The sequence below is a fragment of the Zingiber officinale genome, chromosome 4A (assembly GCF_018446385.1).
Source record: "Zingiber officinale cultivar Zhangliang chromosome 4A, Zo_v1.1, whole genome shotgun sequence".
In the NCBI taxonomy this organism is placed as follows: Eukaryota; Viridiplantae; Streptophyta; class Magnoliopsida; order Zingiberales; family Zingiberaceae; genus Zingiber; species Zingiber officinale.
Window position 1 is genome coordinate 67,640,573 of NC_055992.1, and position 72,089 is coordinate 67,712,661.

Sequence of the window (72,089 nt, forward strand, 5' to 3'; positions counted from 1 at the left end):
AACCTTCCTTTCATCCATACGATCCTGCTATCATTTGTTTGAAGATCAGGTGCTTTTCCCTTTTTAATTTGCTCTGTAAGTATTGCCAACGTCGGGTCTTGCTTCTTCTTCAACTTGATTATTTCTCGAAGGCATGGTTTTGCTGTGCCGAGAGCGATGCCAAAACTGTCTTGCCCATGCTCTTCTGACTTAATGCATTAGCTACCTTGTTTGCTTTGCCTAGGTGGTAGCTTATTATTAAGTCATAATCCTTGAAGAGCTCAACCCATCGTCGTTGCCTCGTGTTTAATTCTTTTTACATAAATAGATACTTGAGACTCTGATGATTTGTAAACACTTCGCACTTGGCACCATTTAGGTAGTGTCTCCAAATTTTTAGTGCGAATACTACTGCATCTAGTTCGAGGTCATGCATGTTAGCTAGAGCCCTAGAGTCAATCATTTGATGATTGTATTTTGGACTTGTTGTATCATATTATATATAAATAAAGGCATTTGGTTTTTGGTTATTATACTTACTTGTATTAGTGTCAAATAAACTAAGTATAATAACGTGCTTGAGTAGAAGGTTCTTACCTATATCAATCGATTGGTTGAATCGATAGTGAGATGATATAGGGAACACTACTTTTAATCATTCCTAGTCGAGTATTAACATTCAGGGACAATGTTAATGCAATAAGAATAGCATGTAGGTCAACTCGATGACTTGATCTCACAAGTCATGGATATAGAGATATCAAGTTGACACATGGGTATGCATTAGAGAATGTATACTGAATGACCCGCCATGAGAAAGTATCATGGATCGTTATATGAGTGTCATATACTTTCTCATGTGACTATTAGTATGACTACTAGTCCTTAGACCTGAAGTCACCATGGTTCCCTACATAAGGAGTTATGTACTTTGGTTTCGTCAAACGTCACCCGTAACTGGGTGGACTATAAAGGCGATTACTGGGTATGTAACGAATTATGCGGAGGGATGTGAGTGATGTAGATGGGATCTATCCCTCCTATATGACGGGAGAGACATCAGTATTCTTGATAGAGTGAGACCACGAAGTGCATGACCATGCCCAAATGAGTCAATATGAGATATTGAGCTCATTTGTTTTAGTGAGTATACTTGGAGTTCAAGATTTAGTTTGATCAAAGGATGACACGGTCTATGCCTCACATTGATCAATCTAGATGTCTAGGACAGAAGGACACTTGTCATATAATGTGAGGAGTCACAATTAGTAGTCACAAGGTGATGTTGGATCTCAACATTCTTGTAATTTGGGTAGTAATGATGTATTTCTAGATACCGCTCATTACTTATGCTTCTAAATGAGTTTAGGGGCATTGCCAACGTTACAAGAACCTATTGGGTCACACACAAAGAACAAGTGGATGGAGATTAGGTTCATATGATGAACCAAGAGGATTAGATTCATGTGATGAATCAAATTGGATTAAGAGTAATCCTAATTGAGCTAATTGAGTTGGACTCAAGTTGATTCATGTGTTCAATGAGTCTAATTTAGATTATGACTCATTGAATCAATTTAATTAAATGAATTAGATTCATTATATTAAATTGGCTTGAATTAAATGGTTGGATTAGATCAACCATGAAAGAGATTAAGTCAAGTTTGACTTGACTTGAGAGGAAGAGGAACAGTCAAGTTTGACTTGACTTTATGCCACATCATTTGTGACTTGGCATTAGGAGAACTAATGATGATGTGCCACATCATCACATGTGCCACCTCATGGAGGTTACAACTATTCTCTTTAATGGCCTCCACATTAATTGTGATTAATGTGAAGGGGGTTACACCACTTAATGAAAAAAAAGAGAAGTTTTCTTTTGGTGAGTAACTCTCATTCAAGTCATCTTCCTCCTCCTAAGCTCTCTTCTTGCTCCTTCTCTTCTCTTGGTCGTGGGTTTCAAGCAAGGGAGAAGAAAGGAGAGTGAATCTAATCCAAGAAGAAAGGTTAGTGAAAGTCACATAGAGATTTTAGAGGAGTGTGTTCTCTTATTTTCCTTTCTTCTTCTTCCAATCCCATCCGAGAGCATCAAGAAGTGCTAGCACAATTGTGGTGTTCTCTTCTCCATCCTTGTGTGTTAGAGAACACATCTTGTTCATGTGGATACTTCTAGAGAGTTGTCTACTTTGACAACTTAAGATCCGACATCTCCTTGGACAAGCGGGACTCGCGAAGGGCACACATCGAAGGTATAAGATTTTCTCCATGTAGATCTAGGTAAACTCGTACTCGTAGTTTTTCCAAAACTTTTTCTTTGCACGGATCCGTTGGCTAGGGAGTTTCGGGGTTTCCGCGACGCGAAAAAGCGGTTTTCGCGGTCCGAAAACCCAACAGTGGTATCAGAGCCACGTGCGAAGATGAATACGAGTTTATTTTGGGTTTTATGAAAAATAAACATTCTGTGAATTTCTGTAATTTTAAGTTTTTAATGGTTTTTATGAGTATTTTTCTTGTAAAAGCGAATCACAAGTGTTTCGACACTTGTAGGCTTCGACTATCGAGAAGAATTTTCCAAAACGGCAAAGTTTCACCCCAAAACTTTTTAGGACAGCGGGCTAAGGCGCTCTTGGATCACAAAGGAACCCTCGCGATGGTTATATCGCGGGTTGGGGCGCTGCCCCTGGCCCTGCAAGGGGATTCGTTCCGCGATTGCGCCCGAAAACCGCTAAATGGGACCGCCGGAAAATTTTACTCTTAAAAATTGTAAAAATTATGAAACATTACAAAAAATTATGAAAAATATATAATTTTGAATTATATATTATTTTTGTGATAGTCATGGCCCAAAAAGACCCAATATGATTGGATTTGTGTTGTAATTTATAATACGGCCTGCGTGCCGTCATGTGTTTGTGTGTGCTGTATTTGATACGCGACCTGCACGTCGTGCCTCCCTATTTATATTCTGGTTGTAAATTAGATTTAGACTCGAATATAACTTGAGTTTCAAAATTGTAATGTAAATTTTGAAGCGGTGGAAGGTCCACTCGAGACGGAGTTACGAGGAGGGCGCGAGCAACACGAGGTGGTCAAAGGAAGGAGCTTGAGAAGTTGTTGACCTTAGGTTGACCATCTGATCTTCTCATTGGCTTGAGAAGATCATAGTAGGGCCATGACATAATCACAAAATTTAGTTAAGTACTTGTGTATGTGTTGCATGTTTAATTAAGTAATTAATTAGTGCCTAACGATTAAGATTAGATCTAAATCGTGCACAAGATGCACCCTTACGATTAGATTAGATCTACATCGTGTACAAGATGCACCCTATTGATTAGATTAGATCTATATCGAGTATATGATACAACATCGATGTTTAGATTAGATCTAAATCATGTCAACTCTAATGCCTACTGTGCCGTGATACCTATCACTACCTCGATCACATGTGTTGTTGAATCTGCCAAAGCAGAGCAACACATATTATCTTGGTAGGGTACGGAGGGACAATCTTGGTCCAGCCTATCAACGCATGGGTGAGTACAACTCAATTAGATTGAGTAACTAGTTAACTAGGTTGGATTGAGTACAACTATAGGCATTCTTCCAACGGTTGGAAAGATAGGACATAAATCACATTTATATTAATTCTTGGGCGTATTAGCCAAAGCTAACTCAAGTTTTAATATAACTGCAGATAATGATCCTATAAAAAAGAGTTACATAGAGATGTAATTGGTAATCGTTACCTATCGATCATACTAAATCTTGGGCGTATTAGCCAAAGCTAACTCAAGGGTTAGTATGATGTGGATCTTGTCCCACATGAATTGTAGAATTCAGTGGGAACATCATTTAGTTGAAGGCCTAATTAAATGTGTAAAATACCAGAAATAGGCGAATATTAATAAGGGAATTTTCCGAAATTTTTTGAGAATTTTTTGGGAATTTTTCAGAGTTCGTACGGACGAGTTTACGGGGATAAAGTGGGCCCCGGGAAAGCCTGTTTTGGGCTACCCATTTAAGTGAGGAATTGTTTATATTTATAATTCCTTTTTCCGTTTCTTTTTCTTTTTATTTCTTTATTTCTTCTCTTCCTCGCCGAAAACCTGCGAGCCGAGCCCCTTTCTCCTCGACGCCGCCCGCGCCCTCTCCGATCCCTAACCGCCGGCTGTGGCGGTTTCTCCCTTTATCTTCTCTTCTTCTCGGTGAAGCCGAGCCTTTCCTCCTGGTCACCGAGCATTTCACCTCCTCCATCGTCGACAGCCTCTGCCCTAGACAAACTCCAGCGCCGGCCGCCGTCACTTGTGCCCTAGCGCCGGCCCTTCTCCTCTTCCAAGCACCGGCAGCCGACGCTCCTCTCGTTCCTCTCTTGCGCCGAGTGACCGATTCCTCTGAGCCAGCCACCGAGTTTCCCCAGCCGATCCTTCGCTGTGCTTTAGCCATTTTCGACAGCGCCGACTCTTCCTTTTTTTCCCTCGCTGTGGAGATTCCGGTGCCACCACCGCCGACGGCCGAACCTCTCTGCCGACGCCACTGCTCTCTCTGGACCGGAGTAGCCTGTGCCCTAGTTATTTTCCCCTTGCCACGGCTACTGCCGCCGCCGATCAGCAGGCACACTCCAGCAACGTTGGTGTTCTCTCGTGCCCTAATTCCCGACTCTGTGCCCTAGCCAGCTCTGACGCCGTACCCTAGCAGCGATTTTGGAGGTAAGTATTATACCTAGCTGTGGTTTTGAACTTGATCTTGGTAGAGTGGTGTTGATTTGGGAGTTTTGTGTCCGAAGGTAGGAGATTTGCTAGACTTCAGCCACTCCATCACTGTTCGCTGGGGTTTCTTTCTCCAGATTGTTCCTCACCTCGGATCAGTGGAGAGAAAGAGGTAAATGAATAGGTTGGTTATGGAATTTGTTAATGTTAACAAGAGGTGCAAATTTAGGTGAAATCATTGAATTAAGATGAATTGGGAATTTAGTGGATTAATTGTGTTTAGTTGTAGATCAAGGTTTAAATTGAATATTGTGGTTAGTTGTTTATTTATGGTGGGGTTATCTGGTGGTAAGTTGAAGACTGAATTGCCACTAGAATTGATTTAAGTATAGACTTAGATTTAAATGGAATTGATACTCTAGCTTCCTAATCGGATTAGGATTTAGTTTAGCTAATTTTGTTTATAACGAAAATTAGCTAAATCTGAATATCTATTGGATACAGGATTTTGACGCGAGACGAGTATCTCGGAGTCAGATTGGACCTTTCTATTTTCGGAGGCGGGTACTTTTGACTTATGTCATTTGATATACATAGTAGTGAATTTAACAAGTTGCATTAATTATGTCCTTTATTTGTTTCGGTTAGTCACTACCCAACATCTGATACATGATTGATTGATTGCTTGATTTGCATCCCACGTATACTTTATTTGTTTATACATGCTTATAGGGGGTAGTGATATACCATGCTTCACCATGTTCAGGACCTAGGTTTTTATACCTTCTGTGTACCTTTGATTTGATTTGATTCGTTGACCTATGGTGCACTTTTATATACACATGGATTAGGTCAGGATATTTTGTGGTTAGTGCCATGCACCATTTGCATGATTGCATGCTGTGCGATAGTCCGCTCCATTATTGTTGAGCACATCGCCAGTTACATGGATCTGCACACACCACCACTCATGGGTTAGTGGTCGATTCAGGCTGAGTGTGTTGCAGCAGAGACTCTGTTAGGCACCGTTGGTCCGCTCATGGGTAGTGTGACACAACGTGTTATCCGGCAGGGATTCCTCCCTGTTATCGTGTACCGGGAGATGAGAGCATTGCGCTCCCCCATTTATGATTTGGGGTAGGAGGATAGGTGTACTCCGACAGCATCCCGTCCACTTGGTCACTTTTCAGGAGTAGTGACGACAGAGTGCACGGTTGTCACAGCCCTACCCACTCGGCCTCACTATTGTGTGAGATGATCGACTGGCGTCAGGGGTGACCAGGACGCATCATTGGCATCATATGCATGATGCATTTATTGCTTGCGTTTGTGTTTGCTGCATTTATATGCTGCATATTGTTTGGATACCTATGTTTGACATGCATACAGGATTTCCCTATCTTTCGGACTGTTTGACCTTATACTCAGGTCCTGGTTAGTACAGTTTCTCTCCTGTTTACCTCAGTTTGGCATTTATCTTTATTTCATCAAGAGACTGTACGCATGATTAGTGCTACGTGTTATTTCCCTACTTTGTATATCAGTTGTACCTGCTGAGTGTTGGACTCACCCCGCCTCCATTGTTGTTATATTTCAGGATGATGCTGTCAGGAGAGAGTTCCAGTTGCTAGTCCCCTGCAGACCACCAGCTGTAGTTGTCTTTTGATTTTGTTTTGTTTCTTATTTGACTATGTTTTGGACTTAGTCTTGTGTTGGTTTTACTTATGGATTGTGTATGGATTCTTATCGTTGATGGTTTTGGTATGAGTTGGTTTTATTCTACTACATGCCTGCCTGGACGGCAGAAGAGGTGAGTTCGTCGGATTTGAGTTTTACGAGTGTAGTGGAGTAGGGTTGATTTCGAGTCAGGGTATTATCTTTCTGTTTACTTATATAAATTGCGTGGTGATGGTTTATTTTGTTGTTATTATTCTAGTCGCCTGTGGCTGAGGTATTTGTGAGATGTAGAAAAGTTTCAGATTGTCCACCGTACAGGGGAGATGCTGCCGAAATTTTCTCGGACAGGGACTCCTCTGGGGCGTGACAAAATGATTTAAAAGAATATGATATTTATTTCTGCATTTATTTCTGTTGTAGAATTTCCATGACGTCAAACACAAACAACTTCTCTCTACGTTCTGTCCTTAAGAAGGACAAGCTCAACGGAGCAAATTTCCTGGACTGGTACAGGAACCTGAGAATAGTTCTCACCCAAGAACGTAAACTGCACGTTCTGGAGCAGCCCATTCCGGAGGCTCCTCCTGCCACTGCCACTGCCACTGCCACGTGAGCAGACCGAGATGCTTACAAGAAGCATCAAGATGACACATTAGATGTGTCCTGTCTTATGCTCGCGACCATGAACTCTGAGCTTTAGAAGCAACATGAGCTGATGGGCACTTACAATATGGTTGAACATCTTTGTCACCTATATCAAGGACAAGCAAGGCACTGGAAGAGGAACTCCAAAGAATACCTGGAAGATCTTAAGAAGAAGAGAAATAAGATTTCTACTTCAGGTATACATGTTATAGAAGTCAACCTCTCTATTTCTTCATCGTGGGTATTAGATACCGGATGTGCTTCGCACATTTGTACTAATGTACAAGTGATGAGAAATAGTAGGACATTGATGAAGGGTGAGATAGACCTACGAGTAGGCAATGGAGCACGGGTTGCTGCTGTTGCTGTAGGAACTTATCATCTATCTCTGCCCTCTGGGCTTGTACTAGAATTAGATGATTGTTGTTATGTGCCTGCATTAACTAAGAACATTATATCAGTTTCATGTTTGGACAAGAAAGGTTTCTCGTTTACAATAAAGAACAAATGTTGTTCCGTCTATTTAAATGATATGTTCTATTGTAGTGCACCTCTGATAAACGGACTCTATATTCTAGATCTTGAAAGCCCTATTTATAACATAAATACCAAGAGGTTCAAGTCAAATGACCTGAACCAAACCTATCTCTGGCACTGTCGCTTAGGTCATATAAATGACAAGCGCTTATCCCAGCTCCATAAGGATGGTTTGCTGGACTTATTTGATTTTGAATCTTATGAGACGTGTGACTCATGCCTACTAGGCAAGATGACCAAGACACCCTTTAGTGGGTACAGCGAAAGAGCGACTAATTTGTTAGGACTTATACATAGTAATGTATGTGGCCCTTTCAATGTCGCTGCTAGAGGCGGTTATAGGTACTTCATCACATTTACTGATGACTTCAATAGATATGGTTATGTGTACTTGATGACACATAAGTCAGAATCCTTTGAAAAGTTCAAAGAATTCAAGAATGAAGTACAGAACCAACTTGGCAAGATATTAAGATACTTCGATCAGATCGAGGTGGAGAATACCTTAGCCATGAGTTTCGTGACTACCTAGCTGAGTGTGGGATTCTATCCCAACTCACTCCTCCTGGAACACCACAGTGGAATGGTGTATCCGAAAGGAGGAATCGTACCCTATTAGATATGGTACGATCTATGATGAGTCACACAGATCTTCCGACATACCTTTGGGGCTATGCTCTAGACATGACAGCTTTTATACTCAACCGAGTTCCATCCAAGGCCGTGATAAAGACACCATATAGGATATGAACTGGGAGAGATGCCCAAGTGTCTTTCATGAGGATTTGGGGTTGTGAGGCTTACGTTAGACGTCAAGTCTCAGATAAATTAAGACCCAAATCCGACAAGTGCTACTTTATAGGATATCCCAAGGAAACTAAGGGATATTACTTCTACATTCCCAGTCAGCACAAGATAGTTGTGGCAAAGACTGAGGTCTTTCTAGAAAGGGAATTTGTTTCTAGAAAGACTAGTGGGAGTATGTTCGATCTTGAAGAAGTTCAAGATGCGAACAATAGCACTGATGCCTCGATGGAAGTTGAACTGGAACCACAAAGTATTGTGGATGATGTTGTTCCACAAAGAGTTGAGGAACAACAACCAGTTCAAGTAGACCTACCTCTTCGCAGGTCTGATAGGGTACGTCGTCAGCCTGAGAGATACTCATTTCTCTTGTCTAACCATGATGACGTTGTGCTCATAGAGGATGAGCCTACCACCTACCAGGAAGCTGTGATGAGACCAGATTCCGAGAAATGTCTAGAGACCATGAGATCCGAAATGGAATCCATGTACACCAACCAAGTATGGACTTTGGTTGACCCACCTGAAGGGGTAAAACCCATAAGGTGTAAGTGGATCTTTAAGAGAAAGACTGACATGGATGGACTTATCTATAAGGGTCGCTTGGTAGCTAAAGGTTTCAAGTAGATTCATGGTATTGACTATGATGAAACCTTTTCTCCAGTAGCGATGTTTAAGTCCATTCGGATCATGCTTGCTATTGCAGCTTACCACGATTACGAGATCTGGCAGATAAATGTCAAAACCGCGTTTCTGAATGGAAACCTTCTTGAGGATGTGTACATGACACAACCGGAGGGTTTTGTAGATCCAAAGCATACTAGCAGAGTATGCAAGCTGTATAGGTCCATTTATGGACTAAAGCAAGCTTCTCGAAGCTGGAATCTTCGATTCGATGATGTAATCAAACAGTTTGATTTCATCAAAAAATGAAGATGAACCTTGTGTCTACAAGAAGGTTGTAGGGGACATAGTTGTCTTCCTCGTATTATATATGGATGACATACTACTCATTGGGAAAGACATCCCTTTGCTACAGTCTATCAAGACTTGGCTAGGGACATGTTTCTCAATAAAGGAATTAGGTGAGGCATCCCGCATTCTAGGGATACAGATATATAGAGATAGATCTAAGAGATTGCTTGGCCTAAGTCAGAGTGCATACATTGACAAGGTACTCCTTCGGTTTGCCATGCAGAACTCCAAGAAGGGATTTCTGCCGATTTCACATGGTGTGAGTCTTTCGAAGACTCAAGGTCCCTCTTCTAGAGAGGAGAGAGACCGCATGGATCAGATCCCTTATGCCTCAGCCATAGGATCGATCATGTATGCCATGCTATGTACTCGACCTGATGTCTCGTATGCTTTGAGCATGACGAGCAGATATCAGTCAGATCCAGGTGAAAGTCACTGGATTGCGGTCAAGAATATTCTTAAGTACTTAAGAAGGACTAAAGAATATTTCTTGATATATGGAGGCAATGATGAGCTAGCTGTAAAGGGTTACAGTGATGCTAGCTTCTAGACTGACCAGGATGACTATAGATCGCAGTCGGGGTTCGTGTTTTGCATAAATGGTGGTGCTGTGAGCTGGAAGAGTTCGAAGCAGGACACAGTAGCTGATTCTACAATAGAGGCCGAGTATATTGCTGCATCAGAGGCAGCAAAGGAGGCAGTTTGGATTCGCAAGTTCATCACTAAACTTGGGGTGATTCCTAACATTGCTGACCCTATTGAGCTGTATTGTGACAACAATGGAGCTATAGCACTAGCGAAGGAACCTCGCTCACACCAGCGGACCAAACACATACTACGGCGCTTCCATCTCATTCGAGAGATTATCGAGAGAGGAGATGTGAAGATTTGCAGAGTACCCACAGAGGCTAACATCGCTGATCCCTTAACCAAGGCTTTGGCACAGAGGAAGCATGATGGTCACACTAGGTCATTGGAGCTTAGAGCCTACACTGATTAGCACTAGTGCTAGTGGGAGATTGTTAGTTAGAGCCTTAGAGCCAATCATTTGATAATTGTATTTTGGACTTGTTGTATCATATTCTATATAAATAAAGGAATTTGGTTTTTGGTTATTATACTTGTATTGGTGCCAAATAAACTAAGTATAATACCGTCCTTGAGTAGAAGGTTCTTACCTATATCAATCGATTGGTTGAATCGATAGTGAGATGATATAGGGAACACTACTTTCAATCATTCCTAGTCGAGTATTAACAATCAAGGACTATGTTAATGCAATAAGACTAGCATGTAGGTCAACTCGATGACTTGATCTCACAAGTCATGGATATAGAGATATCAAGTTGACACATGGGTATGCATTAGAGAATGTATACTGAATGACCCGCCATGAGAAAGTATCATGGATCGTTATATGAGTGTCATATACTTTCTAATGTGGCTATTAGTATGACTACTAGTCCTTAGACCTGAAGTCACCATGGTTCCCTACATAAGGAGTTATGTACTTTGGTTTCGTCAAACGTCACCCGTAACTGGGTGGACTATAAAGGCGATTACTGGGTATGTAACGAATTATGCGGAGGGATGTGAGTGATGTAGATGGGATCTATCCCTCCTATATGACGGGAGAGACATCAGTATTCTTGATAGAGTGAGATCACGAAGTGCATGGCCATGCCCAAATGAGTCAATATGAGATATTGAGCTCATTTGTTTTAGTGAGTCTACTTGGAGTTCAAGATTTAGTTTGATCAGAGGATGACACGGTCTATGCCTCACATTGATCAATCTAGATGTCTAGGATAGAAGCACACTTGTCATATAATGTGAGGAGTCACAATTAGTAGTCACAAGGTGATGTTGGATCTCAACATTCTTGTAATTTGGGTAGTAATGATGTATTTCTAGATACCGCTCATTACTTCTGCTTCTAAATGAGTTTAGGGGCATTGCCAACGTTACAAGAACCTATTGGGTCACACACAAAGAACAAGTGGATGGAGATTAGGTTCATATGATGAACCAAGAGGATTAGATTCATGTGATGAACCTATTGGGTCAATGCCTTCGCTCGCTGTCCCAAACGGATTTGGGTCGAAACATCACCGTTTTGGAAAAATCTTCCCGGTAGTCGAAGCCTACAAGCGTCTAAACACTTGTGCTTCGATTACTCGAGAAAAATACTCATAAAAACCCAAAAAAACATAATTTTACAGAAAATTACAGAAACTTTAGTTTTCATAAAACCAAAAAACAAAACTCGTATTCGCCTTGCACTTGGCTCTGATACCACTGTTGGGATCTTCGGGCCGCGAAAATCGCTTTTCGCGTCGCGGAAACCCCGAATCACCCAAGGCCAACGGATCCGTGCAAGGAAAAATCGAACGAAAAATACGAGTACGAGTTTTAAAGACTCTAGATCTACACTAGATGAGAGTTATACCTTCGAAGCGTGCCCTTTCGCGTTCCCGCTCGTCCAAGGAATTGCCGGATCTCTAGAGTATCAAAATAGATACTCCTCTAGAAGTATCCACACGAACACGTAGGTGGAGAAAACACACAAAAAGGTGTGCTAGCACCTTGTGTGGTCACGGCAAGAGGAGGAAAGGGAGAGAGCTCTCTTGAGGAAGAAGAAGAAGAAGTAATGCCTTGAATGAAATCAAATTTCATTCACCACTTTTGTGTGGCCGGCCACTCCATGGAGTGTAACTCCCATTCCACATTAAACACAATTAATGTGAAGCCATTAAGAGGTGTTGAGTAACTCCTATGATGTGGCACATCATGAAGATGTGGACCATTACCATTGGTCCACATCTTGCCACCTCACAATGATGTGGCAAATGAGTAACCTCCACTCATTTAATGTGGCCAACCCACATTAAATGCAATGGAGGCTTGTAACCTCCATGAGGTGGCAAAACAAGATGATGTGGAACAACACTATTGGTCCACATCTTGCCACCTCACTCATGATGTGGTAAAGAGTCAAGTCAAACTTGACTCTTCCTCTTCCTCTTCCACTCTAGTCAAGTCAAACTTGACTCAATCTCTCTCATGATTGATCTAATCTAACCATTTGATTCAAGCCAACTTAATATAATGAATCTGATTCATTAAATTAAATTGATCTAATGAGTCATAATCTAAATTAGACTCATTAAATACATGAATCAACTTGAGTCTAACTCAATTAGCCCAATTTGGATTACTCTTAATCCAATTTGATTCATCAAATGAATCTAGTCCTCTTGGTTCATCATATGAATCAAATCTCCATCTAAATGTCCTAAGTGTGTGACCCTATAGGTTCTTGTAACGTTGGCAATGCCCTAAACCCATTTAGGAGCATAAGTAATGAGCGGTATCTAGCAACACATCATTACTACCCAAGTTACAAGAAATGTCGAGATCCAACATCACCTTTTGACTACTAATTGTGACCCCTCACAATATGTGACATTGTCCTTCTATCCTAGACATCTAGATTGATCAATGTGAGGCATAGACCGTGTCATCCTCTAATCAATCTAAATCTTGAACTCCAAGTAGACTCACTCGATCAAATGAGCTCAACATCTAATGTTGACTCATTTGGGCATGACCATGCACTTCGTGGTCTAACTCTATCAAGAATATTGATGTCGCTCCGTCATATGGGAGGGATAGATCCCATCTACATCACTCACATCCCTCTGCATAATTTGTTACATACCCAATAATCGCCTTTATAGTCCATCCTGTTACGGGTGACGTTTGACGAAACCAAAGTACATAACTCCTTATGTAGGGATCCATGGTGACTTCAGGTCAAAGGACTAATAGTCATACTAATAGCCACATGAGATAGTATATGACACTCATATAACGATCCATGATACTTTCTCATGGTGGGTCATTCAGTATACATTCTCTAATGCATACCCATGTGTCAGCTTGATATCTCTAAATCCATGACTTGTGAGATCAAGTCATCGAGTTGACCTACATGCTAGTCTTATTGTATTAACATTGTCCCTGAATGTTAATACTCGACAAGGAATGATTTAGAGTAGTGTTCCCTATATCATCTCACTATCGATTCAACCAATCGATTGATATAGGTAAGAACCTTCTACTCAAGGACGTTACTATAATTATTTTATCTGGCACTAATACAAATAAGCATAATAACCAAAAACCAAATGCCTTAATATATATACAAGAATATGATATACATGAGTCCATACAATCATCAAATGATTGGATCTAGAGCTCTAACTAACAGGGATGTGAGTGATGTAGATGGGATCTATCCCTCCTATATGACGGGAGAGACATCGATATTCTTGATAGAGTGAGACCACGAAGTGCATGGCCATGCCCAAATGAGTCAATATGAGATATTGAGCTCATTTGATTTAGTGAGTCTACTTGGAGTTCAAGATTTAGATTGGTCAGAGGATGATACGGTCTATACCTCACATTGATCAATCTAGATGTCTAAGATAGAAGAACACTTGTCATATATTATGAGGAGTCACAATTAGTAGTCACAAGGTGATGTTGGATCTCAACATTCTTGTAACTTGTGTAGTAATGATGTATTGCTAGATACCACTCATTACTTATGTTTCTAAATGAGTTTAGGGGCATTACCAAAGTTACAAAAACCTATTGGGTCACACACAAAGAACAAGTGAATGGAGATTAGGTTCATATGATGAACCAAGAGGATTAGATTCATGTGATGAATCAAATTTGATTAAGAGTAATCCTAATTGAGCCAATTGAGTTGGACTCAAGTTGATTCATGTGTTCAATGAGTCTAATTTAGATTATGACTCATTGAATCAATTTAATTAAATGAATTAGATTCATTATATTAAATTGGCTTGAATTAAATGGTTGGATTAGATCAACCTTAAAAGAGATTAAGTCAAGTTTGACTTGACTTGAGAGGAAGAGGAAGAGTCAAGTTTGACTTGACTTTATGCCACATCATTTGTGACTTGGCATTAGGAGAACTAATGATGATGTGCCACATCATCACATGTGCCACCACATGGAGGTTATAACTATTCTCTTTAATGGCCTCCACATTACTTGTGATTAATGTGAAGGGGGTTACACCACTTGATGAAAAAAAAGAGAAGTTTTCTTTTGGTGAGTAACTCTCATTCAAGTCATCTTCCTCCTCCTAAGCTCTCTTCTTGCTCCTTCTCTTCTCTTAGTCGTGGGTTTCAAGCAAGGGAGAAGAAAGGAGAGTGAATCTAATCCAAGAAGAAAGGTTAGTGAAAGTCACATAGAGATTTTAGAGTTGTGTGTTCTCTTCTTTTCCTTTCTTCTTCTTCCAATCCCATCCAAGAGCATCAAGAAGTGCTAGCACACTTGTGGTGTTCTCTTCTCCATCCTTGTGTGTTAGAGAACACATCTTGTTCGTGTGGATACTTCTAGAGAGTTGTCTATTTTGACAACTAGAGATCCAGCATCTCCTTGGACAAGCGGGACTCACGAAGGGCACACATCGAAGGTATAAGATTTTCTCCATGTAGATCTAAGTGTAGATCTAGGTAAACTCGTACTCGTAGTTTTTCCAAAAAATTTTCTTTGCACGGATCCATTGGCTAGGGCGTTTCGGGGTTTCCGCCACGCGAAAAAGCGGTTATCGAGGCCCGAAAAACCCAACAATGCATTGGATAATTTTGCTTGTACGGTTTCAGTTGTTATGAAGAGTAAGCAATAATCCTTCCCTCTTGCATGAAGACACACCCCATACCTCATCCTTTTGATGCATCATTGTAAATAGTGAAGTCTTTATCCTCTGCGGGTAGTACTAGTACTAGTGTAGATGTAAGCCTTTTCTTCAATGTTACAAAACTCTTCTCACATTCTTCACTCCAGTTAAATTTGGAGTTCTTTTGTGTGAGCTTGGTGAGAGGTATAGCTATCGAGGAAAATCCTTAAATGAATTTTCGATAATAGCCGGCTAGCCCCAAAAAGGTTCGAATCTCTGTTATTGTCTTTGGTCTTGGCCAGTCTAAAATTGCTTCGACTTTCTTGGGTTCTACAGAAATGCCTACTTTAGAGATTATGTGACCCAAGAAGGTGACACTTTTTAACCAAAATTCACATAGTTCTTGAATTTAGCATATAGTTCTTTTTCTCTCAGTGTCTGGCGGGCAAGGCGAAGGTGCTCTTTATGGTATTCTTCACTAAGTGAATATACGAGGATGTCGTCGATAAACACCACCATAAATTTATCAAGATATGCTCTGAACACTCTATTCATCAGATCCATAAATGCTACTAAGGCTAGAGCAAATTATTTGATGATTGTATTATGGACTTGTTGTATCATATTCTTATATAAATAAAGACATTTGTTTTTTGGGTTATTATACTTACTTGTATTGGTGCCAAATAACTAAGTATAATAGCGTCCTTGAGTAGAGGGTTCATACCTATATCAATCGGTTAGTTGAATCGATAGTGAGATAATATAGGGAACACTACTCTTAATCATTCCTAGTCGAGTATTAACATTCAGGGACAATGTTAATGCGACGAGACTAGTATGTAGGTCAACTCGATGACTTGATCTCACAAGTCATGGATATAGAGATATCAAGTTGACACATGGGTATGCATTGAAGAATGTATACTGAATGACCCGTCATGAGAAAGTATCATGGATCGTTATATGAGTGTCATATACTTTCTCATGTGATTATTAGTATGACTACTAGTTCTTAAACCTGAAGTCACCAGGTTCCCTACATAAGGAGTTATGTACTTTGGTTTTGTCAAACGTCACCCGTAACTGGGTGGACTATAAAGGTGATTACTGGGTATGTAACGAATTATGCAGAGGGATGTGAGTGATGTAGATGGGATCTATCCCTCCTATATGACGGGAGAGACATCGATATTCTTGATAGAGTGAGACCACGAAGTGCATGGCCATGCTCAAATGAGTCAATATGAGATATTGAACTCATTTGATTTAGTGAGTCTACTTGGAGTTCAAGATTTAGATTGGTCAGAGGATGATACGGTCTATACCTCACATTGATCAATCTAGATGTCTAAGATAGAAGAACACTTGTCATATATTGTGAGGAGTCACAATTAGTAGTCACAAGGTGATGTTGGATCTCAACATTCTTGTAACTTGTGTAGTAATGATGTATTGCTAGATACCACTCATTACTTATGCTTCTAAATGAGTTTAGGGGCATTACCAAAGTTACAAAAACCTATTGGGTCACACACAAAGAACAAGTGAATGGAGATTAGGTTCATATGATGAACCAAGAGGATTAGATTCATGTGATGAATCAAATTTGATTAAGAGTAATTCTAATTGAGCCAATTGAGTTGGACTCAAGTTGATTCATGTGTTCAATGAGTCTAATTAAGATTATGACTCATTGAATCAATTTAATTAAATGAATTAGATTCATTATATTAAATTGGCTTGAATTAAATGGTTGGATTAGATCAACCTTAAAAGAGATTAAGTCAAGTTTGACTTGACTTGAGAGGAAGAGGAAGAGTCAAGTTTGACTTGACTTTATGCCACATCATTTGTGACTTGGCATTAGGAGAACTAATGATGATGTGCCACATCATCACATGTGCCACCACATGGAGGTTATAACTATTCTCTTTAATGGCCTCCACATTAATTGTGATTAATGTGAAGGGGGTTACACCACTTGATGAAAAAAAAGAGAAGTTTTCTTTTGGTGAGTAACTCTCATTCAAGTCATCTTCCTCCTCCTAAGCTCTCTTCTTGCTCCTTCTCTTCTCTTAGTCGTGGGTTTCAAGCAAGGGAGAAGAAAGGAGAGTGAATCTAATCCAAAAAGAAAGGTTAGTGAAAGTCACATAGAGATTTTAGAGGAGTGTGTTCTCTTCTTTTCCTTTCTTCTTCTTCCAATCCCATCCAAGAGCATCAAGAAGTGCTAGCACACTTGTGGTGTTCTCTTCTCCATCCTTGTGTGTTAGAGAACACATCTTGTTCGTGTGGATACTTCTAGAGAGTTGTCTATTTTGACAACTAGAGATCCGACATCTCCTTGGACAAGCGGGACTCGCGACGGGCACACATCGAAGGTATAAGATTTTCTCCATGTAGATTTAAGTGTAGATCTAGGTAAACTCGTACTCGTAGTTTTTCCAAAAAATTTTCTTTGCACGGATCCGTTGGCTAGGGAGTTTCGGGGTTTCCGCGACGCGAAAAAGCGGTTATTGCGGCCCGAAAAACCCAACAATGCATTGGATAATTTTGCTTGTACGGTTTCAGTTGTTATGAAGAGTAAGCAATAATCCTTCCCTCTTGCATGAAGACACACCCCATACCTCATCCTTTTGATGCATCATTGTAAATAGTGAAGTCTTTATCCTCTGCGGGTAGTACTAGTACTAGTGTAGATGTAAGCCTTTTCTTCAATGTTACAAAACTCTTCTCACATTCTTCACTCCAGTTAAATTTGGAGTTCTTTTGTGTGAGCTTGGTGAGAGGTATAGCTATCGAGGAAAATCCTTAAATGAATTTTCGATAATAGCCGGCTAGCCCCAAAAAGGTTTGAATCTCTGTTATTGTCTTTGGTCTTGGCCAGTCTAAAATTGCTTCGACTTTCTTGGGTTCTACAGAAATGCCTACTTTAGAGATTATGTGACCCAAGAAGGTGACACTTTTTAACCAAAATTCACATAGTTCTTGAATTTAGCATATAGTTCTTTTTCTCTCAGTGTCTTGCGGGCAAGGCGAAGGTGCTCTTTATGGTATTCTTCACTAAGTGAATATACGAGGATGTCGTCGATAAACACCACCATAAATTTATCAAGATATGCTCTGAACACTCTATTCATTAGATCCATAAATGCTACTAAGGCTAGAGCAAATCATTTGATGATTGTATTATGGACTTGTTGTATCATATTCTTATATAAATAAAGACATTTGTTTTTTGGATTATTATACTTACTTGTATTGGTGCCAAATAAATAAGTATAATAGCGTCCTTGAGTAGAGGGTCCATACCTATATCAATCGGTTAGTTGAATCGATAGTGAGATGATATAGGGAACACTACTCTTAATCATTCCTAGTCGAGTATTAACATTCAGGGACAATGTTAATGCGTACTCGACATTCAGGGACAATGTTAATGCGACGAGACTAGTATGTAGGTCAACTCGATGACTTGATCTCACAAGTCATGGATATAGAGATATCAAGTTGACACATGGGTATGCATTAGAGAATGTATACTGAATGACCCGCCATGAGAATGTATCATGGATCGTTATATGAGTGTCATATACTTTCTCATGTGATTATTAGTATGACTACTAGTTCTTAGAACTGAAGTCACCATGGTTCCCTACATAAGGAGTTATGTACTTTGGTTTTGTTAAACGTCACCCGTAACTAGGTGGACTATAAAGGCGATTACTGGGAATGTAACGAATTATGCAGAGGGATGTGAGTGATGTAGATGGGATCTATCCCTCCTATATGATGGGAGAGACATCGATATTCTTGATAGAGTGAGACCACGAAGTGCATGGCCATGCCCAAATGAGTCAATATGAGATATTGAGCTCATTTGTTTTAGTGAGTCTACTTAGAGTTCAAGATTTAGATTGGTCAGAGGATGATACGGTCTATGCCTCACATTGATCAATCTAGATGTCTAAGATAGAAGAACACTTGTCATATATTGTGAGGAGTCACAATTAGTAGTCACAAGGTGATGTTGGATCTCAATATTCTTGTAACTTGGGTAGTAATGATGTGTTGCTCGATACCGCTCATTACTTATGCTCCTTAATGGGTTTAGGGGCATTGCCAACGTTACAAGAACCTATAGGGTCACACACTAAGGATAATTAGATGGAGATTAGGTTCATATGATGAACCAAGAGGATTAGATTCATGTGATGAATCAAATTGGATTAACTGTAATCCTAATTGATCTAATTGAGTTGGACTCAAGTTGATTCATGTTTTCAATGAGTCTAATTTAGATTATGACTCATTGAATCAATTTAATTAAATGAATTAGATTCATTATATTAAATTGGCTTGAATCAAATGGTTGGATTTGATCAACCATGGGAGTTATAATGTCAAGTTTGACTTGACTTGAGAGGAAGAGGAAGAGTCAAGTTTGACTTGACTATTTGCCACCTCATTTGTGAGTTGGCATTAGGAGGACTAATGATAATGTGCTACATCATCATAGTTGGCACATGTGTGTGCCACCTCATGGAGGTTACAAGTCCCCTCTTTAATGGCCTCTACATTTAATGAAAAGGAGTTACACTCCTTAATGTGGCTGGCCACTTATTGTGGTGGAATGAAATTGATTTTCATTCAAGCCAATTCAACTCATCTTCCTCCTTGCTCTCTCTTCTTGCTCTCCCTCTCCTCTATTGGACGAACCTTACCAAGGTGCTAGCACACCTTTGTGTTAGGTTTCTCCACCTAGTTTGTTCGTGTGGATACTTCTAGAGGATCGTACGCTTAACGATCTTGAGATCTGGTGAACCGTTGGACGAGCGGGATTGCGAAGGGCATCGCATCAACGGTAACTTCCTTCTCCTAGTGTAGATCTAGATGTAAGAAACTCGTACTTGTATTTTTGTTTTATTTTACTTCACACGGATCCGGTGGCTTGGGGTTTCGGGGTTTCTGCGATGCGAAAAAGTGGTTTTCGCGGCCCGAAAAACCCAACAATCGATACACAATCTCATACTCTCGTCTTTCTTCTTCACAAATAAAACTTGGGCTCCCAATGGAGATGTGCTTGGTCTAATTTTCTTTTTGTTTAACAACTCTTGAAGTTGTTCTTTTAGTTCTTTGAGTTCTGTCAGGGCCATTCGGTAGGGTGCCTTCGATATTGGCACCGCACCTGGTGCCAAATTAATTTCAAAGTCAACTTCATGGTTGGGAATGGTGCCAGGTACTTCCTCAGCACTTGGAAAGGGTTCCAAGTGCTTGGAAAGGGATAAAACTTTAACCCCTTCGCAACGGATCATGGTCAAACATGATCCTAGTCAATATCACATTCCGGGAGCTCTGATTGGTCCGGGCGTCAAGATTGATTCAGGGCGCCTAGACCCTTAAAGTCAACACTATTGATTTTTTCGATTTGGGCCCTTTGCTCAGTGCTGCTCGCCTCGGTCTAGGTCTTCTGCTCTGGTTCCGCTCACTTGGGTGATTTCGGCCAACCGAAATAAGGCTCATCCGAACCTAATTTCGACCTTCTCCTCGAGCAAACTTCTCGTCCACCAGCATACTCTTTCGCTACTTCTCGTACCTCGGAATCATCACATGCTTCATTCTCGTCCACCAGCGTACTCTTTCGCAACTTCGTCCCCCGGATGCACCGAGCCTGTCGGCTCTCTCCCATGTCGACCTTCTCGTTAGCTACGCCTTTTGCTCTCTGAACAATCTTCCGCCTCAACTTCTCGTCCCTCAGAAACATTGCACGGTCCCTTCTCATCCGTCTTCCGCAACACCTCGTTCCTCAGACGTACCGAGCCCATCGGCTCTCTCTCGTGCCATCCTTAATACTAGTTGCGTATTTTACTCGACTTCCTGTGCTCCTAAGTTTTTACACACTTAGACACAGAGATCAAAAACTAATAAGACCTAACTTAACTTTTTTGATCACATCAAAACAACCTTGAGGTTCCAACAATCTCCCTCTTTTTGATGTGAGCAACTTAAGTTAAGTTAGGGTAAATAAATATAAAATAAAAACAATAAATTTGCAATTCAAGTGCAAAAATAAAAAAAAATTAATCTACCTCCCCCTATGTAACACCCGCTCTCCCGCTGCTTAAGGAGGGACGGGGTTACTTACTTACATACGTGCATACATATAAAAATCATGGCAGCGGAAATAGTTATTTAAATATTTTTCTACACTAATCATCAAGCTTATCATACTGAACATGTAGACTTACTAGTATTCATGCATACACTTAATTAATACCAACTTCTTGAAGCATATTTCTTGTTATCATAAGCATACTAGCATGAAACATAAAGAACATAAATGCATAACTATCCATACTAGTTAAAGTACTATCAAAACATAACAATAACACATGGTTCATAAGCAACTTAGAACTTAAAAACATATAGCAGTTTTCTTCCACCGTGCCACTGCCACACACACTCTTGCCCTTCCTGCTGCTCCTCTTGGTTTAGCCATTCCTTTCCTTTTTCTGCAGTACAAAGAAACATAAAAACTATAAGCTCATAGGCTTAGTAAGTCTCTTTCCTACTCACAAAAACCATGAATCATGCATGAACATAAAGTGGTAAATCATAACATATCATGTGAGCGCATAACATAAAGTCATATCATATCATGTGAGAGCATAAATAGATCCGGTGGCTTGGGGTTTCGGGGTTTCCACGATGCGAAAAAGCGGTTTTCACGGCCCGAAAAATCCAGCAGTGGTATCAGAGCCACGTGCGAAGTCTTGTACAAATTTATTTTGTATTTTTATGAAAATAGCAGTTCTATAATATTCTGTAAATTTCATATTTTTATAGTTTTTATGGGTATTTTTCTCATAGAAATGAAGCACAAGTGTTTCGACACTTGTAGGCTTCGACTACCGAGAAGATTTTTTCGAAACGGCAAGGTTTCGCCCCAAATCTTTTTGGGACAGTGGGCTAAGGCGCTGTAGGATCGCTAAGGAATACTCACGATGGTTAGATCGTGGGTAGGGGCGCTGCCCTTGGCCCCGCAAGGGGATTCGTTCTGCGATTGCGCTCGAAAACCCACTAAACGGAGCCGTCGGGAATTTATACTCATAGTAAAAATTACAAAAAATTATAGAAAATACATAATTTAGAATTATGTATCATTTTGTGATAGTCATGACCCAAAATGACCCAATTTGATTGGAAATGTATTATAATTCATAATACGGCATGTGTGCCGTCATGTGATGTGCGTGTTGTATATTTGATTCCACTACAACAAAAACAGCAAACGACAACGGATATTATCCGTTGTCGTAGGGTCAAAAAACCGTTGTAACTGAGGGTGTTGTAGAATGTATTGCCCTACGACAACAGTTTTGAATCCGTTGTCTTTGTAGACATTTGACAACGGTTTTTATCCGTTGTTATTTATATGCCCAAAATTTGGCTACGAAGGATACGACAACGTTTTAAAACCGTTGTGGTAGATAATTTTAACAACAGAAATAAACCGTTGTGGTAGACATTTTTTACAACGGATATAAACTGTTGTGGTAGAGAATATTTGACACGTTTTATTTTTTTTATAACAGTTTTAATATATTTTACAACGGATAAAATCGTTGTCTTTTATCACTTTTTACAAAAAAATTTCGTTGTGGTTTACCTGATTTTTACAACATTTTTAACTGTTGTCTTTAATGTTCATTAATACCAAACAACCAATCTTATTTTACTATAAGCAAACCACCAATGCAAAACTAAATATTTACTACATTAAATCCAAAATAAACATTCGTATATAATTCATCTTGTAGCCACATATACAAAAATATACAAAATGAGTTGTTACTCATCAAAATACACATGTTTTCCATTACTCTCCATATACATTAAATTACATGTTTTCCATTTGATGTTCTCCATATGGCTTTTAATTTACAAATTAGCAAGGCAAGCTACATCCTAACAAAACTCACTTCTTGCATCAAAAAAACTCAAGCCTCACGAATTGCCCGACCTGCAAGAGAAAATTTAACAAAACTTATCAAATTCCAGAATTCCAAAAGGAGAATGTAATTAACCAATCTGTAGTGCATAGAAGGCAAAATCAAACCAAATGAAGGAAACAAAAAGAGGTGTTTATTAGAGAATAACAGTACATGGAATCTACTAGGAGCAGTGATACCTAGCTTAACATAGTTTATTAAATAATTAGCACTACATGCAGCTAACATTATTTAAGTGAACTATCATCCAAGATCAATAGAATCCATGCAAAGCGCATTACATCCATTAACATCTTGAAACAAAATATTCATGCAATTTTCTGTGCCATTTTCTAGACTGCATTACCTTTAAGACCTGGTAGGCATAATATGCTTTTCCATTTTGGAAGTAACAAGTTGCCAGGAGCTGCAAATTGACATAAGGAGAGTACAAACAAGAAAAAATAATAAATTATAGGAGGAAAAACAAGATTAAGTCATGGCATATAGATGAAAACCATAAGGAGAGTACAAACAAGAAATTTGTAGAGCAACTCATAAGATACAAAAAGGTCATCATCTAACAATTCACAAAGAGATAACTTCCACATTGTCAGTCCTTGCATAATTCGAAAACAACTAAATAAGCTACTCACACAACCCAGCCATTATTAATTTTGGACCACAAAGAGAGGCAATAAATAAGGAAAATGTCAGCTAATTCTGCTCATGGTAGAAATGCAAGAATGAAGTATTGAGCAAAGGAGATAGCTAGCTGTGAACAAACAAATTATTAGCACTAAGGAATCAAAATCAATAAGTCATGGAGTCACAAACAAAGTGTTCAACCATCTTTTGAAGTCTAGTAATTTATACCTAGTAATGAATATAGTCTAGTACGCAATCCGCTCATTCGGATCGCACTTCGTCAATTTCTTCGTTGGAGTAAATTGTTTTCATGAACTGTTAACAAACCCAGATTATATTAGTAAAAAAAATCAGTAATAAAGAAGCAAAGTCAAATAAAAGAAATTATTTGAGAAAATTGAGAATATGTCAAATATTACCATTGACAACTACTCACATTAAAATCCAAATTCAGAAGAAAAAAAAACTACATCAAAGAAAAAAGGGAGAAAAAAACAAACGAAATTGTCCCTTCTTATTCCCCTTCACTTTGAATCCGAGTCCATACTCTCCATTCCCTTCAACCCTCTTCGCCTCTTCTTCTTCTGTTCAAAACCAATAAAAAGATACTAAATAAATGTTTCTCAATAGAAAATATAATACCGATGTAATTGCTAGAATAGATATAGATATTTCAAGGTGATCAAGAGGGGAAAAATGAACAATAAGTGGAGAGCGAGCCACTGCACCAATGGAACATAACATACGTGGACCCGCTCGAAAGGGCCAACAAAGACATGCTGCATTAAAGACATGCAACAATGAAGGAAAACCAAGGAATATTGTCAAAATTAATAATAGAAGAAAATGGTTGAATACTATCATGCAGCACAACAGCAGTGAAAGCAATCAAAAAAGGTAGAAAATGTTGAAAATTAAGATGAAACAAATATCAGAGCATGAGATTTAGAAGAATGGAAGCAAGTGGACGGAAATGGATACCTTCCTCGTGCATGTCTTCTCCCTCACTTCATACCTTGCCCTTGTCAAATTTGTTAGCCATATACCTGGATAACAGTACTGGGATCCAAATTCACAACAATTAGGAAAATAAAGTTTAAATTTTGAGAAGAAAATGAGCAACAAGTTGTGATTTTGCTGAATCCAAAGAATGGAAGAATGTGGAAGTAGTGTGACCAACACTTACCTGATAGTCCAAAGAAGAGGGCAACATCACCATCTTTGCCCATATTGTTGCTAGAGTGCAGGGAGAGAATGTTTCTTTTAGGCATTAGATAGTGCATCACACCGAACAAACCTTCTTCATCTCCCCGGCATACTGTGTGCCAAGGATGACCATTTCTTTCCTATCAAGATTAAGATCAATGCTGGTGGAGGTAGTCATGTAGTGTGTGTATCGATTACATGGAAACTGGCCAGCATTGTAAATTGTGAAGCAAAAGAGATCCGTTTCAGCCCAAGGCAATAGTGCATTACGTATTCTAGTTGTAAATCGGACCAGAATTTCAATAACAACAGCAACAACAACAATGGCAAGTCTTGTATAACCAGTAAACCTCTTTGGGCGGATCAAAACTTCATCAAGAAAAAAAAAAGGGAAAGGAAAGATATTTAGAAATTTAGTAGAAGGAAAAAAGGATTTCTTAGAGAAAAAACATTCCAATGTGATGGCATCATTTGGCTCAAATATACCAACATGATCTGCATATAGAAAGTTTCCAAACTGATGTAGATCCAATTACCGATAATTTCAACAATTGATATATAATTATTATGAAACTGCAGTTGCTTAACTTGGATAAATCAAGGAAAAAATAACAAATAAAACCAGAGTGATGATGTCAAGACCATAAATTAGCTATTGGAAACATAGAGAACACCTATCGAAAAAGACTAAACAAAGAGAACTATGGTAATGTTAAGTAATGTGCAAGCATCCATTAGCAAGTTGTAATGGTATCATTAAAATAAAACATACTACTAGCACTTTAAGATACTATATAGAAAAAACTTAGAAGTTCACAAAAAAAAAAAAATCAAGTGCATCAGCCAGATAGGAATACCTCAATGTTGTACTAAAGAAGATTGCAACTCCAAGAACATCGAAGTGGTTGAGCATAGTTCTATCAATCCCATTTAAAAGTTGATAGCGCATGTTTGCATATAATCCTAAAAAGCACCATAACCAAGAGCATTGCTACTTGCAGAAGGAATTGTCACTGATAACCTACCATAAAATTGAGTTAAGAAACCATATAATTAAATTATCTTCAAAGAGTTATTCACAATAAAAGGGGGAAAAATAGAAAACACTAACCTTCCCTCCTTCTTGGCAGCAAAATCTTTTGTTATAGCACCTTGAATTGTCCCTGCAGCTAGTCCCAGTAAAGAAAATTCTGCTGCTTTGTAGAAGAAAGAGTAAATTCTCTTCTGCAAGTCAAATTCTCTCATAGGATAGCTATTCTCAAAAATATTATTGGGAAGTTTCTGAATTGTATTTTCCAAGTCAAAGCGGAATGTATTCCCATATGAACGACAAGGTGCAAGGGACCAAACAATTATTCCATTACAAGTCATTGCAGTAAGGACATTGACAAGTGCCAATTGCCATTCTTGCTTGATTCTACATCACGGAGGAGAACAGATTAATAATCAGAACATATAAAAACATCTCCCTTTTGCAGACAATGAAATTTGTCTAGAACATTAGCATATTCTGTGCCAAGTCAGTCATATCATATTTATGTAAATTCAGATGTGCAAATATATGTCATAAGGCACGTCAAAATACTACAAGTTCAGAAAAGCATAGAAACAGGGATGATGCTTGTGCCACTATCTAGCAAGTAGCACCTAAATTCGGAAAAAAATGAATAATGGACAAGTTCAGTTGCATGTCGCATTAGATCAAATGCGATGTTTCCACTTTATTGAGAGACAATTCTATGAAAACTAAAATAGAATGGAGCTCGACAACACTATACATATAAATATAAAGATCAAAGTTTCTGAATGGATAAGTGTGAGAGGGTGAAGTGTAACAAAATTTCAAGATTTTGCAGGCAAATCTTGCTGATATGCTAGAGAAATGAATTTACCTTGTTGGAAGATGAGCTTTACATGAAAATGTAGTTCTAGCATCTCTAAGCAATTTCCACCACCTTCGAAGAAGACAGTGGAATAAGGTAGTCTATCTCTGTTTTAAATCCCATGCTCAAAATGCATAGTTTGAAATGCTATAGATCCAGGTTAACATTTTTGTTCCACACATGAGATAGTAAACATACTTATGTGAATGATTCTTATTATGCTTCCCCAACACAAAATTATATACCTCGCTCCCTATTTCCATCAATCTCGGTTCTATCACGCACAGAGTGATACTATTACCATGACATATTTATCTCCTGTAAGTTGAATATAAATCTACAAAACACACTAACCTGAATACAACTAGGAAGATTGAGTATCGGACAGATATGGAAACCACAGAAAAGCAACAAGATGAAGAAAATATGAGTATGTTGATAAATATGATTGTTATTGCACTTGCATGGCTATACCTGCTGCGGGGAGTTGAAACCTTCCGGAATAACAAACGCTTCATTATCTAGAGGGATATCGGTAGATGGATATTCTGAACGTACGTATGGACTTGTACTCCCACATAAAACATAATTCGCAGAGCAAAGAACAGCCAGATATAACAAGAGGAGCTGTGAGCTCCAACCACCCATAGGCTTCCAGGAATCGATTGCAATTCTACCCTAAAAGCACGAGACAATGGATCAGTTAGTATCGCCGCCTCTGGTAATCACTTCAAAATACACTTTTTTTATATATAAAAAACAATATAGTAATCTCCAGATCGAAAACACTCCACGAAGTAAAGCAACGAACTCTCCGGATCCAATGAATCCAATAAAACAACACAAAACTCCCGAGCGATTCATCATATGGTTGCATGACAAATTCCGAAGCGATTGAACATCGATTTGGAAAAATTAACAGAGATTTGAAGGAGGAAAACACATTCTTACACGGGCGATACAGAAATAGCGCAGATCCATGAGAAGCAAACTATGAATCCGAAGGCGGAGGAACAAACTGCTTACCGGAGCAGATCCAGAAGCGAAGGAAAAAGGATCGAAGAAGCCAGCGCCACTAAACTGCGATTTCTTCAGAATCGAGAGACGGCTCAAGGAATCTACAGCTCAAGGAATCTGCGGCGTTCTCCGGTTTCTCCCTCTTGTGCGTCTGGATCTTCGACAGCCCATTAGAGAACGCCTCCGCTCACCAGGAAACGAGAAGGAGCACAACGTCGTATGAGGAGAGGGAAAGATAAATGGCTTAGGTTTGGGAACGCGAAAACACGGCGCCGAAAAGAAAACAGCGAGGGAAAGGAAAAAAGCGAAGGGGGAAATGACCAAATTCTATTACAACGGTTTTTTCAAAACTGTTGTCGTAGACACTAAAAACACGGATAAAGACAACGGTTTATAAAACCATTGTAAAAAGTGTTGTCGTTTTAAAAAAAAATCGCTCAATGACAACAGTTTTGCCAAAACCGTTGTCTTTTATATTTAATGGGAAGTTCAAAGACAACGATTTTGGCAAAAACCGTTGTCTTTGAGCAAATACGCAACGCTTTCTCTTAAAACCGTTGTCATAGGGGTGTTGTAGTTTGCAGTTTTTGTTGTAGTGTGCGCTACCTGCGCGTCGTGCCTTTCTCTATTTTATATTCTGGTTGTAAATTAGTTTAGACTCGAATGTAACTCGAGTTTCAAAATTGTAATGTACAAAATTGGAGCGGTGGAAGGTCCACTCGAGACGGAGTTACGAGGAGGGCGCGAGCAACACAAGGTGGTCAAAGGGAGGAGCTTGAGAAGCTGTTTACCTTAGGTTGACCATCCGATCTTCTCATTGGCTTGAGAAGATCGTAGTAGGGCCATGACTAATCACAAATCATTTAATTAATTGCTTGAGTGCATGTGATGCATAATTAGTAATTAATTAGTGCTTAGCGATTAGATTAGATCTAAATCGTGTACAAGATGCACCCTCTCGATTAGATTAGATCTCAATCGCGTCAACTCAAATGCCTACCGTGCCGTGATACCTATCACTACCTTGATCACATGTGTTGTTGAATCTGCCAAAGCAGAGCAACACATATTATCTTGGTAGGGTACGGAGGGACAATCTTGGTCCCGCTTATCAAAGTATGGGCGAGTACAAACTCAATTATATTGAGTATTCCTAGTTAACTCGGTTGGACTGAGTACAACTATAGGCATTCTTCTAACGGATGGAAAGATAGGACATAAATCACATTTATATTAATTCTTGGGCGTATTAGCCAAAGCTAATTCAAGTTTTAATATAACTGCGGATAATGATCCTATAAACAAGAGTTGTATAGAGATGTAATTGGTAAATAGTTACCTACCGATCATACTAAATCTTGGGCGTATTAGCCAAAGCTAACTCAAGGGTTAGTATAATGTGGATCTTGTCCCACATGAATTATAGAATTCAGTGGGAGCATCATTTAGTTAAAGACCTAATTAAATGATTTAAAAGAATATGATATTTATTTTCTGTATTTTTCTGTTGTAGATAACCATGACGTCGAATACGAACTCTTTCTCCCTGCGTTCTGTCCTTGAGAAGGACAAGCTCAACGAAGCAAATTTCTTGGACTAGTACAGGAACTTGAGAATAGATCTCACCCAAGAACGTAAACTGTACGTTCTGGAGCAGCCCATTTCGGAGGCTCCTCTTGCCAATGCCACGCGAGCAGACAAAGATGCTTATAAGAAGCATCAAGATGACGCATTAGATGTGTCCTGTCTAATGCTCATGACCATGAACTCTGAGCTTCAGAAGCAATACGAGTTGATGGGCGCTTACGATATGGTTGAACATCTTCATCAACTGTATCAAGGACAAGCGAGGCACGAGAGATTTGAGATCTCAAGGGCACTATTTCAGTGCAAGATATCAGATGGGGCTCCCGTATGCACATATGTACTCAAAATGATTGGGTGCATAGAAAACCTACAGAGGTTGGGATTCTCGCTAGGTCAAGAGCTGGCCACTGACCTGATCTTGCAATCCTTGTCGGATAGCTATAGTCAATTCGTTCTAAACTACAACATGAACGAAATTGACAAGCCACTACCCGAGTTGCTTAGCATGTTAAGAACTGCTGAGCTCAACCTTAAGAAGGTTAAGCCCAACTCTATTCTGATGGTTCAAAAACATAAGGGCAAGGGCAAGACCAAAGGCAAGGGAAAGTCCCAAGCCAAGGGCAAAGGCAAGGCACTGAAGCCTAAAGGAGGGGTCGCCAAGGATGCTACGTGCTTCCACTGCGGTCAGACCGGGCACTGGAAGAGGAACTGCAAGGTGTACCTGAAAGATCTTAAGAAGAAGCGAAGTGAGACTTCCACTTCAAGTATATATGTTATAGAAATCAATCTATCTATTTCTTCATCATGGGTATTAGATACCGGATGTACTTCTCACATTGGTACTAATGTGCAGGCACTAAGAAATAGTAGGGCATTGGCGAAGGGCGAGGTGGACCTACGCGTAGGCAATGGAGCACGGGTTGCTGCTGTTGCTGTAGGGACTTATTTTCTATCTCTGCCCTCTGGGCTTGTACTAGAGTTGGATGATTGTTGTTATGTGCCTGCTTTAACTAAGAATATAATTTCAGTTTCTTGTTTTGGACAAGAAAGGTTTCTCTTTTATAATAAAGGACAAATGTTGTTCTGTTTATTTAAAAGATATGTTCTATTGTAGTGCACCTCTGATGAACGAACTCTACATTCTAGACCTTGATAGCCCTATCTATAACATAAATACCAAGAGGTTCAAGTCAAATGACATGAACCAAACCTATCTCTGACACTGTCGCTTAGGTCATATAAATGACAAGCGCTTATTCCAACTCCATAAGGATGCTTTGCTGGACTCATTTGATTTTGAATCTTATGAGACGTGCGAGTCATGCCTACTAGGCAAGATGACCAAGACTCCCTTTAGTGGGCACAGTGAAAGAGTGACTGACTTGTTAGGTCTTATACATAGTGATGTATGTCGCCCTTTCAATGTCGCTGCTAGAGGCGGTTATAGGTACTTCATCACATTTACTGATGACTTCAGTAGATATGGTTATGTGTACTTGATGACACATATGTCTGAATCCTTTGAAAAGTTCAAAGAATTCAAGAATGAAGTACAAAACCTGTTTGGCAAGAGTATTAAGATACTTCGATCAGATCGAGGTGGAGAATACCTTAGCCATGAGTTTCGTGACTATCTAGCTGAGTGTGGGATTCTATCCCAACTCACTCCTCCTGGAATACCACAGTGGAATGGTGTATCCAAAAGGAGGAATCGTACCCTATTAGATATGGTACGATCTATGATGAGTCACACAGATCTTCCGACATTCCTTTGGGGCTATGCTCTAGACACGACAGCTTTTATACTCTACCGAGTTCCATATAAGGCCGTGGTAAAGACACCATATAGGATATGGATTGGGAGAGATGTCCAGGTGTCTTCATGAGGATTTGGGGTTGTGAGGCTTACGTTAGACGTCAAGTCTCAGACAAATTAGGACCCAAATCTAACAAGTGCTAATTTATTGGATATCCAAGGAAACTAAGGGATATTACTTCTACATTCCCAGTCAGCACAAGGTAGTTGTGGCAAAGACTGGGGTTTTTCTAGAAAGGGACTTTGTTTATAGAAAGACTAGTGGGAGTACGTTCGATCTTGAAGAAGATCAAGATGTAGACCATAGCACTGAAGCCTCGATGGAAGTTGAACTGTAACCACAAAGTGTTGTGGATGATGTTGTTCCACAAAGAGTTGAGGAACAACAACCAGTTCAAGTAGACATACCTCTTCGCCGGTCTGATAGGGTACGTCGTTAGCCTGAGAGATACTCATTTCTCTTGTCTGACCATGATGACGTTGTGCTCATAGAAGATGAGCCTACCACCTATCAGGAAGCTGTGATGAGACCAGATTCCGAGAAATGCCTAGAAGCCATGAGATCCGAGATGGAATCCTTGTACACTAACCAAGTATGGACTTTGGTTGATCCACCTGAAGGGGTAAAACCCATAGGGTGTAAGTGGGTCTTTAAGAGAAAGACTGACATGGATGGACTTATCTATAAGGGTCGCTTGGTAGCTAAAGGTTTCATGTAGATTCATGATAATGACTATGATGAAACCATTTCTCCAGTAGCGATGTTTAAGTCCATTCGGATCATGCTTGCTATTGCAGCATACCATGACTATGAGATATGACAAATGGATGTCCAAACTGCGTTTCTGAATGGAAACCTGCTCGAGGATGTGTACAAGACACAACCTGAGGGTTTTGTAGATCCACAATATACTAGCAGAGTATGCAAGCTGCATAGGTCCATTTATGGACTAAAGCAAGCTTCTCGGAGCTGGAATCTTCGATTCGATGATGCAATCAAATAGTTTAGTTTCATCAAGAATAAAGATGAACCTTGTGTCTACAAGAAGGTTGTAGGGGGCATAGTTGTCTTCCTTATATTGTATGTGGATGACATACTACTCATTGGGAAGGACATCCCTTTGCTTCAGTCTGTCAAGACCTGGCTAGGGAGTTGTTTCTCTATGAAGGACTTAGGTGAAGCATCTTGCATTCTTGGCATACAGATCTATAGAGATAGATCTAAGAGATTGCTTGGCCTAAGTCAGAGTGCATACATTGACAAGGTACTCCTTCGGTTTGCCATGCAGAACTCCAAGAAGGGATTTCTGCCGATGTCACATGGCATGAGTCTTTCGAAGACTCAAGGTCCCTCTTCTAGAGAGGAGAGAGACCGCATGGATCAGATCCCTTATGCCTCAGCAATAGGATCTATCATGTATGCCATGCTATGTACTCGTCCTGATGTCTCGTATGCTTTGAGCATGACGAGTAGATACCAGTCAGATCCAGGTGAAAGTCACTGGATAGCGGTCAAGAATATTCTTAAGTACTTAAGAAGGACTAAAGAATATTTCTTAATATATGGAGGCGATGATGAGCAAGTTGTAAAGGGTTACAGTGATGCTAGCTTCCATACCGACCAGGATGATTATCGATCGTAGTCAGGGTTCGTGTTTTGCATTAATGGTGGTGCTATGAGCTGGAAGAGTTCGAAGTAGAACACAGTCGCTGATTCTACGATAGAGGCCGAGTACATTGCTGCATCAGAGGCAGCAAAGGAGGCCGTTTGGATCCGCAAGTTCATCACTGAACTTGGGGTGGTTCCTAGTATTGCTGACCCTATTGAGCTCTATTGTGACAACAATGGAGCTATAGCACAGGCTAAGGAACCTCGCTCACACCAGCGGACCAAACACATACTACGGCGCTTCCATCTCATTCGAGAGATTATCGAGAGAGGAGATGTGAAGATTTGCAGAGTACCCACAGAGGCTAACATCGCAGATCCCTTGACCAAGGCTTTGGCACAAAGGAAGCATGATGGTCACACTAGGTCATTGGGGCTTAGAGCCTACACTGATTGGCACTAGTGCTAGTGGGAAATTGTTAGTTAGAGCCTTAGAGCCAATCATTTGATGATTGTATTATGGACTTGTTGTATCATATTCTTATATAAATAAAGACATTTGTTTTTTGGGTTATTATACTTACTTGTAATGGTGCCAAATAACTAAGTATAATAGCGTCCTTGTGTAGAGGGTTCTTACCTATATCAATCGGTTAGTTGAATCGATAGTGAGACGATATAGGGAACACTACTCTTAATCATTCCTAGTCGAGTATTAACATTCAGGGATAATGTTAATGCGACGAGACTAGCATGTAGGTCAACTCGATGACTTGATCTCACAAGTCATGGATATAGAGATATCAAGTTGACACATGGGTATGCATTGGAGAATGTATACTGAATGACCCGCCATGAGAAAGTATCATGGATCGTTATATGAGTGTCATATACTTTCTCATGTGACTATTAGTATGACTACTAGTCCTTAGACCTGAAGTCACCATGGTTCCTTACATAAGAAGTTATGTACTTTGGTTTCGTCAAACGTCACCAATAACTGGGTGGACAATAAAGGCGATTATTGGGTATGTAACGTATTATGCAGAGGGATGTGAGTGATGTAGATGGGATCTATCCCTCCTATATGACGGGAGAGACATCGATATTCTTGATAGAGTGAGACCACGAAGTGCATGGTCATGCCCAAATGAGTCAATATGAGATATTGAGCTCATTTGATTTAATGAGTCTACTTGGAGTTCAAGATTTAGATTGGTTAGAGGATGAAATGATCTATGCCTCATATTGATCAATCTAGATGTCTAGGATAGAAGGACACTTGTCATATATTGTGAGGAGTCACAATTAGTATTCACAAGGTGATTTTGGATCTCAACATTCTTGTAACATTGGGTAGTAATGATGTGTTGCTAGATACCGCTCATTACTTATGCTCCTAAATGGGTTTAGGGGCATTGCCAACGTTACAAGTGTTGGGATCCTTTGGATGGCTAGAGAGGGGGGGAGTGAATAGCCTCCACCAAAATCTTAATCTTTTTACAAAAATTCTAAGCGAGTTTGTTAGCGCAGCGGAAAACAAGCAAACAAAAAGAAATTATACGAGAAAAGAACCAAGCACCACTAACACAAGATATACGAGGTTCGGGGATAACTTGCCCCTACTCCTCGGCGTGTCCGTAAGGTGGACGAGCCCTTGATCTTCGGTAGATCACACCTCGGATGACACCGGCTAATGAAGCTCTCCTTCTTGGTGGAGAAACCTCTCCACAAAGTCTTCGAACAGATTTAAAATGAAGCACACAAGACTTACAGATCACAGTGGCTCAAAGAAAATCGAAGTAAGCTCACAACCACGAAGATGATGAAGACAGAGTCCAAGAACACAGCAAGCTCTCAACCGAAACACACACAGCTTTTCACTTGCTTCACGTTCTCTACTTCTTTCCAGCATACACTGCTTCTTATGTCTCTACATTCGATCAGCCTGCACCGGATCGCTGCCAACATGCACCGAATCCCTGCTGCAAGCTACGGCGTCGCCAATCGCTTCTCTTCCTCTTCTGATTCTCTGAGCTCACACTAATAGAACCACGGTCTTCACTGGTGCCTCTGAGCTCGAACCAATCACCAGGAGTTAAGCCATCGCTGCCTGATCACTGCCAGAAACACAGCCAATCGCAACCTGTAGCTGTTGCTGCTTCAAATGCATTTGACGCAGAGAAAGCAGTGGAAAGATCCTTTGTCTCATTCCTTTGATGAGGCTTAATTTGAAACTAAGCCCTGGTATGGTACCTGCAACCTGTATCTCCAAAAGACTCACAGCAGAATGTTAAACAGAGATGGGCAAAAAGAAGTGCGAATCAGAAAATATCAGAGAAAGCGCATGCACAATGAACTTAACTGTGGATCGGTCAGCAGACCGATCACAGACCCTTGGACTGATCAGACAACAGCCTGATCGGTCTGAGGCTAGTCTGATTGGTCGTGGCGACCGATCAGATTGGATGTGGATCGGTTCATAGACCGATCCAACGCCCTTTTTCTTCTGCGACATTTTCTCCTGATCGGTCTATAGACCTATCAGATTGCACTCAGTGTGCTACTGAGTGTTTCCTGATCAATCTACAGACCGATCAGATTACACTCAGTGTGCTACTGAGTGTTTCCTGATCGGTCACCAGATCGATCAGAAAATTTAGTCTCACTAGATCGGTCTGCGGACAGATCAGTCATCCAAAGTATCACTGGATCGGTCTGTTGACCGATCCAACGCCTATGTGATACTAGGATTGGTCCGAGAACGAGCTATCGAGCCCTCTCTGACCTAATCCAGTCCAGAGAACGAGCTCCCGAGCCCTCTCTGACCTAGTCCAGAGAACGAGCTGCCGAGCCCTTCCGACTTCGTCTGGTCCAGAGAACGAGCTACCGATCCCTCTCTGACCTAGTCCGGAGAACGAGCTATCGAGCCCTCTCCGACTTCGTCCGGTCCAGAGAACGAGCTACCGAGCCCTCTCTGACCTGGTCCTGAGAACGAGCTACCGAGCCCTCTCCGACCTAGTCCGGAGAACGAGCTACCGAGCCCTCTCCGACTTCGTCCGGTCTAGAGAACGAGCTACCGAGCCCTCTCCGACTTCTCGTGCCAAGTTTCCAACTTGGACTTTTCCCTTCCACATGATCAACCTTGATCAGTAATCAATCCGAGTTCAATTAACATCTGATACAAACTTAAATCAGTGTCAACATCAAAACAATAGCCAGGTCAGACTGTATCAACAATCTCCCCCTTTTTATTGTTTGACAACACGATTTAAGTTTAGATCAGAAATGTTCTTATTTTCATAATTTTAGGGGAATCAAGATCCTTCCCCTAAGATGAATACACCACGATGTAAGGATGTCAATAACGGGAATCAAGATCCTCTCCGTTATCTTCTCCCCTAAAATCAAACCTTCATACATCTCTAAACTTAGATATCCTCTCCCCCTTTGTCAAACACCGAAAAGGTGCGAATGGAGTGATAAGACTCAAAAGACTCCCCCTTAACCCATACTGTCTTTTTCTTAATGCACCTAGAATTCCCTCTAAGTGTATTATGAGACAGTAATAAAGAAATAAGAGGCAGTCAAGACAAAGCATATGAACAACATATCAATAGCCAATAGGAAATGACACATAAAGAAAAACAGGAAAATGAGCAGCATAAATAGATGAAATAAGCAAATATCCAGGTCATACAAAAATATCCAACAAAATAGCATCCAAAACACAGACAGTCAAAGTGACAAACAGAATGTATCAATCAATGTCCTCAACACGAGGAACATCATCATCATCTGCGGGAGGCACGTAACCCTGAGGCGGCATGCTGGAGCTCGAAGGTGGATGGCCCGAGAAATGCTGCGGAGGTGGGTAGTTGGCCATCCAGCCCAGAAGCAGCTGCTGCGTCACCATCTGCTGACTGCGTAGATCATCATAGCGCTGGTCGATCCGAACGCGCAGTCCATGGAGCTCAGCAGCCAGTAGCTCATCGTGCCGATCGAAGCGGCTCTCCAGCCCGCAATCCGCCATCGCAGTCGTGGTCGGCCTCATCAGCAGCAGGAGGAGCAGCAACCTGTCGAGGAAGTGCCCGTGGTAACTCTCCTGGACCTCTCCCATCCTTCCATCGAACAGTCCCATTCTGTCCCAAGATACCGGACTTGGAAAATGCCTGTTTCCCAAGTCTGCAATCCTGTCTGACCATCTTCACTATCCTACCCTTAGACACATCTATCAGAAGGGTCTCGAGCCAATCTGTAATTATATGCCCATAAGGCATATAAATAGTGGAGCTGCTAGGCTGAGTATATGAGATGATCGAAGAATAGATGCTCGACATGATATCAAAATCGAGACGCCGACGCAAACCATAAAGCATCAGGCAGTGGTATGGTCGGATCTCTGCTAGAGGTTTGGATGTGATTGGAAGAAGACAATTTGTGACTATCTTAAAAAGAATATAGTCAGGAGGAGATAGTCTCAGAGCCGCAAAAGTAGGAAACTCGACATCCAACTCATCCAGTCCATCCGGTCTAGGGTGTCCAAAGAAATACTCATAGATAGTGTCAGGTGATACATCAAGTGGAGGAGGTAATGGGTCTGGTAAATCAGGATAAATGGGAAAAGGATCTCCTGAACACATTCGGCAACCTAGATACCCAAAGAATTCTACGACGGAGAAATCGATAGTTCTCTTAGCGATTCTAGTTCTATAAGCACCATCACTGATCTGATGAAGATTGTTGTAGAATTCAGATACTAGGTTATAGTTGATGTCCCTTTCTAGGTAGACTAACGAGTTAAGTTTATAATATGCCAGGGTTTCGGATACAGAGGGACAAAACTCATCCATGTACTTTCGATCCACAGATCGACATGGGAGTAACTTGAATGTCCTCTGTTGAAACGTTTGTTCAAACTGTCGGTTCGGGAATCTCGAAGAAAAGGAAGGTTGAGGTCGGGAGGGTGCCTGGGACTTGGATTTCTCAGCAGATGACTTAGAAGTACCCTCACCGGCTAATTTCTTCCTAAATAGGCCAAAAATGGGACATGATCGGGACAAGTGAGAGTGCACGGGAGCCCCAAACAATCAAGAACCGAGACAAGAGACAATATACAGAGATTCAGTGAGAAATTAAACTAAAATGCCAACAATGAACAGATTTCGGGAAGGAAAAAGGAGTTACCTGGGCGCCATTTGTAGCTTTCGGAGAAGGTGGAGAGAAGAATCGGAACTGAGGAGAGTGCTGAGGAGAATGTCGGCTAGGGTTCTTTGGCGTGAAATGAGAGGAGAAAGGGTTGGGGGAAGTTAAAGAGGGTGATCAGAGCATAAGATCGGACGGCTGTCCGATCAGGAGAAATCCTGACCGATCAGGGAACGTCCTGATCGGTCAGGGAGTGCCCTGATCGGTCGTGGAGACCGATCAGGGAGCTTCCTGATCGGTCCCTGGACCGATCAGATGTGGATCAGTAAGGTCGATGCGTGCCAGTGTCTCCTGATCGATCCCTGGATCGATCAGTGAACCTTCTGTGGTTAGGGAATGTCCTGATAGGTCGTGGAGACCGATCACGTATCGAACAGAGAGGTCAAATGGGTCTGGAACTCTCCTGATCGGTCGTGGAGACCGATCAGGCAACCTCCTGATCGGTCGGTAGACCGGTCAGTGTCTGATAATACTGAAATTCTGATTTCAGTAACTGAAATTTTGAGCCATTGTCTATCGAGAATTCTGAAAAGTTCAGAACTCAAGAATTCAGAATCTCCCAAATTCATAACCTAGAACCTAAGAATCATCACCCACAAATATATTCAAAAAAAATGAGCTCTTATGGTCTGAGCTTGTTTAGAGCCCGAAAGTTTCAGACTTTAAAACCAAAAACTCAGACATTTGGAATCTTAGGGTTCCAATCTCAGAAAACCTTATAAAACTATTACCTATAGTGAACCAAGGTATTAATTAAGACTTAGGATTGCTATGATCAGTTTCAAATTTGTTAAAATATATCCAAGTTGCTATTATTTCCTTTAACAACCTATCTTATTATCAATCAAAGTCATGAAATGAATCAAACAACAATATCAATCAACACATCAACCATCAACCATAATTAGATAATTTCTAGGCAAAAGTGTTGGTGCAATCAACCTAGGTTTTGATTGGTACGATCATAGTTTTGATGTGTGTGTCAAAGAGTTTAAGTTAGGTTCATCCTTGTATTTGATATGTGTATTTGAGTTGTGCAGGTTCGCGAGATACACATGCGACTCAGATTGATGGCTTCGGGTCCGGTGAAGGATGATGCATCCGAGGGATCGTGGACAAGGCAGCAAGGACAAAGGCCGAGGGAAACAATTTCGAGGCATACGCGAAGGATGGCATTGGGGACGAGCCGCAGGCTTGAATGCATCCGAGGGACGAGAGCCAAAGAAAGTATGCTTGAAGGTTCTGGTAAAGCTGCAAAGGAAGCGTCAAAAGAGTCGTAAGGGTGAGGGTACGAGTACACGAGAGATTGTACTCGGAGTAAAAACATAAATTCTAGGGTTTACTATAGCAAAGATCAGAGTGGCAAGATCAGTGATCGTAGCATGTTTTGGCAGTCGACTGGGCGCGAACAGAATGGTTCCGATCGTTCGGTCGGTGTAGATCGATCGCAAGTTTTAGCGAACCGATCGCTAGTTTTAGCATGATCGGTATATGACCGCTGGTGTCTTTGGAAAGTAGCCGCTGGCTACCTCCAACAGTAACACCGATCGTCGCATGTTTTAGCAATGATCGGTGCCGAGATGAGTTGATATGATGATCAACTCTCTCCTCTTATTTAAGGGAAGCTTTGGGGCTTGAAGGAGGTTACTGATGCTTATTGAATAACTCCTTGTCATTGCCCAAAAGCCTCCAAGCCTACTCTCTTCCTCCTAAACCTAAGTTCATCATTGTAAAGAGGAAGAGATCCTTTGTGAGAGGTTTGCTCCACCGAGAAGGAGAAAGCTCTAGCCGGAGATTGCCGGGGACTGATCCACCGAAGGATCAAGGGCTCGTCCACCTCAAGGACATGCCGTGGAGTAGGAGCAAGCAATCTCCGAACCACGTAAAAGAATCGTGTTAGCGTTTGTGTTCTTACTCATTGCTTTCTTGTTTTAGTTTCATTTCCACTTGCGCAAACTAACCGTGTAGAGAAGAAATCAAAGTTGGGGGTGACCTAGCTATCCAACCCCCCTTCTAGCCAGCCACTGATCCCCTACAATTGGTATCAGAGCAAGGACGCTCTTCAACGGACTAATCGCCAAGAAGATCAACATCATCAATGGCCGGCTCAAACATTCATCCACCCAAATTCGAAGGGGACTTCTCTTGGTGGAAGAAGAGAATGCAGGTATTCTTCGAAACCGATTTTGATATTATGCTAATCATGGAAAATGGTTTCGAAGTGCCTAGGGATCAAGACAATAAGATACTTGAGAAAACAAGGTGGAGCAAGAAGCAAAGGGAAGAACATTTAGCAAATTCAAAAGCCATCCATCATCTACTAAATGTTCTTCCCCAACAAGAAGTAACAAGGGTGGGAACCTACTCAAGCGCCAAGGAGTTATGGGAAAAGCTAGTGGAGCTTCATGAAGGCACATCGGAGGCTAAGTTGGCAAGAAGAGATCTTCTCCGAACTCAACTCAATAATGTAAATCTTGAGAAGGGAGATAAGGTATCTACACTTCATGCTAAAATTAAAGAAATTTTAAGTGGACTAACAAGTGTAGGTGAGAAGCTCTCCAACCGAGACATCATAATGAAAGCCATCAATGCCTTCCCAAGAAACTCGACATGGAGCTCCATTGTAGATTCATTCTACATTTCAAAGGATCTAGAGAAGAGCTCTCTAGATGAATTCTTCTCAACAATGGAGCTTCACGAAACAAGGGTTGAAGGATTAGAAGGAGAAGCAAATAGATCAAGAGGAGTAGCCCTTGTGGCAAACAAGGGAAAGGGTAAGAAGAAGAAGTCTTCATCCCCACCATCCTCCGACTCCGAAGAATCAAGTGCCTCAATGGATAGTGATCAAGAGGCATATATGGTAAGAAAAATGAGAAAAGCATTTAAATCTTTTTCTTCTAACAAAACACATGCTAGGAGAAGTTCAAGGGGCAAGAGTAGAAGAAGAAAGATCAAATGCTACAATTGTCAAGGAGAGGGACATATGAGAGATGATTGCCCTCTCTTGAAGAAGAAGGAAGGGAAGAAGAAGGAGGAGAAGAAGACAAAAGAAAAGGGGAAGAAGGCTCAAAACCTAAAAGCAACATGGGATGATCCTTCATCATCATCGGAGGAAGAAGAGCACCATGTAGTAAAGTTTGCTTTAATGGGAATTGATGATGTAGCCTCTACCTCATCCGAGCAAGAAGAAGGAAGGAGCTCAAGCGAAGATGAAGAGGGGAACTGAAGTGAAGGGGGAGGTCAAACTTCGGATTCGGACTTCTCGGTAAGTGAGGTACATAATCTTCCTCCCCATATTTTAATTAAAATTATTTCAAGCACAAATGATGATTTATTTAAGGTAAAAAGAAAGAACAAATCTTTGAGAAATGACATTTGCATGCTTAAAGAAAAATTAGAATCCATGCCTATTAGGGATGATGATTTGCATGCTTCTTCTACAAGTTCAAATGATTTATGTTTAGAAGAGGAAAATAGGAAATTAAGGGAAAAGGTAGAATACCTCACCATAGCCCTTAGAAAATTTGAAATTGGCTCAAATACCTTAAACATGATTATTGGAAGCCAAAGGGCAAGTTTTAAGAAAAATGGACTAGGATACAATGAACCCAATAATGAAAAGACTTATCATTGTCTACTTGCTAGGGGGAAATCAAAGACAAAGACCATAGATAGGAAATGGATCCCTAAGGAGTACTTGGTCAACCCAATTAGAGAGAACTTCTATTGGGTGCCAAAATCAATCCTCAAGGGTTAGAGGATTTTAGGTTTAGTCAACCAATGAAATCATAGTTCAAATACTTGAAAAATGGTTGACTTGAGACCTTAAGGGGGAGCACTTAGCCTTGATAGAAATTCATGATCAATAGGGCTAAGTAGAGGTTACCTTTATCTCACAATGACTTGAACTATATTCTAACCATAAATGTGAGATACTAGGATGATACAAATAATTCACTTATGCTTATTGCATTTTGATGAGTTATGAAATGTATCAATTTTTAGTGATCATAGACCAATTATGGGGAAAGCAAATGTTTAATTAATGGACATCTTGCCCATAGATCATAGTTGGACATTTCAAATGTTTTGAAAACAATTCTATGATTTATTTACTGTGGTTTAGCTATTTTGAAACATATGATTGCAAAACAAGGTTTCAAATTGATACAAACTTGATTGATTTTTAAAGTGTTTGAGTTTTTATCAAAACTTCAAAAATATGATGAATTTTCATTAAAACATATTTTTCCTTGTTAAAGAACATTATAATAAATATGTGTTCAAAATTTCATGATTTTTCGAATTTTCTAGAATTTTCTATGCATTTCTGAAGTTGGCTGTAAAATGCTGAAATTCGGGTTGGTTTGTGCCAGTCGACTGCAACAGATAGCAGTCGACTGGTAGCTGTTTTCCAACACTTTCAAGAGCTGGTTTTGGGTACTTTTAAGTCCACATTGATACCATAGTATGTATACATGTTTGGTACAATTTTTGATGGTGTCAAAGGGGGAGAAATGCAAAGGTTTAAGTTAAAAACCTAACTATGTGCAAAACTTGAAAATTATGGTTGAGAGCATATGTTAAGGGGGAGCTTGGGTATTATTCTTCATGTTTACATATTGCTTCTAATTTTCATGTTGATATTTATGCCTAACTTAAACATATTGTCACACATCAAAAAGGGAGAGATTGTTGGTGCAATCAACCTAGGTTTTGATCGGTACGATCATAGTTTTGATGTGTGTGTCAAAGAGTTTAAGTTAGGTTCATCCTTGTATTTGATATGTGTATTTGAGTTGTGCAGGTTCGCAAGATACACATGCGACTCAGGTTGATGGCTTCGGGTCCGGTGAAGGATGATGCATCCGAGGGACCGTGGACAAGGCAGCAAGGACAAAGGCCGAGGGAAGCAATTTCGAGGCATACGCGAAAGATGGCATTGGGGACGAGCCGCAGGCTTGAATGCATCCGAGGGACGAGAGCCAAAGAAAGTATGCTTGAAGGTTCTGGTAAAGCTGCAAAGGAAGCGTCAAAAGAGTCGTAAGGGTGAGGGTACGAGTACACGAGAGATTGTACTCGGAGTAAAAACATAAATTCTAGGGTTTACTATAGCAGTACTGTAGCAGTACTGTAGCAGTCGACTGCATGTTTTGGCAGTCGACTGGTGCAGTCGACTGCGCAGTCGACTGGGCGCGAACAGAATGGTTCTGTTCGTTCGGTCGGTGTAGATCAGTCGACTGCAAGTTTTAGCAGTCGACTGCTAGTTTTAGCAGTCGACTGGTATATGACCGTTGGTGCTGGAAAGTAGCCGTTGGCTACCTCCAACGGTAACACCAGTCGACTGCATGTTTTAGCAGTCGACTGGTGCCGAGATGAGTTGATATGATGATCAACTCTCTCCTCTTATTTAAGGGAAGCTTTGGGGCTTGAAGGAGGTTACTGATGCTTATTGAATAACTCCTTGTCATTGCCCAAAAGCCTCCAAGCCTACTCTCTTCCTCCTAAACCTAAGTTCATCATTGTAAAGAGGAAGAGATCCTTTGTGAGAGGTTTGCTCCACCGAGAAGGAGAAAGCTCTAGCCGGAGATTGCCGGGGACTGATCCACCGAAGGATCAAGGGCTCGTCCACCTCAAGGACACGCCGTGGAGTAGGAGCAAGCAATCTTCGAACCACGTAAAAGAATCGTGTTAGCGTTTGTGTTCTTACTCATTGCTTTCTTGTTTTAGTTTCATTTCCGCTTGCGCAAACTAACCGTGTAGAGAAGAAATCAAAGTTAGGGGTGACCTAGCTATCCAACCCCCCTTCTAGCCGGCCACCGATCCCCTACAAAAAGTCCAACCAAGATTCCTTGGTTGGAATATATGAGTAAGATCTAGGAACCAAATACACATGAATTATGTAATGGTCTTCCCCATACTCAATTTATGTCTCTTCAACCTAATTATTCAAGGGATGCATGATACATTTTGAATAATTTGGTTGATCCTAGCATCTCACCCCATTTCTAGCAAACAAAAATATTTTGTTAAACCTTATAGTTTGTGTGAGATGTTCCCAAGTTGCCCAAATTAATTTCCCAATTTCTCTTGTCATTTTAATGGTCCTTATTGATCATGATGTGGTCAAAATGACTTATTGAGCCAAACACATTCCCAATTCCCTCCTTAAATGACTAAATTCATTTTCCGGAAGGGGTTTGGTGAAGATATCGGCTAGGTTTGACTTTAACTCAACATATGTGAGTGCAATGTCTCCCCTAGCTACGTGATCTCTAATGAAGTGATGACGCACTTCAATGTGTTTGGTCCTAGAATGATGGACTGGATTTTTTGTTAGGTTTATTGTGCTAATGTTGTCACACAACACTTGCACTCCCTTATACGAAAGTCCATAATCTTCTAGAGTGTGAAACATCCACAACAATTGTGATACACTCTCTCCCATGGCAATATATTCAGCCTCGGTCGTGGAGAGAGCAACACAATGTTGCTTCCGACTTGACCAACTAACCAATGATGATCCTAAGAATTGGCAACCCCCACTAGTGCTTTTCCGATCCAATTTGCACCCAGCATAATCGGAGTCGGTATAACCTATCAAGTCAAAAGACTCAGTACGAGGGTACCAAAGACCTACTCTAATTGTGCCTTTAAGGTATCTCAGAATTCTCTTAACTGCAATTAAATGAGATTCCTTGGCATAGACTTGATATCTAGCGCACATGCCCACAGCAAAGAGTATGTCCGGTCGACTAGCTATGAGATATAGAAGACTACCGATCATGCTTCTATAACGCGTTAGATCAACTGATTTTCCACTCTCATCATTGTCCAGACGAGTGTTTGTCGCCATTGGAGTGGACACTTCCTTAGAGTCACTCATGTTGAATTTCTTGAGCATCTCTTGAGTGTATTTCGTCTGATGGACATAAATGCCATCTCGAGTTTGTTTGATTTCAAGTCCAAGCAAGAAAGTCAATTCTCCCACCAGACTCATCTCAAACTCACTCTCCATGTGAGTGATAAATTCATTCAAAGAGTCCTTGTTATTTGAGCCACAAATTATGTCATCGACATACACTTGGGCTACAAAAATATTTTCACCATCTCTATGCAGAAATAGTGTTGGATCTATTTGACCTCTCACAAAACCCTTTTCTAGTAGGTAAGTTTACAACCTTTCGTACCAAGCTCGAGGTGCTTGTTTAAGCCCATAAAGAGCTTTCTTGAGCTTGTACACGTGGTTTGGAGCTTCGGTATTCACAAACCCTGGTGGTTGTTCAACATAGACCTCTTCTTTGATGAATCCGTTTAAGAAGGCCGATTTAACGTCCATTTGATAGAGCTTGAAATCTCTATGTGCAGCAAAAGCTAGCATTAAACGAATGGACTCTAATTGTGCCACGGGAGCATAAGTCTCATCATAATCGAGGCCTTCGACTTGACTATAGCCCTTGGCTACAAGTCTCGCCTTGTTCCTTACGACTTCTCCCTTTTGGTTTAACTTATTTTTGAAGACCCATTTAGTTCCAATAATGGTGGTCTTCTTAGGTCTAGGAACTAAGTCCCACACTTGGCTCCTTTCAAATTGACCTAACTCATCTTGCATAGCTATGATCCAGTCAGGATCGTGCAATGCCTCATCAACTATTTTTGGTTCAATTTATGAGATCAAGGCGACCTCATTAGACTCATTTCTAAAGAATGATCTAGTCCTAACCCCTTGTTGGATGTCTCCCACAATCTGGTCTTGGGGATGACTAGAGGCTATCCTAGATTGCCTTGGTGTTGGCGGTGCCTCATGAATGGTCTCACTAGGCACAGGCAAGACTCGGCAAATGATCAGCCTGAGCCCTTTGTTGCCTTTGCTCATCGTCATCAGAGTCAACCTCGACTCTTTCTTCATTTTGATCATTCAAACTTAGATTTCTAAGTTCAAGTTGAATTTCTCCTACATCCCTTGATTGATCATTCGATTTAGGGATTTCTTCAAATGCTACATCTGAGGACTCTTCAATCAATTTAGTCCTATTGTTGTAGACTCGATAGGCTTTGCTGAAGAGAGAGTACCCGACCAGTATCCCTTCATCAGCCTTAGCCGTGAACTTTCCAAGATGATCCTTGGTGTTCAAGATAAACACCTTACAACCAAACACCCTAAGATGTTTAATTGTAGGGGGTTTCTCAAACCAAAGTTCATGAGGAGTTTTTCCTAAAAACCTATGTATCAGGACTCGGTTTTGCACATAGCAAGCTGTATTCACAGCTTCAGCCCACAAGTAGCTCGGTAGTGAGTACTCATTGAGCATGCTTCGTGCAGCCTCTTGCAAAGCTCGGTTCTTTCTCTCCACAACCCCATTTTGCTGTGGGGTCCTTGGAGTAGAGAACTCATGCCTATATCTTTTTTCTTGACAAAACTCTAAAAATCTATGGTTTTGAAATTCTCCACCATGATCACTTCTAATTGTTTTAATTGTTGTTGATTTTTCATTTTCAGTTCTTCTACAAAAAGAATAAAGATATCTATGGTTTGATCCTTATTTTTCAAAAAGAAAGTCCATGTATATCTAGTAAAATCATCAATAATCACTAAGCAATATCTGCTACCATTCAAAGAAATGACACTACTACAATCAAACAAGTCCATATGTAGTAAATCTAAAATAGTAGAGGTACATACAGCGCTTTTACCTTTATGAGTTGCTTTTGTTTGCTTACCCTTTTGACATGCATCACATAGTTTTGTCTTTTGGTACTTGACGCTTGGTAAGCCTCGCACTAATCCTTTGTTGGCCAGCTTTCTAATATTCTTCATGTTCACATGAGCCAACCTCCTATGCCAAAGCCATGATTCTTCTTCTTTTGACATGACTTAGCAGAGGCATTAGTAGCACCTTTAAAAGAAATTTGATAAATGTTATCTACTCTTGTGCCTACTAGTACCGTGTCAAGTGTGTCAATGTGTTTGACCAGACATTGACTTGAATGAAACTCAATTGTGTAACTCGTATCATACAATTGACTGACACTTAGGAGATTAAAAGTCATCCCCTTGACTAGAAGGACATTCTTGATTTGGAGGCATTCGGATATATGAATGTCTCCAACTCCTATAACCTTAAGACTACCATTGTTACCAAATGACACATTACCTCTATTTTTGTTTTGAATGGTAGTAAAAAGTGACTTGTCCCCGGTCATGTGCTTGGAGCATCCACTATCAACAAACCAAGTTGATAGACGCTCCCCCTTGACCGATGCCTACAAGACACGAAAGATAGATGTTTTAGGTACCCAAATCTTGGGACCTAATGCATCTACAATGAAAGACTTAGGCACTCATGCCTTGGTTACACCCTTCCTAGTCTCATGAATCCTAGAAGCATGTGATCTATGAAAATGGGTTCTAGACACTAGAGAAATAAAACTTGACTCCTTGGGTTTAACCCAGCCTTATTGTAGACCGCCCTTTGGGCATTTAGAATCATGTCTAATGTCTTGGAGCTAGTTGAGAATTTCTCAAGCATTTTCTTGAGTTTCTCAACTTCACTCTTCAAGGCTTTGTTTTCATCTTCAAGGAGCTCTAGATGTAGGTCATCAACCTCATCTTCCCTAAGAGCTCTCAAGTTCTCTACTTCATCTTTTAAAGATTTAATTTCAGTTTTTGATTTTTTAAGCAAGGTAGACAAATGTGTAATAGTCTTATAGCATTTTTCTAAGTGAGAAGAGGTTACCTCTTCATCATCCGAAGATGATGAAGCCGCGGCTGAAGTGCTTGTGTCCCCATCACTCCCGGAATCGGATTCCTCCCTTGCCATGAGTGCTAATTGCCTTGTGCTCTTCTCCTTCTTCTCTTCCTCCAATGAGCTCGAGGAGGATTCATCCCATGTGGCTTTGAGGGCTTTCTTTTTCTTGGCCCTTTCCTCCTTCTTCTTTAGCTTTGGACACTCGCTCCGATAGTGTCCTTTCTTGCTACACTCATAGCAAGTAACGTTAGACTTATCAATATTTTGATCTACAATTTTACCTTTGTATCTCCTGCTTCTTCTCATGATCCTCCTCACAAAATTTGCCATCTCGCTTGATGATGATCCACCTTCATCATCGGACTCGGAGGAGGATGAAGATGAAGGAATCTCTTTCTCCTTCTTCTTTTCTTTCTTTCTTCTCCCATCCTTGCTCTTTTCTCCTGCAACCAAAGCTATACCTTTCTCCTTTTGACCTTTGTTAGCAAGTTCATGAAGTTCCATTTCACAAAAGAATTCATATAACTTTACAATTGAAAGATCCTTAGAGACCTTGTAGGCATCTACCATAGATGACCACAAGGCACTCCTCGGAAAGGCGTTTAGAGCATACCTTACAAGATCGCGATTCTTCACGCGTTCATCCACGGAATGGAGACCATTGATGATCTCTTTGAATCTTCCATGTAGCTCACTTACTGTCTCATTTTCCCTCATGGTGAGGTTTTGGAGTTGGTTTAGGAACAAGTCTCTCTTGGCGATCCGAGAGTCCCGAGTTCCTTCTTGGAGCTCGATGAGCTTGTTCCATAGATCTTTTGCGCTCATGAAAGGACCTACCTTGACGAGTTGGTCCTTGGCTATTCCACATTGCAAAGTGACCACTGCCTTGGCATCGACTTATCCTTTGCGGGTTTGCTCGGTGGACCACCTCGAGGAGTCGAGTTCCTTACCTTCTTCGTCCTTTGGAGGTGTAAATCCTTCCTTTACAAAAAACCACATGGAGATATCAGTTTTGAGATAATACTCCATGCGACTCTTCCAATATTGAAAATCTGCTCCATCGAAGAAGGGTGGTCTGTTGGTGCTGAATCCTTCCTTCATGGCCATCTTCTTGCTCCTTAGGATGTTAGTCCAGATGAAGAGCACCAGGCTCTGATACCACTTGTTGGGATCCTTTGGATGGCTAGAGAGGGGGGGGGGGGGAGTGAATAGCCTCCACCAAAATCTTAATCTTTTTACAAAAATTCTAAGCGAGTTTGTTAGCGCAGCGGAAAATAAGCAGACAAAAAGAAATTATACGAGAAAAGAACCAAGCACCACTAACACAAGATATACGAGGTTCGGGGATAACTTGCCCCTACTCCTCGGCGTGTCCGTAAGGTGGACGAGCCCTTGATCTTCGGTAGATCACACCCCGTATGACACCGGCTAATGAAGCTCTCCTTCTCGGTGGAGAAACCTCTCCACAAAGTCTTCGAACAGATTTAAAATGAAGCACACAAGACTTACAGATCACAGTGGCTCAAAGAAAATCGAAGTAAGCTCACAGCCATGAAGATGATGAAGACAGAGTCCAAGAACACAGCAAGCTCTCAACCGAAACACACCCAGCTTTTCACTTGCTTCACGTTCTCTACTTCTTTCCAGCATACACTGCTTCTTATGTCTCTGCATTCGATCAGCCTGCACCGGATCGCTGCCAACCTGCACTGAATCCCTGCTGCAAGCTACGGCGTCGCCAATCGCTTCTCTTCCTCTTCTGATTCTCTGAGCTCACACCAATAGAACCACGGTCTTCACTGGTGCCTCTGAGCTCGAACCAATCACCAGGAGTTAAGCCAATCGCCGCCTGATCACTGCCAGAAACACAGCCAATCGCAACCTGTAGCCGTTGCTGCTTCAAATGCATTTGACGCAGAGAAAGCAGTGGAAAGATCCTTTGTCTCATTCCTTTGATGAGGCTTAATTTGAAACTAAGCACTGGTATGGTACCTGCAACCTGTATCTCCAAAAGACTCACAGCAGAAGGTTAAACAGAGATGGGCAAAAAGAAGTGCGAATCAGAAAATATCAGAGAAAGCGCATGCATAATGAACTTAACTGTGGATCAGTCAGCAGACCGATCACAGACCCTTGGACCGATCAGACAACAGCCTGATCGGTCTGAGGCTGGTCTGATTGGTCGTGGCGACCGATCAGATTGGATGTGGATCGGTCCATAGACCGATCCAACGCCCTTTTTCTTCTGCGACATTTTCTCCTGATCGGTCTACAGACCTATCAGATTGCACTCAGTGTGCTACTGAGTGTTTCCTGATCGGTCTACAGACCGATCAGATTACACTCAGTGTGCTACTGAGTGTTTCCTGATCGGTCACCAGACCGATCAGAAAATTTAGTCTCACTAGATCGGTCTGCGGACCGATCAGTCATCCAAAGTATCACTGGATCGGTCTGTTGACCGATCCAACGCCTATGTGATACTAGGATTGGTCCGAGAACGAGCTACCGAGCCCTCTCTGACCTAATCCGGTCCAGAGAACGAGCTCTCGAGCCCTCTCTGACCTAGTCCAGAGAACGAGCTGGCGAGCCCTCTCCGACTTCGTCTGGTCCAGAGAACGAGCTACCGAGCCCTCTCTGACCTAGTCCGGAAAACGAGCTACCGAGCCCTCTCCGACTTCGTCCGGTCCAGAGAACGAGCTACCGAGCCCTCTCTGACCTGGTCCAGAGAACGAGCTACCGAACCCTCTCCGACCTAGTCCGGAGAACGAGCTACCGAGCCCTCTCCAACTTCGTCCGGTCCAAAGAATGAGCTACCGAGCCCTCTCCGACTTCGCGTGCCAAGTTTCCAACTTGGACTTTTCCCTTCCACATGATCAACCTTGATCAGTAATCAATCCGAGTTCAATTAACATCTGATACAAACTTAAATCAGTGTCAACATCAAAACAACAGCCAGGTCAGACTGTATCAACAACAAGAACTTATAGGGTCACACACTAAGGACAATTAGATGGAGATTAGGTTCATATAATGAACCAAGAGGATTAGATTCATGCGATGAATCAAATTGGATTAAGAGTAATCTTAATTGAGATAATTGAGTTGGACTCAAGTTGATTCATGTGTTCAATGAGTCTAATTTAGATTATGACTCATTGAATCAATTTAATTAAATGAATTAGATTCATTATATTAAATTGGCTTGAATCAAATGGTTGGGTTTGATCAACCATGAGAGTTATAATGTCAAGTTTGACTTGACTTGAGAGGAAGAGGAAGAGTCAAGTTTGACTTGACTATTTGCCACCTCATTTGTGAGTTGGCATTAGGAGGACTAATGATGATGTGCCACATTATCATAGTTGGCACATGTGTGTGCCACCTCATGGAGGTTACAAGTCCCCTCTTTAATGGCCTCTACATTTAATGAAAAGGAGTTACACTCCTTAATGTGGCTGGCCACTTATTGTGGTGGAATGAAATTGATTTTCATTCAAGCCAATTCAACTCATCTTCCTCCTTGCTCTCTCTTCTTGCTCTCCCTCTCCTCTCTTGGCCGAACCTTACCAAGGTGCTAGCACACCTTTGTGTTAGGTTTCTCCACCTAGTTTGTTCATGTGGATACTTCTAGAGGATCGTATACTTGACGATCTTGAGATCCGGTGAACCGTTGGACGAGCGAGATTGCGAAGGGCATCACATCAAGGGTAACTTCCTTCTCCTAGTGTAGATCTAGATGTAAGAAACTCGTACTCGTATTTTTGTTTTATTTTACTTCGCACGGATTCGGTGGCTTGGGGTTTTGGGGTTTCTGCGACGCGAAAAAGCGGTTTTCGCGGCCCAAAAAACCCAACAATCGATACACAATCTCATACTCTCGTCTTTCTTCTTCACAAATAAAACTTGGGCTCCCAATGGAGATGTGCTTGGTCTAATTTTCTTTTAGTTTAATAACTCTTGAAGTTGTTCTTTTAGTTCTTTGAGTTCTGCCAGGGCCATTCGGTAGGGTGCCTTCGATATTGGCACTGTACCTGGTGCCAAATTAATTTCAAAGTCAACTTCATGGTTGGGAATGGTGCCAGGTAGTTCCTCAGCACTTGGAAATGGTTCCAAGTGCTTGGAAAGGGATAAACTTTATCCCCTTCGCAACGGATCACGGTCAAACATGATCTGGTCAATATCATATTCCGGGCGCTCGAATTGGTCCGGGTGCCAATATTGATTCTGGGCGCCTAGACCCTTAAAGTCAACACTATTGACTTTTTCGATCTGGGCCCTTTGCTCGGTGTTGCTTGCCTCGGTCTGGGTCTTCTGCTCTGGTTCCGCTCGCTTGGGTGATTTCGGCCAATCAAAAAAGGTTCATCCGAACCTAATTTCGACCTTCTCCTCGAGCAAGCTTCTCGTCCACCAGCGTACTCTTTCGCTGCTTCTCGTACCTCGGAATCATCGCATGCTTCCTTCTTGTCCACCAGCGTACCCTTTCGCAACTTCGTCCCCCTGATGCACCTAGCCTGTCGACTCTCTCCCGTGTCGACCTTCTCATTAGCTACGCCTTTTGCTCTCCGAACAATCTTCCGCCTCAACTTCTCGTCCCTCGAAAACATTGCACGGTCCCTTCTCATCCGCCGATGTACTCTTCCGCAACACCTCGTCCCTCAGACGTGCCGATCCTATCGGCTCTCTCCCGTGCCATCCTTATCACTAGTTGCGTATTTTACTCGACTTCCTGTGCTCCTAAGTTTCTACACACTTAGATACAGGGATCAAAAACCAATAAGACCTAACTTAACTTGTTTGATCACATCAAAACAACCTTGAGGTTCCTACAATCTCCCCCTTTTTGTTGTGAGCAACCTAAGTTATATTAGGGTAAATAAATATAAAATAAAAGCAATAAATTTGCAATTCAAGTGCAAAAATTAAAAAATTTAATCTACCTCCCCCTATGTAACGCCCGCCCTCCCACTGCTTAAGGAGGGACGGGGTTACTTACTTACATACGTGCATACATATAAAAATCATGGCAGCGGAAACAATTATTTAAATATTTTTCTACACTAATCATCAAGCTTATCATACTGAACATGTAGACTTACTAGTATTCATGCATACACTTAATTAATACCAACTACTTGAAGCATATTTCATGTTATTATAAGCATACTAGCATGAAATATAAAGAACATAAATGCATAACTATCCATACTAGTTAAAGTACTATCAAAACATAACAATAACCATGGTTCATAAGCAACTTAGAACTTAAAAACATATAGTAGTTTTCTTCCACCGTGCCACTGCCACACATACTCTTGCCCTTCCTGCTGCTCCTCTTGGTTTAGCCATTCCTTTCATTTTTCTGCAGTACAAGGAAACATAAAAACTATAAGCCCATAGGCTTAGTAACTCCCTTTCCTACTCACAAAAATCATGAATCATGCATGAACATAAAGTGGTAAATCATAACAAAACATGTGAGCGCATAACATAAAGTCTTATCATATCATGTGAGAGCATAAACATAAAGTCATATCATATCATGTGAGAGCATAAACATAAAGTCATATCATATCATGTGAGAGTATAAAATCATATCATAACATGTGAGAGCATAACATGATCATATAAGCATCATAGACATATTTCAAGAGCATGTTAAAGAAACATAAAGAAAAACATATAACATGAACTTGTAGATGCAAGATGTTCTTTTGAAAACATGTATCATGAAATGAGTATATGCAAGATGTCCTTTTGAAAACATATATCATATACATACTTAAACATAATCTCAACATAAGGGTCCGGCTTGGACCACATACATACATAAATGCACACATCCTAAATAGATCCAAGGTAGCAAATCTTAAACCTACTAAGAACTAGGCCCGTTTCATAGACCATCGACCTAGGGGCGCTTAGGAGCCCATCCTTTTTTACTAGGCCCGTTTCATAGACCATCGACCTAGGGGCGCTTATGGAGCCCACCCTTGGTACAAGCCATATAAAGTAAAATAGCATATCATGTTTCTTATCATAACATAGCATATCATATTTTTGTCATATCATGAGAGAGCTCTTGATCCCAACTTAAGGGAAGCATCTCTTAGGCTTTTCATCTTACATAAGCCTTTCATAAACATATCATGATAGCATATAGTGCATATAACATAAAGCATATCATAAGGGATTCCAACATGATGGCATAAATGCTCATACATAAGCATATCATAAGAATTCATAACATGATAGCATAAGTGCACATAACATTTAGCATATAACATACAACATGGGGACCTACAATCCATAGCACATCATAAGGAGTCATTATCATGCATGGTTGGGGTTTTGATCTTCCTACAAACCCTAGTTCATTCTTGGCCGAAACCTAAAGGTGAGGTTCCAACCTTTCAATACAACATGTAGCATGGAAACTTAAACTAACAACATGTAAGAGATCATACATCATGAAGAAGCATAAATAAGCATGATTAGACTTAAAAACTTTGCTCTAAATCTCATATTCAATCTTGGCGGAGACATAAGGTGAGGTTCCCAACTTTCTAACATAACATGAAGCATGAAACTTAAACCAAACATATATTAGAGATCATACATCATGAGAAAGCATGTACAATCATAGTTAGGTTTCAAACTTTTCCCTAAGTCTTCCATTCTTACTTGGCCGAAACCTAAAGTTGAGGTTCCAAACTTTCTAACATAACATGAAGCATGAAACTTAAGCCAAACATATATTAGAGATCATACATCATGAGAAAACATATACAAACATAGTTAGGTTTCAAACTTTTCCCTAAGTCTTCCATTCTTACTTGCCCAAAACCTAAAGTTGAGGTTCCAAACTTTCTAACATAACATGAAGCATGAAACTTAAGCCAAACATATATTAGAGATCATACATCATGAGAAAGCATATACAAGCATAGTTAGGTTTCAAACTTTTCCCTAAGTCTTCCATTCTTACTTGGCCGAAACCTAAAGTTGAGGTTCCAAAATTTCTAACATAACATGAAGCATGAAACTTAAGCCAAACATATATTAGAGATCATACATCATGAGAAAGCATATACAAGCATAGTTAGGTTTCAAACTTTTCCCTAAGTCTTTCATTCTTACTTGGCCGAAACCTAAAGTTGAGGTTCCAAACTTTCTATCATAACATGAAGCATGAAACTTAAGCCAAACATATATTAGAGATCATACATCATGAGAAAGCATATACAAGCATAGTTAGGTTTCAAACTTTTCCCTAAGTCTTCCATTCTTACTTGGCCGAAACCTAAAGTTGAGGTTCCAAACTTTCTATCATAACATGAAGCATGAAACTTAAGCCAAACATATATTAGAGATCATACATCATGAGAAATCATATACAAACATAGTTAGGTTTCAAATTTTTGCTCTAAGCCTTGATTTCTTCTTTGGCCGAAACTATAAAATATCATTCTAAATTTCTATGCAACCTAAAGCATGAGAACCTATACTAACATCATACATAGTGAGTTACATATCATGAGAGGTCATAAACAAGCATAGTTGGGTTCCTAAATTTCCTCTAATCCTTTTTATTCTTACTTGGCCGAAACCCTAGGAGCATGGGTCTAACTTTGGATGCAATCTAAAACATGAACAACTTTCACTAACATCATGGAGTGATTTACATACCATAAGGAAATCATAAACAACATAGTTATCTTTTTAAGAAATCCAAAAACCCTACATCTTTTCTTGACCGAAACTTTAAAGGTTTGAAATTCCAAGTTATGAAGCATAAAACTTTAATCACCATAAACAACCTTTTAAACCCATCTTGACCGAAACTTACAAGACAAAAACCCTAGTTTCTAAGAAAACTTTAAGCATAAAACGTATGGAACTATTGTACCGCAGGTGAGGGGAATACTTACTTCCTCTCGCTTAATTCTCTAAGAGAAATAACTTTGCTTGTGAAGCATTCTTGGAGAAGAAATCTTCTAGCTTGGCTTCGGCAATGGTGACGAGAGGTAAGAGTGATTTCGGTGAAGAGGAAGGAGGAAGTGAGAAGAAAAATAAATTTTCTCTTTTATTTTATCCTTTTATTCCAAATGAATGGAAGAAGGAAAAATGAACTTTTCCTTCCCTTTCTCTTTTACTCATCCTATTGAAGGAAGAAAGCAAAACTTTCTTTTCATTGAAAGAAGAAGAAGAAAACTTGAACTTCTCATTCTTAGTGAAGAGTGCCTTCACTTTCCTTACCTTTAACCATAAGTTCTCCCTTTTGATAACAACACACCCCTGCTGGGGCCACTGGTTATGACATGGAAACACTTACCAAGAGGTCCAAGGTTCAATCCTTGGTTATGCCTCTTTTTGGTTCTTTTTATTATATTTTCTTTTAAAGAAAAATTCACATGAAACCTATTTAATCATGCATAATTTTATGTAAAATTTATGGGGATCCTATGGGTGTTACACCCTACACTTAATCTTCCCCTCTCCCTCTTTGATCACATAAAAAAATGGGATAAAAAAATGTAAGCGTAATTCTGTTTTTCAAATAATTCTGAAAAACTTATCAAGTTTTAAAAATTCTGAAAATTATTTTGATATCAAAAAACATTTTGCAATAATTTTATAAACTTTAAGTGTTGAAAAAAATTTCTAAGTAAGAAATTTCAAGCAGAATTTTTTTTCTAAGTTTAACGATAAAATTTTTGTGCAACGTATAAAACAAATTTGTTAGATCGAAAGCGCTAAAGGGGGGGTTGAATAGCGCTCGTGGCTTTCACGTGTTTCGGATTCATAAAACATAGCAGAAATAAGTAACAAATACACACAAAAGACCAAGGTATTTACTTGGTTCGGAGCCTGTGGCGACTCCTACTCCAAGGCCCACGATCGAAGATCGCTTTTGGTGGGCAATCACTATGTAAAATACGGTGCCCAAATAATAATTAAATAATAAGGTTTAATGGACGAATAATTTTAACAGAATTTTTATGAATTTTTAGAAATTTTCTAGGATTTAAACGGAGCTCGTATGATGTAGGTTAAGGGGATCAATTATTGGGCTACGAGAAAGCCTGTTTAAGCTATCCTATTTAAACGAGGAAATGTTTAAAAATTTTATTCCTTTTCCTTTTCTTTTATTTCCCTCCGTGCCCTAAAACCCACGCCGACACCCGATCCCCCTCTTCTTCATCTCTCTCACGCGCGGACAACCAGACGCCGCCTCTCCCTTCTTCTCTCTCGGTTCCAGCCAAGCCACCGCCGCCTCCTTCCTCCTAACCTCCTCACCCTCGCCGAGCCTCTTTTCCCCAAGCTGTCATCGGTTCTCTTCTTCCTCGAGCTATAGCCGCCGCTTCTCTGTGCACCAGCATCACGGCACCAGCCGATCTCCCTCACGCGGGCACCACAGCTTGCGATCTCACCCTCAGCCGAAGTTGCAGCCGTCGATTCTCTCCAAGTCGTGCCCTAACCAAACCAACAAGTAGATTCCCTTCGTAAGTATGAGATGAATGTTTCTTTCTGTAGGTTACAACATGATACGGATGATGCCTGGTTCTACACAAGGATTTCTTGATTTTTCTGTTTCGAATCTGAGGAATTTTGATTGGTTTTTTTTGTTGATTTCATAGCATGGTTTTGATTCATGGGTAACGATTTGGAGGTTTCTTTGTATGGAATTCGGTTCTCCTTGATGTTGAGTTTCCGGCCAAAAATTTGGTGAATTTGAGGATGGGTTTCAATGTGGAATTTGTTGCTCCTTGATGGTGGAATTTCCGGTCAGAATTTGGGAAGTGCTTGAAATTTAGTTCTAGTGGTGGACCTCGCTTTTTCATGATAGTTGGATTGTTTGGAAAGATTTAACAGGTTTAAAGGTTGTGTACCGAGTTGGGTTATTGTTATTACTTCTTCAAGGTAGGCTTTAGTTTCGAGATCGATTTGGATCTTGTGAATCAAACTTGATGAGGTTTCTGTCTTGGCAAAATTAGTTTTGGATTTAGGGGAGATTTGAAAATTTTTGCTATGGTTCCTTGTGGTATTTCCTTGGGTCCCATTCACTACATCATTCACTTATATTAGAATTTTAGTGATTTATTTTGCCTACTCTAATACAGGACGTTGATTGAGACGGTTGACGTGACGGGGCGTACCTCGGTTCAGACTATATATTAAAGGCGGGTACTTCTTGCTTTGTTTTCTTTTAGTACTTTGACCTTAGTGCATGAATTATTTTGGGATAAGGACTGTTTACCTTAACTCCACTCTTACTTTCCTGTGCTTGATACTTCCACGTAATCTTTTAGAAATTCGTTCCATATCTATACAGTCTCTTGTTGTTGTCCATGATCAGTAGCAGATAATAGATACTATGTTTGTATGTTTTGACTGTTGCTTATTTATGTACGATGTTGAGCATGCTGGCTTCATGTAGCATACCTGTTTCTACTTATATATATATATGATGACTGTTGCATTGTTCGCATCATGTCATTGCATGCATTCCGCATCCTCGGCCACTCGTGAGAGTGGTAGCTGGAGTTGATACCGCTTGTCCTGTCGTGCCGCACTCGGCCACTCGTGTGAGTGGTAGCTGGAGTATGAGCAGCAGGGACCCCGTCGCAGATGTAGCTAGTTAGCTACTATGCAACTGCCCCCTCGGCCATTTGTGTGAGTGGTAGCTGGAGTGGTGTACAGTCTGTCACTGACCCGGCCTCTTGACCATATAGGGGTCATGGTGTAGAGAGGTGGGCGGGAGTGACCATCCGTGCATACGCTGTTATTATATTTGCTATGATTGATGCTGTTTATATATGTTGTTATTGCTTATTTACTGCTGTCGTTCACATATGCTATTATACTTACTTGTGTTGAGATATATTCTCATTGTAAATGTTTGGTCATTGGATATTTGTATATACCTTGCTTATTACCTCTATAGTTATGAGCAGTACTGTAGTAGATTAGTATCAGTTCTGACCTACTATACCTAGCCTAGGATATGATTTCAGGTATGAGCATTTATTTTGGTTCTATTGTAGTATCTGCTATTCCTTTTATGAGACTGTATACTCTTGGCCCAATTTCTAGTTGTATTTTACGTTCATGTACTATCTTTCTTTACCCGCTGAGTTCCAATACTCACCACCTCGCAAAATGATTTTCTTTCGCCAGGTAACAGGTAGATGAGTCATGGATGCTTGTAGAAATGTCGGCTGCCAGTCCCACATCACACTCGAGGATAGTTTTCTTGTTTTGTTTTAGTATTGTTTGGATGGTATGTTGATTTTGTGTATTTTGCTTTTCAATGAGTCGATGTGAATTTTTGGTGTAACGCCCCACCCTTCTTACCCAACCAAAGGCGACGCTACGTTCTTATACTACTTACGTACATGTTTTACTATAACAGCGGAAGAATAAAAACTTTAAAGAATTTAATTTATTAAGCATAATATCACATATTCTGATTTGTTCAAATATTGATTCTATAACTAATCATATTAATTTGTCCGAATCGTTCTTTGCCGAGCCACCACCACACACATCACTATCTGCTCCTCCTGCTGCTCCGTTGTTCCGAATATCCGTCCCCCATATCTGCGGTACAAGGAAAGTAAGCTATGAGCACTCATGGCTCAGTAAGTTCCTTTCCTACTCACTGAAACCGAAAATCATCGTATATCAATATCATGCGTAATATCATAAGCATACAACATACAAGGGTATCATATTCATATCATATTATCACATGACATTATATCTAATCATCAGATAATTCAAGTACATATGTAGGCAATGTATCATGAATTTGAAAACTTATACTAATAAGTACTTGAAATTAATATCATCATTAAGGGGATCCCGGTTTGTACCACATACATAATACGCGCGCTTCATAGGTAGGTCCAAGGTAGCAAGTCTTGAAGCCTATCATGCATACATACTAGGCCCGAGTCTTACTCCATCGACCTAGGGCATTCAGAGGCCCATTACTGACGAGGCCCGAGTCTTACTCCATCGACCCCGGGCGTTACGGAGCCCACCCATGGTACAAACCCATACAAAAATAACTTATCATGCATAACTATCATATCATGTCCTTAACAATCTTTCATGCATTTCTTTTCATTATGTATAGCATTTCCTATGCTATCACATATCATGGCATATTACATAACATAATTTCATTTCTTCATTTTGTATAGCATTTCCTTATGCTATCACATATCATGGCATATTACATAACATTATGTATAGCATTTCCTATGCTATCACATATCATGGCATATAACATAATTTCATTTTCTCCTCATTATGTTTAGCATTTCCTATGCTATCACATATCATGGCATATTACATAACATTATGTATAGCATTTCCTATGCTATCACATATCATGGCATATAACATAATTTCATTTTCTCCTCATTATGTTTAGCATTTCCTATGCTATCACATATCATGGCATATTACATAACATTATGTATAGCATTTCCTATGCTATCACATATCATGGCATATAACATAATTTCATTTTCTCCTCATTATGTTTAGCATTTCCTATGCTATCACATATCATGGCATATTACATAACATTATGTATAGCATTTCCTATGCTATCACATATCATGGCATATAACATAATTTCATTTTCTCCTCATTATGTTTAGCATTTCCTATGCTATCACATATCATGGCATATTACATAACATTATGTATAGCATTTCATATGCTATCACATATCATGGCATATAATATAATTTCATTTTCTCCTCATTATGTTTAGCATTTCCTATGCTATCACATATCATGGCATATTACATAACATTATGTATAGCATTTCATAGAAGGAACCTTTGCACTAGTTCGGTTAGACAATAATCTTACTCACCTCTTTAAAATATTTTTGGTTGAAATCCTAAGGTTAGATACTCCTCTGATCATACATCATATCAATATAAAATCATGGAAAGGAATCCTTCTACATAGCATAGAAAATCTTATCATGAAATGAGGTCTTGTTTAAATCATCCTAGATTTGAAAACCTTTTCTTTAGCCGAATTTTCTTAAATTCTTTCCTAGGTTTTCTAATCCTTATAAATCCGAAAATCACATAAAAGCCTTGTACCACAGGTGAGGGGAAGCTTACCTTCTTCGCTTAAGTTTCCTAGATTTGAGAACTTGCTTGGGGACCTTTCTTCCTTGCTTGCTTGCTCGGCACCAATGGAGGAGAAGAGTGGCTAGGTCTTTTGGTGGAGAGGAGGAGGGAGAAGAGACCTCTTCCTCTTGTGTTGCTCGGCAACAACAAGAAAGAAAAGAGGGAGGGAGTGAGGAGGAAGAAGAGGTTTCTTCCTCTTGTGTTGCTCGGCAACAAGAAGAAGAAAGGAGGAAGGGAGAGGGTTTTCGGCACCCAAGGGAGGAGAGGAGGAAAGTGAGTGAGGATGAAGTTGAAGTCACCCCTCCATGCCTATTTATACTAAAATGAGGGGAGGAAACTTGTCTTGATTCATCCTCCTTATTTACTTCTCTTCTTAATGTTAAGAATATTCTAGAGAAGATGCTTCTTGAGTTCTCCCTTAATTTCTCTCTTTTCTTTCCTTTAATTAAAATTCCTATCTCTCCTCTTACAATATCCTCTCCTATCCCACTTGGTTAACACATGCATGTATCCACAAGAGAACCAAGGATCAAAACTTGGTTATGTATATTTTTACTTCTTTTTACTCCCTTTTCCTTTTTAGTAAAAAGAATCCTTTCTTATTCTTAACTACTTAGTCCTCTCTCTCCTTATCAATAATTCTCCTATCCCCTTTGGTATCCTATACATGTTCCTTACAAGAGATCCAAGGTTCAATCTCTCTTCTAACGTTTTATTTTCTTTTGTACATAATAATTCATATATTACCCTATTATGCATTATGCATAAATATTTCATACATGTATTCATATTTCTTCCTTTTGTCTACATTAATTCCATACATTATAAATCATGCATAGATGATTTATATTCTCAACTTTATTTTCTTTCATAATCATCTAAATCCTTCCCATCGTAACATTCAACGTAGACTATCTACACATTCTTTTCATTACATTCGTACTCTCATTGCCCTTACTTTATCTAAGCTTTCTAGGGGTGTTACATTTGGAGTCTAGTCTGGTGGTTGTAGACATTTTTGTTAGTGCCATTGTTAGTTTTATGTTCGTATTATTTTGTGTCTTCCGCTGTGCATGTTTCCAGTCGTGTGGGTTGTTGTTAACTGTGTGGTTGTTTTTATTCATTTATGTCCAGCCAGGTTGGCTGTGTATATTAATTGCGTGGTTATATTATTTCTATTGTGTATATATTCCAGCCGAGTGTGGCTGATGTATATTTTGTATGTAGTAATGTTTCATATTGTCCGCCGTACAAGGGAGGTGCTGTCGAAATTTCTTCGGACAGGGACCCCCCGGGGCGTGACACACTATCAATCCGAAAATCTTTTATAGTTAAAGAGTACAAGTGCTGAATAAATAAATAATACCGACAATACACAAGAATCAGTTGTCGGAGTAGCAGCGTGTGGTGGAAGCGTTCGGAGAGCGTTCAAAAGCACCAGTTGTTTTGTTCGAAATTGATGATCAGGCTGCTCCCGAGGTTCCTTTTTATATGCTCCATAAGACTGATCCAGATTCCCAAGTCTCGGGATTAGATTTGACCCGAGGCGGATCGGTCGACCGATCCCCACGTTCGGTCGACCGATCAGGCGATCTCCTCCTATCCGATCCACTCAATCTGCTAGCTCCGCTTCAATCTGGTCAAGTCTTATCCTTGGTTCGATCGACCGATAAGATGGTTCGGTCGACCGATCCCCTGGTCAAGCCCGGTCCACTCTCTAGAAGTCTGATCTGCGGCTTGGGGGTTCGGTCGACCGATAACCCGGTTCGGTCGACCGATCCCGGTCAATTCTGACTCTGCACATAAATGGTTAGAACTGTTCTCCTGCAAAATAGAATTAGAATATAGCAGATAATATATAGGTAAGTAAATTGATAGTCTTCGGACTGTCCGATTCTGACTTCGAATTTCCTACCGGAAACCCTAGGTCGAACCGACGCCTACTGTTCCCTCTTTCGGGGAACACGTCCTCACCTACTCCACTTAGGATAGCATATTTGTTTGTCAGTTCGGTCGTCCATATCGACTGGACTTTCTGCCTAGGGTTACCGCCCCCTAGGACCTAAGGTTACCGCCCCCTAGGGTTTTTCTCCACCTAGGGTTACCACCCCTTAGGACATAAGGTTGTCGCCCCTTAGGATGTTCCTCCTCCTAGGGTTACCACACCCTAGGACCTAAGGTTACCACCCTTAGGGGTTTCCTCCACCTAGGGTTACCACCCCCTAGGATTTTCCTTGACCTAGGGTTACCACCCCCTGGGACCTAGGATTATCACCCCCTAGGGTTTTCACCTGCCTAACCGCAGTTAGGATTTTCCTGAGACCTCATTTAAGCACGTTAGATAATATGGAATCGTAACTTTGAATCCCTTTGCTATTATCAAAAGTTGTGTTTGATTGGTAGATGCTTCCTGCACCAACAATCTTCCCCTTTTTGATTATGACAATCGAAATTCAAAGTTAAGTAAAAAGACAATAAAGAAAAGACAAGTATGACAAGACAAGTATGAATTTAGCATAAACATATAAAGGATAAGCATAAATTCATCACACGCATAGATAAGCACATACACATAAGCTTATAAAAGCTCCCCCTAAATAGAAGCTTATAAAAGCTCCCCCTTATTTCTTTGAATTTTTCAAAATTTTGAATTTTCTTTTCTTTGAATTTCCTTCCTTATACTCTTCCCCTTTGCCATACATCAAAGTAAAAGGAGGAGTAAGAGTGATTAATGGCCTTAGTTTGTATTTACCTTATTCAGAAATGTTTAGAACAAGAAGGGTTTTCTAAAATAGAGAGATGAACAGTCAGCATTTTTTTTTAAATTCACTTTCTTCAAAAGCTTTTAGCTAAGTGAGAGAGATTAAGAAAATATTCTAGCCAAGTGAAAAATTATTTTGACTCTGAGAGGGAACTTAGCTAACAAAATAATTAGCTTAAAATTTTAGCGAAACTTGAAAAGCTTTTTGGTGAAAAAGAAACTTAGCTTAAATCAAAAGGATTATGTGAAAAAGCTTTAATGTAAATAGTTAGCAATATTTGTCAAGCTTTTGTTAAATCACTTAGATTTGTCAAGCTTAAAATACTTAATCAGTTTTGAAATTCTGAAACACACTTTAGCAAAAGTGGAAATGTTTTGAAAGATACTTAGCTTAAGTATGAAAGTGTTAGCTAAAATTTTAAGTGGTTTTGAAAAACACTTGGGTAAGTTTGAAAAGCTTTTTTAAATAAGTTTTTAAAAGATTTTTAAATAATTTTTTAAAAGATTTTTAAATAATTTTTAAATAATTTTTAAAAAGATTTTTAAATAAGTTTAAAATATTTTTAAATAAGTTTTTAAAAGATTTTTAAATAAGTTTAAAAGATTTTTAAATAAGTTTTAAAAGATTTTTAAATTCTTAGTCATCTCACCCGATCTAAATTTTAAATCAGGGAATCCTATAATTTTGTGAGATGAATTGGTTTTAATTATAGGGTTTGATTTAACTTTGTGTTAGATTCAGGTTTAGCTTTGGGCTCAACAAATAGGCATTCTCTGGATAAACTTCTGGGCTATGGTGAGTCACTTGGATATCATTAAAGTAACCATGCCTTCGAGGTTTTTCAAATAGTCCTATCCACTGAACTTAATACAAAACCTTGGTCTAACTGGTTAGGATCCATAAAAGGTAGCTTCGGTTAGTTCCACTTATCCAAATGCACCAGGTCGAAGCCATATCTTCCTAAACATGTACAGACTAAACTTTCCTAACATACTATCATCTAAAATTTCACCAGTATCATAGGTCAAGTTAAACTTATTCCCTTTCTAATTAGTCCTAGTTACCCTGCCGGGTAGGTTAGTTTTGGAGGTGCCTGCTATTCTAGAGTCTTCTCCTACATTATTGATAATTTTATTTAATTTTATAAATTAGATTTGAGTTGTATTCCTTTAATGGTTTATCTTTTTATTTGGATATTTTTCCTATTTTCTCCCCTTGGATCATAGCCTTGATATGATCTATCAAGGTAATGTACTTGATCCTTGGGAACCCAATATTGACCAAGTCCAACTTGATTTGCTAGGTTGGACTTGGGTACCCATGCTTGGACCATCTTACTATTTGGTTTGTTAATAAGTGATAAATATGAACGAAATTTTTATTTTTCTTTAAATCCTAGTCTGGATCGATTGTATACGACTTTCTGTTTTCCAAGAATCAAGTCAAGATTCTTGGAACCTAGTGTAAACCGTTCCAATTCAATCTTCAAATCCTTGATTTAAATTTTCAGGCTGGAATTCTCTTCCTCAAGATTTTGAACTTGAGTTGAGATTCCGGTCTGAACAGATTCAGTCAAGGATTTGGTATTAGTCGCTTCTTTAAGGGATGTTACTTCCTTTAGAAGCGACTTGATCCAAACGTTGGGCTTAGCTACTTTACGCATTAAGTAATTAATTAAATTATAAAGATGATTCATACTTACAGAGGGGTTTGACCCTTCAGAAATGGATACAGATCTGTGGCTTCTCTTGGACTCGGCTTCCGATTCGTCCTCACTTCCAGATTTGTTGGTGTAGTCCCGGGCTGTCAACGCGAGAAAGCTTGCCTGCTCGAGTTTTTCGTTGTCGGATTCCTCGGAAGGAAGACTCATCCCAAGTCACCTTCAGGGCCTTCTTTCTTCTTGGCTTTTTCGAATCTTTCTGGTTCGGGCAGTTCGCCTTGATGTGCCCCTTCTGATTGCACCTGTGACCAAGAATTTCACTTTTGAGCTTAGTTGAGCTTCTTTGGACTGGATGACCTTTCTGACATCCTTTTTGTTGAAGCCCTTCTTTTTGTAGAGTTTCTTCACCAGGTTGACAAGCTCAGTCATGAGCTCGTCGTCGTCTGATTCTGGTTCTTCTTCTGACTCCAGTCCGGTTCTGCGTTTTGATTTTGATTCGCGCGCTCTGCCTGTACCTGCAATCAAAGCCAAACCTTTCTCGGCCGGACATGAGTTAATCTATTCATGAAGCTCAAACTCAGCAAACAACTCATCTAATTTAATAGAGGAAAGATCCTTAGAAACCTTGTAGGCATCTACCTTGGATGCCCACAAAGTATTCCTTGGAAAAGGCGTTTAAGGAATACCTAATGATGTCCCGGTTGTTTACCTTTTGCCCGATCGCATGAAGTCCGTTGAATAGGTCTTGTATCTGGGCGTGGAGTTGGGTAGCTGTCTCACCTTCCTGCAATTTAATATTATATAATTTATTAAATATTAAGTCCCTTTTACTCACCTTGGTGTTGGATGTTCCTTCATGAAGTTCGATCATCTTCTCCCACAACTCCTTGGCACTGGAAAAAGGGCCGACGCGGTTGAGTTCCTCCTTTTTTAGTCTACACTGGAGGGTGCAAGTTGCTCTGACATTTACTTCCACCTTCTTGATTAATGTTGGATCCCAGGTTTTGCAGGGTATTGGTTTGCCGTCTCCGTCAGTTGGTAGTTCAAATCCAGTCTTGACGATTATCCACATCTCGAAGTGGATCTTCAAGAAAATTTCCATTCTATCCTTCCAGTAACTGAAGTCTTATCCAGTGAAGAGCGGGGGACGGACAATGCTGTAGCCTTCTTGTTGGGCCATTTAGAGGATATGAAAAAACAAACAACCAAAAAGAATATCCCAGGATTTGATCCTGAATTAGTAGTGTGGGATGTATTATAAAAGAAAGGCGAACTCAAGTGGTGTTGTACCAACTTCGAGCAGAAATTGACTCAACCAAAAAAAATAGATTGGAATATAGTAACAATACTAATTTTAATTGACTCCAAAAATTGAAAAACACCACAAAAAACTTGCTTAATTTGTGGTTGCACCAAATCAAAGCTACCCCGCTCTAATACTAATTGTTGGATCGAAAGCGCTAGAGGGGGGGGGGGGGGGAATAGCGCTCATGGCTTTCACGTGTTTCGAATTCGTAAAACACAGTGGAAATAAGTAAACAAACACACACAGAAGACCAAGGTATTTACTTGGTTTGGAGTTTGAGGCGACACCAACTCCAAGGCCCGCGATCAAAGAACGCTTTCAGTGGGCAATCATTATCAATCCAAAAATCTTTTACAGTTAAAGAGTACAAGTGCTGAATAAAGAAATAATACCGACAATACACAAGAATAGAAGAAACATGGTCGTTAGTTGTCAGAGTAGCAGCATGTGGTGGAAGCGTTAGGAGAGCATTCAAAAGCACCGGTTGTTCTATTCAAAATTGATGATCAGGCTGCTTCCCGAGACTCCTTTTTATAGGCTCTGTAAGACTGATCCAGATCCCCAAGTCTCAGGATCAGATTTGACCCGAGGTGGATCGGTTGATTGATCCCGGCGTTCGATCAACCGATCAGGCGATCTCCTCCTATCCGATCCACCCAATCCGCTAGCTCCACTTCGATCCGGTCAAGTCTTATTCTCGATTCGGTTGACTAATAAACAAGTTCAGTCGACCGATCCCCTGGTCGGGCCCGGTCCACTCGTTAGAAATCTGATCTGCGGCTTGGGGGTTCGATCGACCAATAACCCGGTTCGGTCGACCGATCCCAGTCAATTCTGACATTGCACAGAAACGGTTAGAACTGTTCTCCTACAAAACAGAGTTAGAATATAGTAAATAATATATAGGTAAGTAAATTGACAGTCTTCGGACTATTTGGTTCTGACTTCGGATTTCCTATCGGAAACCCTAGGTCGAACCGACACTTACTGTTCCCTCTTCCGGGGAACGCGTTCTCACCTACTCCGCTCAGGAGAGCATACATATTTGCCAGTTCGGTCCTCCAAACCGATTGGACTTTCTGCCTAGGGTTACTGCTGTTAGTTAGAGCCCTAGAGCCAATCATTTGATTATTGTTGTATGGACTCATTATATCAAATTCTTATATATAAAGACATTTGTTTTTTTGGTTATTATGCTTACTTGTATTGGTGCCAAATAAACTAAGTATAATAGCGTCCTTGAGTAGAAGGTTCTTACCTATATCAATCGGTTAGTTGAACCGATAGTGAGATGATATAGGGAACACTACTCTTAATCATTCCTAGTCGAGTATTAACATTCAGGGACAATGTTAATGCGACGAGCCTAGTATGTAGGTCAACTCAATGACTTGATCTCATAAGTCATGGATATAGAGATATCAAATTGACACATGGGTATGCATTGGAGAATGTATACTGAATGCCCCGCCATGAGAAAGTATCATGGATCGTTATATGAGTGTCATATGCTTTCTCATGTGGCTATTAGTATGACTACTAGTCCTTGGACCTGAAGTCACCATGGTTCCCTACATTCCTTCACCTAGGGTTGCCACCCCCTAGGACCTAGGGTTACCACCCTTAGGGTTTTTTTCCTGCCTAACCGCAGTTAGGACTTTTCTGAGACCTCATTTAAGCACGTTAGATAACACAAAATCTTAACTTTGAATCCCTTTTCCATTATCAAAACTTGGGTTTGATCGTCGGATGCTTCTCACACTAACAAAATTTTGGTAAAGCTATGTTTATAAAATAACTTAAACTAATAAATTTTTCTAAGTTAAAAAAAAATTAAGTGACTATTTAAAGCATTATCTAATTTTAATTTTAATGCTCTATCAGTTAGTCAATTAAACATTTTATTTCAATATTTGGCTTCTAGGCTATGGCGAGGCACTAGGCCTTCTTGGTTATTGAAGTAACAACTACTTTCTAGACAAGACCTCATAAGGAAATTAAACGTTTAACTTTCTCGCTGAAAGCTCTAAATCTAATTAAAGTTCAAGTTAGATAAGACTTTGGAACCTAATATAGGTTCCTTCCTATAGGATTGACCAAGAATTTCTTAGCAATATATTTCTTTGAAATTCTTTTTATTTGTCCCTTATGGTATCTATGGTACCAATTTAATTCATAGAATTTTCTAATAAGTTGATTATCTGAGCATGCATGGTTTTTTAAAATATCTATTTGTATTTTCAGATTATCATTTTTTAATTTTAATTTATCATTTTCTAATTCTAATCTTTTAAAATATTATAACATACAAGATTTTTCTAAAATTAATTTCAACTTTTTATTTTCTTTTTCTAGCATGCATCCATCTTTAGTTAATAATTTAACAAATTAAACATTTTGTCAGGTGGTAGAGACTGTACTTGACTTACCTTGTGGATTTCTTATCCTCCCCCTGTAGAACTGCTTTCCTCCGACGTTGCTCCCCCTTCATCGATGCTTTCGATGCTCATTGAGGAAGAGCTGACTTCGTCTTCTAGTAGGTACTTGGCTATGAGAGTTGTTCCGGTAATTTCCTCATTTTCAGCTTCTGATGATGACTCGGTGTCCATTGAGGAGTTGGAATCGTCTTCAATTGGTTCTTCATAGAGCTTCAAGAACATTTCCCAAAGTTCTTTAGCACTTTGGTAGTTGTCGATTCTATCGAGATCTTCAACCTGAAGTACACTTAAAAGATGAAATTCAGCCTTACCATTTTACGTAAAATCGTCACGCTACTTTTCGGTCCAGAGGCATTTTTCGATTTCTTCTCTGTTCATATTCTTCTGTGCTTTATAACCATATTTCATTATTAATAAAATATTAAAATATATTTTAAGAAATACCTCCATTCATCGCTTCCAAAATGCGAACTCCCCCTCGAACATTGGTGGGTAGATGTTAGCTCCGGTCATCTCGTCGTTTAAGTCGGCGGTTAGTCCTTCTGAGGCGTTTTGGCTCTGATACCACTAGTTGGGACCGTTGACCAGCTAGAAGGGGGGTTGAATAGTCCTGCACAAAAGCAAACAAAATCTTTCTCAGACAAATAACTTGATTAAAGTAACACTTGCATAAGAATAAATAAAATAACTAAAAAAGAGGAAGCTTATAGATTTACTTGGTCACAACCGGGGAGATTGTTAATCCAAGACAGATGAAAAGTGCACTAAAAATCTCCTCTGGGCAGAGAAGTCTCTTACAACATTCAAAGCTCACAAATGACAAAGCTAAATTCTTACAAACACAAGAACAAGTGTTGTATTGGATCTTTCTTGTTCTTGTTAGCTTCTTAGACCAAGGCTATATATTTATAGCCTTAGCCGGGGCACTTGGAAAGGTTTCAAGCACCTGGAAGGGGATAAAATTTTATCCCCTTTGTAACGGATCACGATCAAACATAATCTGGTCAATATCGCATTTCGGGCGCTCGGAAGGATTCTGAGCGCTTGGACTGGTTCGGGAGTCCGGACTGATTTCGGGCGCCCGGACTGATTCTGGGCGCCCAGACCCTTAAAGTCAATACTGTTGAATTTTTTCGATCTGGGCTCTCTGCTCTGGTGCTGCTCACTTCGGTCCAGGTCTTCTGCTCTGGCTCTGCTCGCTTGAGTGATTTCGGTCAACAAAAATAAGGCTCTCCCGAACCCAATTTCGGCCTTCTCCTCGAGCAAGCTTATGCTCCAGCTTCTCGTACCTCGGAATCGTTGCATGCTTCCTTCTAGTATGTGAGCATACTCTTCCACAACTTCATCCCTTAGACGCATCAAGCTCGTCGGCTCTCTCTCATGGTGACCTTCTTGCTAGCTGTGTCTTTTGCTCCTCGAGCAATCTTCTGCCAAAGCTTCTCGTCCCTTGGAAACATCGCACGATCCTTTCTCGTCCGCCGGTGTACTCTTTCGCAACACCTCATCCCTCAGACAGACCGAGCCCGTCGGCTCTCTCCCATACTGTCCTTTTTGCTCGACTCTTTGTGCTCCTAAGTTCGTGCACACTTAGATACAGGAATCAAAAACCAACATGACCTAACTTAAATTGTTTGATCACATCAAAATAACCTTGGGGTTCTAACACCTATGACATTCTCCAAGATGTCTGAAGTTACAAGTAGGACATGGCTTAATGCTTTGGGAGGGTAAAGTGAAAGAGGCCCCTTTGGATGGGCCACTTGATAGGTTGAGCTATTTTAACCTTTGTTCACTTGAGGAAGATTGACTTGCAAGGGGTCGCTTGTTCTTGCCTTCATCTTCATGTCATTTGATGTCCGTTTCAGCTCTAATGGTCGCTCCCATCAAATCGGCAAAATTAGTTGGCTTGTAGATTGCTAACGCTGATTGAATTAGGCTACTCAAACCCTTCTTGAAGCGATGTAACTTCAGAGTGTCATCTTCCATGATGGTTGGGGCATAGGTCCCGAGCGAATTGAACTTTGAGATATACTCCACTACGGACATACCTGGAGCCTAAGTAAAGTTTTCAAATTCACTCAGGTTTTGTAACCTGAACTCAGTTAGATAGTACTACTTCAAGAAAATCTCTTTAAATTGTTGTCATGTCACTAGTTCAGCTTCAGTCATTGCTGGTGAAATGATTTCCCACCACTTGCGTGCTTTATCTTCTAGGAAGGGTGTCACGATGTCCACTTTAAATACCTCCAGGATTTCCATTACTTAAAGCTGAGTCTCGATATTCTTGAGTTAGTTTTGACTAACTTCTGGGTCAGGGTTGCCATCAAACGTCTAGGCTCTGTTCTTTCGAAGAGACTCATAGTGGTACTTAATACCACACAGTTGGGCTTTTGGTGGTGGGTTAGGATTCTGTTAGCACTTGGGGTCACTAACCCTTGTAGTATTGTTGTTACGATGGTAGCGATGGCTATTAAATCTTCTCAGCTTAGGCTAACTCTTGAGGGAGGGTTTGCATCTTCATTGTTGTTGCAGTTGGCACAGTTGGAGTTACGATTGTTCTGGACGGGTCTGTCGGCCATTTTCTAAAATTAAATAAGCGAAATGGTTCATGATAGTTTAAAGATAACTACTTAAGTAATAAGGAGTATGGAACGATTAATGGAATTGAATTTTGACTTTCCTATGAGAAGTATCAGAAACTTTCCTGAAATGGAAAAAACATGATTTCGGGGGCTTAAATGATGGAATTCGGTAGAAAAATGGCATGCATCATGATGAAGGGATCATGATTTTTTCTAGTTAGGTCATTTCATAGGGGCACTAGCCGTTTGTCAAAAATCTAACTTTGTCAAATTTGCGTATAAAACATCCCAACCGGATTAGAACTTGACTCTGATACCACTTCAACGTCATGCCCCGTGACCTTGGCACATGACACTGATGTTGCTTACAAATATAAATACTCAAAAATAACAAGCCTCATAAAGTGAATACC

The 72,089-nt window shown here is 40.2% G+C and overlaps 1 protein-coding gene and 1 long non-coding RNA gene across 2 annotated transcripts; both read right to left on the reverse strand.

Moving 5' to 3' along the window:
* Positions 1 to 24,155: 24,155 nt before the first annotated feature.
* LOC121973350 lies at positions 24,156 to 25,145 on the reverse strand. The gene is made up of 3 exons (XR_006109533.1): positions 24,877 to 25,145; positions 24,672 to 24,749; positions 24,156 to 24,274 (listed from the first exon to the last, which is right to left on the reverse strand). It is a non-coding gene; the product is annotated as an uncharacterized LOC121973350 (long non-coding RNA).
* Positions 25,146 to 25,759: 614 nt separating this feature from the next.
* LOC121973351 (protein RETICULATA-RELATED 1, chloroplastic-like) lies at positions 25,760 to 27,480 on the reverse strand. The gene is made up of 2 exons (XM_042524833.1): positions 26,008 to 27,480; positions 25,760 to 25,917 (listed from the first exon to the last, which is right to left on the reverse strand). The coding sequence occupies exons 1-2, from the start codon at positions 26,265 to 26,267 to the stop codon at positions 25,860 to 25,862; spliced, it is 318 nt and encodes a 105-aa protein (XP_042380767.1). The 5' UTR covers positions 26,268 to 27,480; the 3' UTR covers positions 25,760 to 25,859.
* Positions 27,481 to 72,089: the final 44,609 nt, after the last annotated feature.

What these genes read in the sequence shown, in the direction of transcription:
- LOC121973351 (XM_042524833.1), bottom strand. Translation starts at nt 26,267, where the DNA reads ATGACTTGTAATGGAATAATTGTTTGGTCCCTTGCACCTTGTCGTTCA. An exon ending in GCTGCCAAGAAGGAGGGAAG is followed by an intron (nt 25,918 to 26,007) that starts GTTAGTGTTTTC and finishes ATTTTATGGTAG; the next exon opens with GTTATCAGTGACAATTCCTT.